The 72,089-nt window shown below is 45.3% G+C and overlaps 1 protein-coding gene across 1 annotated transcript; it reads left to right on the forward strand.

Moving 5' to 3' along the window:
- Positions 1–10,588: 10,588 nt before the first annotated feature.
- Akain1 (A-kinase anchor inhibitor 1) lies at positions 10,589–48,849 on the forward strand. The gene is made up of 2 exons (XM_051153752.1): positions 10,589–10,682; positions 48,240–48,849. The coding sequence occupies exons 1-2, from the start codon at positions 10,667–10,669 to the stop codon at positions 48,431–48,433; spliced, it is 210 nt and encodes a 69-aa protein (XP_051009709.1). The 5' UTR covers positions 10,589–10,666; the 3' UTR covers positions 48,434–48,849.
- The last annotated feature ends 23,240 nt before the right edge of the window (positions 48,850–72,089 follow it).

Below are 72,089 nucleotides of genomic sequence, written 5' to 3' on the forward strand. Positions count from 1 at the left end.
GGCCATGCATCTGAGAATCTATGAGCAGCACAAGTTAGACTTGATGGATTAAAAAAAGGGGAGGGAGCAACACAAAGTTGGGGATTTAGGAATGGGGGCTACTCTGGGAGGAGTTGGGAGAGACTGAATATGAGCAAAATGTATGAACTTCTCAAAGTAGTAATAATAAGAGTTCAGGGATGACGCCAGGTGTGGTGGCGCACACCTTTAATCCCAGCACTCGGGAGGCAGAGGCAGGAGGATCGCTGTGAGTTCGAGGACAGCCTGGTCTAAAAAGCAAGTCTAGGACAGCCAAGGCTACACAGAGAGACCCTGTCTCGAAAAACAAACAAACAAACAAAAAACAAGAGTTCAGGGATGAAAGAACTGGTGACATGTATGTCCTAGTTCCCTGGAATCAAGAGAGGTACAGCATGCAGGGGTGTAGAGGGACACAGAATCAGGGTGCACCTTGGGGCCATGTGTGCAGCTGGAATGGGGCTGAAAGGCTTGTTGAAGATGACTGTGGCAGTGGCTTACATGCGAACTTCAAGCAATCGCTGTTCTCAACTGACATCGCACACTTGACCGAGTCATATGGTACAGAATGTGTCCCCTAATACATGCATTATGTACGCATTACATTTGAATTCAGGAAACAGCACAATTATTTTATTAAAACATAAGTAGTGACAATGCTGATAACGTTTCAGTTTTATTTTGTGTTGTGTTGCTGTTCAGTTAAATGCTGTCAAGGTGTGATTTCCTATGGAGTACAGGTATCTAAAGAAATTTGTCTGTGAAGCTGACTTCTGATATTTTTTGCCTGTGATTCTTGAATCTTAACCTACATAAACAAAATCATTCCTATAAAGTTGAATTTTTACACTGTATATGGCATTTACTCTTATTTGCCTTATAGTTAAATGTCATTTTACTTTTTTGTTTTTTTTGTGACAGGGTGTCTGTCAATGAGTAGCTCTGGTTGGCCTGGAATATACTATGTAGAGCAGGCTGGTCTCGAACTCAGAGAGGTTGGAGTCCTTCTGCCTCCCAGCGCTAGGGTTAAAGCCATGCAGCCCCATGCCCAGCGGTCCTCCTCTCTATTAATAGGCAACCTACTTGAGGGTAGAGGTCATATTGTGGTGTTTTTATATCTTACACGGCAATTAACGCTCTGCTTTGCATATTAAAGCTACTAATCAAATGTATTTTAAATAAATATTTAATGAGCGATAATCTTAAATGTCACTCATAATACTATTTAAAAGTAATTCCAATTTATTTTCAGTCATTTCTGTAAGGTGCAGCTATGTTCAGAGGAAAATATTATGTAGCATTTTTTTCATAAACTTAATCATTAAACTTGATATGAATAACAACTAATAAATAGTGATGATGGTATGATAGTGTTATAAAGCAAACAAAAGTAGTTGTTTATAGAAAAGTCTTAAATTTTGTCATTTGTTATATTACTTTTCTCCCAAGCCCATTTGATATTATTTTTCTTCCATTTTTGTATTTCAAAAATGTAGGCTATATTCCTGCATTCTCTTAGTGAGACTCAAGGCTGGACCTGGTTACTCACAACCCCCAAGTCTCTAGTGTTACCTTCTTTTAGTTTGCAATATAAATTCAAATTTCGGTTTTGCTGAGCATGTCTACAGTGTAATAAAATGGAAATAATGATATTATCCTAAAGTTCAGGTGATGGATATTACTTTTATTAAATATAAAATCTCATAAAGAAAATGAAGAGATAGAAATATATTTATAAAGGTAATATGAATTACTTGTGTTTGACATTTAAATGCTCAGATGGAAACCTTATCCTTGGAATAAATTATGTTTATTTAAGAGTAAACATCCACAGTGCCTAGAATGTTCTTGGCACTAGAGCTTGTGAGGGAGAAGAAACAAATTCCAGTGCAGGAGTCTGTAATAAAGGGCAGAGTGAGCTGAGAACGGACGTGGGAGCCTCTGGTCCTGCCCACTGCCTTCCTATAGGCTTCCTGCTGGGGTCCAGGCTCAGAATGTCCTCAGGTTTTTAGAGGCAGGATAAATGCAGTGTCAAAATGTGGCTATAGAAGCATTCCCAGCCAGGTTCCATAATCTGAAGCTGTTTGGGGGACTGACATTGTGTTATAAATGGAAAATTCCACTCCTGACCTCATGTGATCAATCATTTCAAGCACAGGCTCACTGAAAATGGTATAAAATTACAATAAACGGTGTCTAAGTTATACATGAAACAAAATGAAATTTTTGTCTCGATAGGTTTGATCTAAAGATACCTTGTATAGAGATATCCCAAAATATTGGCTGGGGGAGGGGGTTCTTAAAAATGAAATATCTCTGATCTTAGATATTTCTGATGACAGATGCTGCCAGCCTTATAGAAATGCCTCACATTTACATAGTTCAAAAGTCAAGGACTACAAGTGCATGCACAAGTGTGTGTGGCTACAGGACAAAATATGTATGTGGTAGAAACAATTCTGTGTATTCACTGAGCCCCGATCCCTTCATATGAACCCACTATTTTTGTGTATTTGTTTAAATATTTATTCAATAAATATTTAGACTTTTAAATATTTGTTAAGGCAAACAGTAAGGCAAGCAGAGTAAGGCAAACCGAGTAAGGCAAGCTGAGGAGTATGCCGACAAAGCCCTCCCTGTGGGACTCAGGCTTCAGTTAGGGGGAGCAGAGAGCGGGGAGGGGGGGCATAGGGGGGCGGGGATACCGAATCCTATGTAGATCAGGAAAGCTTGAAGGAGTCTGGGTCAGGCCTGGAAGAATAGCAGGAATTAGCCAAGGGAAGAGGAAGTGTGCATGGATGAAGATGAAGACGTGGGTGTGGATACCAGACAAGGGTCACCAGGCTGTGCAGAGGCACGGCCACTGCAGGGCATGAAGTATGTCCCACGTGAGTGGCGATGTATAACGCAGGCAGGATACCACTCAGACTTGTAGGACATATTCAAAAGCAGATTTTTGTCAACCCTCCCAGTCAGTGAGGGTAAGTCTCAGTAGATTGAAGGGTAACTAGGGAACTCCAGGCTCAAGAGTACTACGAACCAAGCACTTCTCATTTTTGTTTTTGTTTTTGTTTTTATTGTAAAGCAAGTAAAACATGTGGTGACATTTAACTTAAGCAAATACAAGTAGGACAAGGGAATACACCTGGTGTTATGTCTTATCTTTGGTCATGTGAAATGAGCCAAGAATATTGCTCCCAGGCTTTGCCTTTCCCATGGAGATAGTGTGGACACATCAGGGCATTGCCTTCATGCTTTCTTTCAGGTGCATCCACTTATTGTAGTTTATGCAATTCTTTCTAGAAGGACACATTGTGGGACAAATACTCTGCACTCTGCCACGTCTATAGCCCACAGCTCTTTTACACAGTCTGCCACAGCTTTCTTAGACTGTATGGCATCACTAGAAGTCTAAAATTTCTCCGGGCTGGGTGTGGTGGCACACACCTTTAATCCCAGCCCTTGAGAGACAAAGGCAGTGGATCACAGTGACTTCAAGGCCAACCTGGTCTACAAAGCGAGTCCAGGACAGTCAGGCTACGCAGAGAAACCCTGTCTTTAAAAAACAAAACAAAATAAAAACAAACAAAAAAGTCTAAAATTTCTCAGAGAGAAGTGACATGCTATCGTGGTTTATGTTGTATTGCTTACAGGTAACTTCATTAATTTGTGCTCCTTTGGGGTTCAACATGACCCTCCACCTGCTGCTGTAAATAAATTTTTACTGAAATGCCATTGTGCCTTGATTTTCACATTGTCTGTGAGTGCTTCTGTACCCTGAGGGCAGCTCGTTGTGAGTGCTGCAGATAAAGTGTGCAAATAAGCAGGCCTAAAAGATTAGCTTCATTGGCACAGTGAGAGATAACGCAGGGCTGGGTCATCAGCTAAAAGCACTTGTCTTTGTAGGGGACCTGGGTTCGATTCCCAGCACCCACATGGCGGCTAGCAACCATCTGTAAATCCAGTTCCAGGGGATCTGGTGCCATCTCCTGACCTTTGGGGAGCACATGATGCAGAGAAGCACTCACAGGCATGACACCCATGCAGATAACATGAGAAAGATAGATACATAGATGGATAGATAGACCCATGTACATAACATGAAAAAGATAGATAGATAGATGATAGATAGATACATAGATACATAGATAGATAGGTAGGTAGGTAGGTAGATAGAGACACTCATCCACATAACAAAACTGTTGCCAAATTTGGGGTTATTTTTAGACTTTGGTAGCTACTTACCAGGACAGTGCAAGAGTTCAGAAAACTACGGAAATGAGGGCAACATTTAAAAAAAAAAAAGCATCAGCTCTGAACACCATGAGTCTACTTCCATATGGCATCTCACCCGACCTTACTTACGGTGCCCGAGAGTTGACTTCTATATGACATCTCACCCGACCTTACTTATGGAGCCTGAGAGTTGAAAGGTCTAGGATTCGGACAAATCTGGCTGTTACTATATAGTGATTAAAAATGGCTGACTCTCCCATGGTTTGTGACTTAAGGTTATGCCACAGCATTCCCAAATCAGACATGTCTCTGTCTCTTCCTCATAGTACGAACTCTATCCCACATGAATCTGAGGCGTTTGCTTGTTTTCCATTGCTGTGACAATCAGAGAAGAGAGGGTTTACTTCATCCCACAGCCTACAGTCCGTTCTGAACGGAGGTCAGGGAAGGAACTCCAGGTAAGAGCCCAAGGCACCAACTGAGGCAGAGGCCATGAAGGAACGCTGCTTACAGACTTGCTCCTCGTGCCTTGCTCAGCCTGCTTTCTTACACCACCCAGGACCACCAGCCCAGCAGGGATGGCCCCACTCAGGACCACCAGCCCAGCAGGGATGGCCCCACCCAGGACCACCAGCCCAGCAGGGATGGCCCCACCCAGGACCACCAGCCCAGCAGGGATGGCCCCACCCGGGACCACCAGCCCAGCAGGGATGGCCCCACCCGGGACCACCAGCCCAGCAGGGATGGCCCCACCCGGACCACCAGCCCAGCAGGGATGGCCCCACCCGGGACCACCAGCCCAGCAGGGATGGCCCCACCCAGGACCACCAGCCCAGCAGGGATGGCCCCACCCAGGACCACCAGCCCAGCAGGGATGGCCCCACCCAGGACCACCAGCCCAGCAGGGATGGCCCCACCCAGGACCACCAGCCCAGCAGGGATGGCCCCACCCAGGGTGAGCTGGTCACTCTCATATCAAACACTGATCAGGAAAATTTGCCCATGGGCTTGCCTACAGGCTAATCTGAGGGAAAGATTTTCTTGAGGTTCCTTTTTCCCTGGATGACCCTACTTTATATCAAGGTGACAAACAGACAAACAAACAAACAAAGAACCAAAACAAACACAAAGCAAAATAAAAAACAAACCTAGCCAGCATGAAAGATAATACTTCTATTTGTTATCAAGGAACGCCTCCGTATTGTTGGTTCCAATTAGCCCAGAACCCATCAAGTTTCCAGAAATGACATAGAAACTATTTTTGCTCCCACACAACAGTATTCACCTGAGAGTGCTTTTCTTTTTAAAAATTTTAAAAATTTAAATTTGTTATAATTTATTCAGATTATATCACGAATGTTAATCCCCTCACTTGTATCTTCCCTTTCCCACTCTCCCTCCCTTTTCCAATCCTATTCCCATCCCCTAGACCTCTGACAGAAGGGGACCTCCTCCCCTACCATATGACCACAGCCTATCAGGTCTTATCAGGATAGCCTGCTTCCCCTTCCTCTGTGTGCAGCCAAGGGGAGGTGATCAAATCAGGGGCACCAGAATTCATGCCAGAGTCAGTCCCCGCTCTCCCCACAACTGTGAGGAATGGACTGTCCATGGGTTAGATCTGAACAGGCCGTCTAGATTTGCTGCATGCATTGTCCTTGGTTGGTGCAACAGTTTGTGCAGGTCCCCCGGTGAGAATGGTTTTCTTAACCGTGCTTTAGTGTCGCGTGGGTGGCTAGGGGTCCTGTGTGCAGGGAATCCTATGTAAGAATCAGGAGGGCAAATGGTTTTATCAATCACACTTAGCTTTTTCCTCCTCCTCCCAACTTTTACTCGCATATAAAATCTGGCTTAACCACAGACTGCCTAGATAACGTATATAAGTCTATTTGACTTTTCTGTGCCTCAGTGTGCCTATCTGTAAAGGAAAAAACAATAACAGATTCATCATACCATTGTGAGAATGAAATAAATCCAGGCAAATAAATGAGCACAGAGTCAAGCATAGTCATTGAACGTGGGTCGACTGACTGCTGCATCCCTGAGATGGAGCTGAGTACTGAGGGTGCTGTGGGGTAGGCTGCCTTACTCGGCCCTGGGTCCACACAGAGACCCGCCTTCCTCTGTCTTCCGAGTGCTGGGATTAAAGGCGAGCGCCACCACACTCAGCCAGAATGACTTCTTGATTTGTCATTTCTTCCTTACCTTTCCTCCTCCTCTAAGGTCTCATTGCTTTAGTGGCATTCTCACTTGGACCCTAATTTCATGTGATCTTGCCACTTGAAACAAAGAAGCCAACACAAAACAAAACCTCTTAAGAGGACCGGGTCTGGTGGTGTATGCCTTTAATCCCAGCACCCAGGAGACAGAGGCAGGTGGATCTCCATGAGTTTAAGGCCAGCCTGGTCTACATAGTCAGTTCCAGGCTGTTCCAAACAACAGAATGAGAGCCTATCTCAAGAAACAGACAACAAACAAACAAAAATCCAAGACAAATAAAAAGATCATCATTCTACTTCGCCTTCTTGTTTAAAGAATTATTTCTTGCATTTGTTGTTTTCCTTTTCCCCCTTTATTGCTTTTCTATTTTCCTTTGTCTTTCTCCATTTTTCTTTTCTTCTCCATTATCCTTTTGAAAAACATTTATTTTAGAACCTATTTATGAATAGATTCATATGCTCAGAATTTTTTCTTTATATTTCTTACTCCCTCTTTTTTGTTTGTTTTTGTTTTTTTCAAGACAGGGTTTTTCTGTGTAGCCTTGACAGTTCTGGACTCACTTTGTAGATGAGGCTGGCCTGGAACTCACAGATATCCACTTGCCTCTGCCTCCCAAGTGCTGGGATTACAGTCTTGTGTCACTGTGCCTCAAACTATGCTCAGATTTTATTGAACAAGCTTTTATAAGGTCAACTCACAGGGTTTGAATATGAGTTGAATGTTGTGAGTTGGAGCTTCATGCTTCCTCTTAGAATCACGTTGATTTGAATCTGAATATTGTCATTTCATTTTCACACAGGTCATCCATGCTGTCTCATCTGCACACATGACACCCATGCTGTCTTATTTTACACACATGTCATCCATGCCATCTCATTTTATACACATTTCATCCATGTAATCTCATTTGCACACATGTCATCCATGTTGTCTCATTTTGCACACATGTCATCCATGCCGTCTCATTTTTCCATTCATGCTGTTTAGTAGAATCAGCAGTTTTGCTTGGCATTGTGGGAGTCCTTTATCTATGAAAATGAATGCGGACACATGGGTCATTGACAGGGGGAAGAGTTTTCAATGAAGTTGGTGCTCTCCAGAAAATTATTCATTTTCCGTGAACCCAGCGTGAGATTTTAAACCATTCTGATGTCATTTCACCAACATGTATGTTTTGCAATTGTTCCCAGTATAGCCATTGCACATTTTAAAGCATCCCACAGGACCCAGAAGCTGCAAAGGCTCTGCATCTTCCAAGCCCGAAAAATGCACTAATATTTCCTACTTTGACATAGTCAAGTGGTCGTTTCCTCTGCCTCGCCTTCCTAGTTCACTGGAGCTGTCTTTCCTTCTCTTGTGCGTCTTTACCTGAGTTTCCTTACGTCTTTACAGACCAGAACGTGCAACAGTTTCCTGTGCTTTCTTCACGCAGTTTGTATTTCTGTGTCTCAGGACAACATACCCGTCCCTTTCTCATTATGCTTTGCATCGCCCTGTGCCTTCCTTAGGGCCAACCCAACAGTTTCAAGCAGCTCTTAGGAGAGAAAGAATCCACTTCCAGCATTTTATTTCTATAACCGTTCAAAACTTACATGCTCAGACATTTTGGAAAGAATTATGGTTTAATTCATCATAATGAAAATGCCTCTTTGCAATCTACTTCAACAGTTCCCAGAGATGAAAGATTAAAGTCTAGTTTGTTGAGTAATGTATAAAATGAGTGTTGAGTGAAAAGACTCAGGGTGTGTCTGGAACCACATTGCTCCACACATACTGGGGTCCTCGGTGTGCTCAGGAAAGACTTGCACACTTTCCTACTCATCAAATCTCTAATGCAGAGCAATGAAAGGCACGATAAAGGACTGGAGGCTCAGGGAAGCCCAGGAGGCACAGCACCACATAGCCTGTGGTGAGTTTTTTTTTCAGAATCTATTATTTAGCATTTATTTATCACAAGAATTCTGCTTCCCATATCATAATGTTCCCACATTTATGGAAGCAACAATAAAGGGCAAGACAGCAAACAAGCTATAATAGATGCTCAACTTAGCCGGCCGTGGTGGCGCACACCTTTAATCCCAGCACTCGGGAGGCAGAGGCAGGCGGATCGCTGTGAGTTCGAGGCCAGCCTGGTCTACAAAGTTAGTCCAGGATGGCCAAGGCTACACAGAGAAACCCTGTCTCGGAAAAAAAAAAAAAAAAGATGCTCAACTTTCTCATCCCAGCCCTAAACTGGACATCCCCCCTCCAGGGTGCTTTGGAAGGTTCTAGATGGGTTAGAAGGCACATGTGGAAAATGACTATCTCATCAAAACCATTGGGAATTTGGGAGACTTTTTGGCTTAAAATAAACATGTTGTTCTGGTTTCTATTAGATTGCATTCCTGTCCATTGACACCTCAGGCTCATGAAAAAGCTAGAGGCCCCATCAGACTCTCTTCAATATGTTTCTTTTATTTGTCTATTTTTAATTCCCCTACTATTTTGGCTGCTGTCTAGCCTATCGTTCTGTGGGACTTTGGGTTCCTTGTTGTTGTTGTTTTATGCCTGGAAAGATAAGCAATGGGTTTGGGAGAAGTGTATTTAAAAGAAAATGCTGATATGCCTGCTTTATGGCATATTTTAAATATAAAGTTGTAAAAACAATAAGGATGGTAGAGAAATATTTAAAACAGTTGGCATGCCATTCAAACAAATCTCAAATGGGGCTTCACGCATTCCATGGTGCTGAAACTCGAGGGGCAAAGAGTCTTTGACCCCAGGGGGTTTGGTGTGATGTGGGGATGTGAGAGAACTCCATCTCTTCATGCATGCTATCCTGATTATCAGCTGACCTGTGTCTTGTTGAGGAAGTACCCATCTGTTTCAGCCTGTGTGACACAGGTGCTGAGAGCAATTCTGGTTGTGTTATGGCGAAGCCGCCCATGTCCCTCCATGGAAAATGTAGTTTAAGAGCTGTGAAACTATTTGCATTTTCAACCTATTATGGCTGCCAGCTTGGCTATGTGAATGCTATGTTTGCCAAAACAATGTGGAGCTCATGGCCTCTAACCAAACTGTTAATACTGTTTTTAGAATAGCTGTATTATTTCCAGGGAAAGGTGCAGAATGTCCAATGAACTCTGATTGCCTTTGTTTTTGGACAATCCCGTTCAACTACAGAGACAGGATAAAAGTCAAGGCAAGAGGATTCTTATGTGGTTTCGAACACACAGGCACGTGGTGCAAGTTGGCAACACCTAATACGGCTTGCCCTCACTGCACAAACAGTAACTGGAGAATAGATATCTTCAAGTGAGCTATGTGTTTAGGAGCCTGCAGTGCGCAGCCAGCACGTCTTGTTTCTTTGGGGTGGAGCTGTGTGTGAGGAAGGGGTATAGATACCAAGCTCGTAAAGGCTTGTAATCAATCTCATCCTTACAGAAGTTGGAGTTTGTGTGAGGAGACCTGTCTCATCTGGACTTTCTTTTGCCTTGACTAACGCCACGGTTTCCTCTGAGGCTCTGACCTTGAAAGCCTGCAAATGTGGGAGGTGACCAAGCGGAACAGGACCCGTTAGCAGCGCCCTCTTCATGCACTCCGCCGTCATCCTGCTTTTCTTCTTTAGCTCTCTTGTTGATATTAGCAGAGGCCTGGGGCAGCCAGAGAAGTCGTAAAGTCTACAGACGTGGTAACTTAGCGGTTCCTCTCTAGTTCTGAACCAGCCCGACTCCCAAGAACTCAGGCTTGGCCTCTGGAGTAAACTCCAGTTCGGTGTGGGGAAAGGGAAAACTCAAATGTCAGCCTGGCATCCCTGGGGGTCAGTGACAGCAGGTAATTAAAAGCAATTAGTTATGCCCCTGCCGAGAAACCGGGCAATTACCTTTCTGTCCGGCTTCCCCTTCCGTCCTTCCTGCTCGGGTGGAAGCAGCAGAACGCCGCCGCCGAGTTGGCGCGGGGACCAGGGATGAGCTGAGCCGGCTGCGTCTCCTCCTCCCGCCGGGCGCAGCAGTGCATTGTGGAGGCAGCGCGCACCCAGCGCTGAGCCGCGGCCCGGGACCGCGCGCGGAGAGCTGTCCGAGGTGCTGACCGTCCCGCCCGCGCCCCGCGCGCCCGCCTACACCCGATACCTCCGGTCCCGCGTCCCGCGCTGGCTCCCGCCCTCCGGCTGCCTACCTTTCTGAACCCAGGGGAGCAGCGGCTGAAGGAAGTCATGGTGTTCGCTCCAGGTACTCTTACTCCTTCTTTTCTCCGAAGACGTCCAGGCAGGGAGCGGGGCGGGAGGCGAGAGCGTCCCCCCCAAGGAAGGCCTTTTAAGACGGTAGGGTTCCCCCCCCACCCCCAGTATGCGCTTGGGAGTTGCGGTGGCCCAAGGGTGGAGGGCGCAGGGTCGCCCCTCTCCCACACCTGCCTCACTTGCAACCTCTGACCTCTCCTCTTCGCCGGTCCCGCCAGAATCCCCGCACCGGGAATGGGCACCGACACCTTGGCAAGTGGCCCACTCGCCAGCACCGGACCTGCACGGGCGTGCGGACGGGGAGTGGGGCTCCTTCGGTGGGAGTCTGTCTCCGCTTCTCTTCCCCGTCCTTAGGAGTGGCAAAGTGCCCTGAGAAGGAGGTGGCAGGCAGGGGAGCGAGGCGAGGGGCAGAGGAGCGCTAGCCCCAAGGGTTTCCAAATGAAACTCTAGTCGAGACTGCAGCAGGAGGAGGCTACTGCGGCGCCGCGGGCGCCCGCGGTTATTTCTGCGGGCAGGTATCGACGGACCCTGGTCCTTTTGCTCCTGTTGGAGGCTACAAGTTGGCAAAAAGTCAGATTTAACTGAGGTTGGCGGGTTTGACAGTGTGTGTGTGTGTGTGTGTGTGTGTGTGTGTGTGTGTGTGTGTGTGTGTGCGCGTGCGCGCGCGCGCACGCGCGTTTGTGTGCTTCTGCTGGGGCCTGGACTTAGGTGTGTGCGTGTGTGTGCGCGCGCGCGCGTGTGTGAGGTGGGGCTGAATGAGGGACCGAAGAGAAAGATGAAGCGTGGACAGAGTTCAGAGTTAACATTTCTAGATCCAAAGTTTGTCTGTCTGTCTGTCTGTCTAATTTTTCTCCTTCCCCTTTCTAACCCTCTCTCTGTTTTTGCCTGCCCCTCCGCTCCCCCTTCCCCTGGCTGTACTTTTATTTTAAGGGCAGTGGACAACAGGCAGGCGGAATCACATAGAAGGTGGCGCTGTATAGCTTTGGTTTGAATATTTCCTGGCCAGGGGGACCAGACACTAGAGAGGAAAAATAAAACATTTCTAAATGAAAAGAACTGGATCTGGCTTTAAATTTTTTTTGTTGTTGTTAAAACGGAAGAAAAGGAAGCTGTCCACCTGTCAGTGACCCTCGTCATGTCCCCAAGAGGCCAGCTAAGGAGGTAGGACCCAGCGCCTGCCAGCTCTAAGTTACTGCAAGGGTGGCCTTAAGACACTGGTTCTCAGTTTGTAGGTCGCGACCCCCATGGGTCAATGGACCCTTTCACAGGGGTCCACAGATCAGATATCCTGCACATCAGATGATATTTTACATTACTACTTATAGCAGTAGCAAAATGCAGTTATGAAGTAGCAACAAAAATAGTTTTTTGGTTGAGGGTCAAGCACAACTTGAGAAACCATATCAAAGGGTTGCAGCATTAGGAAGCTTGAGAGCCTCTGCCTTAGAGGACTGGCTCCTCCACTCCCTCCCAGAGCAGACAACTCCAGGGAGGTGCTGGGGGGTCCGGTATGTGATGGACAGTCAGCGCAGGGTCAGTGAACTGGAAAGCAGCTTGCCTCCGTGCTCAGAGGCACCTATCAGCTTGCCTGCTCTTGTCCCCCTGTGACTCAGTCACCCTGTGACCTGAGCATTGTCGTCCCCACTTTAACCACACATCCTGGAACACTGACAGTCGTCCGGGCTGAGCTGGCACTGCCTGGCTTCAGACTCTGCCTGTTTGTCCAAGTCCTCAGGAGTCTTTCCTCCTGTGGAGACACACCCCAGCTACACGGGTGGGGGTGGAGCTGCGTTTAGTGAGCCGCCGGTTATGGGGTGATGCTATGAAGGGGGAGGGGCAGTGTAAAGCATGTGACACCACACTGGGGGGGGGGGGCGCAGTCTAGTTCCAGGCAACTCACACTTTGAGCAGGAGTTGACTTTGCTGTCTAACTCTCACGTTTGTAGTTGCTGTTTATCTCTGTGGGGGAAATAGTGATGATTCATATCTGCCAAAAAATGTCAAAAATTGACCTAGATATGGCGGGCATAGAAACTGGTGAACTGTTTCTTGTGTCACCCATCCCGTCCCCAATTTCGAGATTTTCTTGAAAAAGCATAAGCATTTGGAGGCTAAAGATATTATGTCAGTTTACCGTCATGCCTACTGCTCCTGTTTTCAAGCCCTGTGGTTACACCCTTCTGAAAGGAAAACAACAGTGATTTTTTTTTTGAACTTTTGAAATTTCACTGCTGTATTCTCCCTTCTTGTCTATTATTCCTCCAAATCACTTTCCCACCACATTCCTCCAAGCTCACCTAATACCCAGGAGGGAGGCTCTTGTGGGCTAAGATTACTCAGAAATCGACATCCAGCTATTCATGAAGCTCAGCCGGGGGTATTGTGGGTATTGTGTTCTTATGGGATTTTCACAGAGGTGAATAGGGGTCATAGCTCCTAGCTCTGGCCTGGCTATTTAAATGGTCCTCTGCTTACCTCAGAGCAGAGCTGCCTTCAGTCTAGAAACGCAATGGGACGGGCAAGCACCAGGCGAAGCTCTATGTGACCCTGGTCGGAAGTCACTCTTAGCATTTTCTATAAAACACGTGTGCATTCTCACATCTTGGTGTCCGTGCACTGTAAGAACCAAGGCTCTGTGGGCAAGAGCCTTGAGTGGTTTTTCTCAGCCTGATTAGAATAGAAAAACAAACTCCACATTTTTCCTTTCTCTTACATGATTAATACACATTGTAACTCAGAAGGATTTTAATTTTGTGCAGACTAACTTGAAAATTCTCCCAGGTAAAGGGCCATGTCTACTTTTTTTTTTTTTTTTAAAGTTTAGCTGTTGGATAAACAACAGGGTGCAACAATTTCTCGGCAAGGACCCTTGAGCAGAGATTAAGCAAGTTGGGGTGTGTGGGTAAAAATGTGGCCTCATGATTATTCCCCCCAAAGTCTCTCATTCGTCCAGTTACCGTGTCCTCAAATTGAAGGTAAAATACTTCCTGAGCAATGAGAAAAGCTTCACAAGTGTAAATGACCAAGCCCTAAGGGAAGAGAACCAATAAAGAGACACCCTTTGGTTTCCACCTGTGAGCACAGCAACAGCCACCGCTGGGGAGGCAGGAGGCAGGGAGTACTGTAAGATGCTTGGGCTTCCCCTGTGATGCTGCTGGGGTTTGGAGTCAGGTACCACAGTCTTCTTTATCTACTCACAGACGAAGCCAAAGTGGAAGAAGGAAGAGAGAGACCACTGGCCATTCGCGTTACAGTTGGCGAAGATACAACCACAAGTTCAAGTCTATTCACTGCCATTTTGTTTTGACTGAAGGATCCCTGAATCAGAATAATCTAATGAGGAATGAAAAAACAGCATTGGAAGTGAGAGTGGGAGTTCCCTCATCTCTCTGGTCCACACTGCCTCCCCCACTGAATGCCATACGTTTCAGGGATTAACTCACCTCTCCTGTGGATGTGCTTAACATGTGCCTGACTTGTTTGGATTTGCTTCAAGTTAGATCCTGTGCCAACCAAAGATCCCCTCTCTTGCGCGTAAATCAGGTATAATAATGGCGATTTCATAATGTCATAAAATGGTGCAACTACAAGCAATTAGGTAGATAGATCCTGACGTCTAAGTGTAGTTGGGAGAGCATTTAATACCAGAATGTCTAAAGAAAGGAAGAAAGCAATCAAGTATATTTAAGAAAATATTTATTACAAGGTAGCTATAGCCTTTGTAGATTTACATAAATCTATCAATTTCAATAGTGATGAGTAAATTTTATAGCAGATTGTCTCAACTGTCAGTTTTATAATCTGCCAGCTTTGCATTTTTTCTGTAAGTGCAGTCTTTTAAAAATGTACTAATTTCTTTAAAACTAACATACACCACATCTAATTTTTGCATACATTTCAATGAGTTTAAAAGCACAGACTCATGTGATCACCAAGAGAACCCTCAACACACTAAAGTTTTTTTCCTCTCGTTTTTTTCAGGCAAAGTCTTCCCTCCCTCTTGCGTGTGTTGATCACAGATCTTTTTCCCTAACCATGTGCTTTGTTCAGAATGTCATACAAACAGAGTCATGTTGAGTCTTAGCCATCAATGTCACACTAGCAAAATACCACAGACCATATGGCTTATAAATAACAGAAAGTCGTTTCCTACAGATTTGGAGGCTGGGAAGTCCAAGGCCAGCGTGTTGCAGAGTGGGCATGGCAGATGTACATAGCCACATTCTCTCCTTGACTTCACATGGCTGACTGTGAGGGTCTCCCACAGATCTTCCATAATGGAACTGGTGACCTGGTTGGTTCTTGAAACTGTCACCTTAGGAGTTAGGATTTCACACATGAATGCTGGCCCATAACCAATCAAATCGTGGCACACAGCATGCCACTTTTGGAGACTGTTTCTTTCTTCCTTCCCTCAGCATGACGGGCGGTGAGCATCGGGACTTTATTGGTTTTATTGTTGAGTAGCCCTTCACTGTTTGGACGCATCTTAGAAAAGACATGTAAGCTGTTTCCAGCTTGGGGAGAATATGAATAAAGTTGTGCTAAATATTCATGTGTGTTTGTGTACAAGCCTAGAATTAGTTTTGGGTAAATGCACCAGGCTTGAGTGTTGTGGCTTATGGGAGGTAAACCTCAGTAGCCCTCTTGAAAACCCTTTTGTTTTCAAGGCTGCCATGAATCTGCGGGAAGCCCCGTTCTCCTCATCCCTGCGCTGCGTGATGCAACGTGCATCTCCTTCAAGGTCAATGATTGTGGCCCTCTAAAATGATTTTTTGCATTTATTTATTTTTTAGAGTGTATATGTATGTATGTATGTGTGTGTGCACATGTGTGCATGTTTCTGTATGTGTGCGCACACCACAGCACACAGACGAAGGTCTGAAGGTATTTGCAAAACTAGAATTTGTTTCCTGTTTTACCATGTGAGTCCTGGGGACTGAATTCAGGTTGTCAATACTCTTTCCTACTGAACCATTTGCTGCCCATTTGTGGATCATTTTTTTCAAGAGCTTATTTGCCAAGTGTCTATTTTCTTGATGTATCTGTTTAAATATTTTGCCAATTTTTAAAGGAAAAATTTATATAGTCTGTTGTCAGAGGCACAATATTTGCTGCTATTTCTTTTCATCATTTCAACACCATTTTAAAACTAAATGTTTTTATTTTATTTAAGTGGAGTTCATGTATTTTAACAGGTTATAGTTTTTGTAACATATCCAAGAACTTTTGCCTAATTCAAGGTCTTCAAGACTTTTTTTCTCCCATGTTTCCCCCATGAGTTTTATAATTCCATGTCGATGAACTATTTTCAGTTGCTTTTAAGTTATTTTTCCTCAGTTGTGGTAGTATGATTTCTGTGCCCAGAAGGGCTAAGGGAAAGGGTCTAGAGCTTCTTGTCAGGTCATAGAAAGTTCCAGGGCAGCCTGAAGTGTGCGGGGAAACCCTCTCACTTCGTTTCCTCTTTTTGGTTAACATATGATCACTGTGCACGTCTGTGGGCTGTGGAATGTTAATTCTGCCCTGGCCATACCAGGGAAGCCATCAATTCTGCTTCCCTCTGGCCTCCTTAGGATTGGAGCCTGAGTTCCTCTCTTTCTGGTAAAATGTACAACAAGATCCTGTGGGCTACGGCCAGCCCCACTGTGGGCTACGGCCAGCCCCACTGTGGGCTACGACCAGTCCCACTGTGGGCTATGGGCAGCCCCACTGCGTGCAATAGCCAGCTCCATGGTGCTGTGGATCACAGGAACCAATGCCATCTCTTTAGCTGTGCTGTGGTTCTCACTATCCAGACTTATACCCTCACAGGCTTATGTTATAACTATACTGATCTCTATTTAGACTGAGTCTTTAAACTTCTGTGCTGGACAGAGGCTATACACTAATTTCCATGTCTCATTTTACTTAAAAATTACTGTCTTTCAGTTTTATTGAAAAAAAATTGGAAACAATAGATTTCATTCATTTTTGGTGGCTGTGTGATATGCCCCCCTCCCTGCCTTCACCTTTCTCTGTGTGTATCTCACATGTTTGTTATTTACTCCTCTGTTGATGGACACTTAGACTGAGTCCATGTCTTGGGGGTAGTGAATTGCTTCAGTAAATATCTGCGTGTAGGCCTGTTTGCTATGGTTTCTACTTTTTTACTTGTACAGAAGTGAGGTCTGTGGTGGGCCTGTGTTATGCTTTTGAGAACCATTCCAAGTGATTTCCAATAGGCTGTATTAATTTGTGTTGGGGTTGTAAGGTAAGGACTCGTTGTTCTCTGTGGGATGTCTATGTTGGCTAAGTTGTATCATTTTTTCTAAAGATTTATTATTATGTGTACAGTGCTCTGACCTGTAGGCCAGAAGAGGGCATCAAATTATATTGTAGATGGTTGTGAGCCACCCTGTTGTTGCTGGGAATTGAACTCAGGACCTCTGGAAGAGCAGGCAGTGCTCTTAACCTCTGAGCCATCTCTCCAGCCCAGTCGTATCTTTTTAATAAGTTATTTTAACTGGGTGAGAAGCTGTGTTACTGTGGTGTTGATTTCCATCCCCTAATGACTAATGATAACCAGCATTTCTTATGGATTTGTCAATCATTTGCATTTTTTCATTTTTTATTGTTTTTTAAAATTATTTAAACATTTTTATTTTTTACATATACATTTATATTATTACACCTTTCCCATTTTTATTGTGTTTCTTTTTTAGCATTTACATTTATATTATTACACATGGGTAAAATAAGCTATATACAGCAGGAAGAACCACAAGACAATCAGGAATTATACAAATGTTACATTCATAGTGATTTGGCTATTTGTATTTGGCAAACAAAGTAAACATCGTTCCTGTCTTGTTGGATCTAAAGTTCTGAATGAAAATCAGCATCTATCAAAGCTCATCTCTTTTAACTTAAAACATCTATCTTGATCTAAAAACATCTTAACCCCTAACCAGCTAAGTTTAATTGAAAAACTAAACTATCTGTTCTTCAACCCCATCAGAGACTTGAGAAAGAATAAAACTTAAATACCTGAGTGAACCTGGAGTGCAGGTTAGCAGCTTCCAAAATGAAAACAATGGCTGAGACAGTTTGCTGCCAGAACAGTCACCCAGCACCATAATGCTGGAGCATCGTCTTCAGCCTTCTAGCCCATGCAGCTCTTTTTTGAGAAAGATATATTCATATCATTTCTCCAATTTTAAAATGATTGTATTTACTTCATTGAGTTTTAAAAGTTCCTGACTGACTCTGGATATTAATCTTGGTCGGATGAGTGGTTTGCAACCCCTGCTCCCCACATTGCTCTGTTGCTCACTTTGCTGGTTGCTTCCTGCACCGTGCAGAATTTTTCTGGTTTTGCTCTTGTTGTGGGGCGTATCTGGGGACCATTTGCTTAAGCTTGTGATCACAGTTTTAACGGTGGTAGCTTTGTAATGTGTTTTACAGTCTGATACTGTGATGCATGTCTTTTTGCTTAGAACTTCTCTGCTTTCCAGATTTCTATGGTCCCACATGTTATAGTAGTGATTTTTCTAGCTAGATAAAGATTGTCATTAGTGTTTTCAGTCAGAAGCAATGCATAGACCATTTACCATTTTATGTCATGCGGGAGCAATGTCAATATTACTCTATGAAAGGGAAGGTCTTTCCCTTGCTTATGTCTTCCTCAGCCTCTTTCATCAGTGTTTTAGATTTTTACTGTAGAGATCATTCATGTCTTTGATTCACTCTGACTCACTTTATTTGAAGGTATTCCTCTCCTCCTCCTCTTCCTCCTCCTCCTTCTTTGGCTGCAGATACTTTGATTAGAATTGCTTCCTCGATTTCTTTTTTAGAATCTTGATTTAGAAGTGTGTTGCTTAATTTCCAGTTATTGGAGGAGTCTCTAATTTCTTCTTCCTTTTGATTTCCAGTTTAATTCTATAATAATCAAAGAAGAAAAAAAAATCCCTTCTATTTCAGCCATGAGAGTTTGGTGAGACTTTTGTGATCCGCAATGTGTTTTTACCTCATTGAGTATCTCACATGCGTTTGAAAACGAGCAAGTTGTGCTCTGCGAGGGTGGGTTGTTGTTCCGTGTCATCATGACACAGCAAGTCTGGCCCTGGTCCTAGCTGATGCTCAGTCTACTTGATGTACTGATCACCCATGTTTACAGAGGTAAACTGTGCGGAACAGAAGCTCCGTTGCAGTGCTGCCTGTGAGCGCGAAGGTGACCGAGCAGATCACGCGTATCCAACACTGTCTGTGAGGGAAGGCACATGCCAAGGTCATGCTTCCTTGACAAATGTGACAGAAGGTCAGAAGCTCTAAGTCTGTTTCCCTTTAGAGCTAGGGTCACATAATTGCCAATTCATCTTTTGTGAAGCTCTCCATATAGGACTATTGTGGATATTGGGAATTAACTGTAATTTTGTATTCTTTTAGTTACTGTTTTGTTGTTGTTGTAGTTTGGGGGTGGGGCAGGATATTGTCATGCTACCCAGCCTGGTCTCACCTTTGAGATCCTCCTGCCTCAGTCTCATAGCTAAGTGGTAGGATTAAAGGTTTTCACCACCACGCCTAGCCTCATTTTACTTTTACGTTGGCTTTTTAAAAAACATCATATTCAACATGGGTATAATGGGTACAGGGAGTTATTGTTTTTTTTTAATTAGGTGTGCCATCTTAAAGGTGATTTAAATGGATTACTAACCGCCTAGATGCCTTTCCTCCGTAATCACCACATTTCCTACCTCTCCATTATTACTTCCATCATCTTTCACCATTTGAAAATTGGTGTTGCTATAATTTTAGCTGACGAAAACAAACAAACAAACAAAATAAATAGCACCATCACACAAAATAAATGTTAATATTTTATATGAAGTTTCTAGTTTTTGACTTCATGAACACATTTCCTCTTTAAAACAAAATAGTTTTCTGAATATATATATACATATATATATATATGTATACACACACACACACACACACACACACACACACACACATGCAGTCTGCATGCACAGTGGCTGCTATTCAGCCATAAGGAATGGCATCTGGTCATTACAGCTAGACACTGTCTAATGTGCAGGGAGCCAGGCACTAAGTGACAATGTTGCATACTCTCTCTCGTTGATGCTTGTCTTTTAAACTCTAGTTTATTTGGGGTATTGAAGTCTCTACCTCACTTTCATCAACCACTTAACCCTGGAAAGAGTGTTAGTAGGGAGAGGGGTGCAGACCCCTTTACTTCTCCCGGGTCTCTGGGGTCAGTGGGTTCTTTTGTGGCAACACCAATCTCTGTCGACAGCGAACATGGCAAGTGGTCTCCTCCGAGCTGCTGCGTAGAGACATTTCTCTCCATCTGTCACACCGGCCTCTGGTCTCTCCAAACTGCTACATACCTCACACTACCACCACACTGCAAGCCATTCTCCTCTCTCTCTCTCTCTCTCTCTCTCTCTCTCTCTCTCTCTCTCTCTCTCTCTCCTCTCTCTCTCTCTCTCTCTCCTCTCTCTCTCTCTTCTCTCTCTCTCTCTGCCTCTCTCTCTCTCCTCTCTCTCTCTCTCTCTCTCTCTCTCTCTCTGCCTCTCTCTGCTTTCCCACTTGCCTTCCCCAGAAGCCCTCTCTGTGCTGCACGAGGCAGGCTGTTACCAGCTGGCAAAGACCATGCCCATCTCGAGACAATCATAAGCTGTGGACAAACTAAAGCCCAAACTAAAACCCTGCACTTGGGATGAAGAAAAAAAAAACATGTTTACATAACACAACTGAGTTTACAAAGAAGCCACAACTTCCATTACATGCTGCCGGAGAAGGGAGGAGTGGAGAAAGGAGGCGAGCTAGCAGACACGGAGGGAAGGAGTGTGTTCTGGTGCGCCACTGCACAGTGGGATGAGTATAACTCACAGGAACATATTATATATTTTATGCACATCTGGAGGAAAGACCCCAAAAGCTCCGAACACAAGGGAGATGGAGATGCGTGCTGATGGAGTGTGTTGAGCCGGATCAGTGAAACCAAGGGGCAGCAGACTAAATGGCATCCATGGCCGGTGTCCTGCGTTTCATCAGTCTTGGGGAAACTTACTCACCTGGGTGGAGGTTATGAAACTTTAAAGCGAAAATGCTCTGCCAGGCTGAGCTGATGAAGCAGACATCTGAGCGCGTCTTGGGATGAATAAGTTACGAATCATGAGAGGCTGCTGTTTAAAGGCTAGCAGCTGCACGCCCGAACGCAGATGGTCATCTTGCTGATCCAAATAATTCTGGTCTTGTCTAAATTTAAACACTGGCTGTGTGTAGGGGCAAGGAACAAGCTCTTAAGACCAGTGGCCAGCATAGAAAGTTCAGGTTCTGGGGAGAACACCACACTCCGTGTTTCTAATACTTCACCCTGAGTCAGGTGAGCTTGTATACCACGGCATTGCTCCCCGTTTGGGTCTGTTTGGGAACTAATTTCCCATATGTGGCCTCATGTCCTAGCCGGGCACTATTCTTTGAACACTCACATTGGGCAAAAGATCATGTTCAAAGAATAGTGTCTAAGGACATGTGCGTGGCACTATTATTGGTGAGATGGTCACACGGCCCTCTCTGTGGGTGTGAAGAGGACTTGCCACCTGGCTCAGCCTTCTTTTCCATTCCTGTCGTAAATGGTCACTCGCAGCGTGGTTAGACGCGCAGCGCCTTCCCTCTGGGTAAAGATGATTCTTCATAGGAATGAATAAAGGCGAGATGGACACAAAGCAAGGGAGCACGGGTTTATGAGGAAACCTGACGTGTGCCAAACGTGTCGCCTGGCTCTGTACAGCATGGGACAAGTTTAGTTAAGGACATGCCAAAGCACGGCTTTCCTTATCTCGTGACTGCCAAGGTGTTCCACATTCCTAATGGTTGCTGTTGACTTGTTTATTGAAATAAGGAGGTAAAAGTGAAATTATTTCTCCGATTTCCTTAAAAATGTATTTTTTTTCAAACTTAGATGAATAGTCCTTATGAGTCTGAGTCAGTGTTTCTTCCACGACGAATATGGTGGTTGTTGAGTATTTGGATAGGGTACCACTTTGCAACTCATGTCTAGTGCTGGATGAGAGATGTTATTCTTGTCTCCATGGGATTTATTTATAACATTCTTAGTAAATCTTTGACTTTTTTTTCCTTTTCCCTTGATTTTTAGACATTCTTATCATGTAGCTCTGGAATTTGCAATGTAGGGCAGGCTGACCTTGAACTCAGAGATACAACAGTCTTCCTCCCAAGTCCCTCCAAATTCATCCCATTAAAGATGTGCATCACCACACCCAGCCTTTTCTATTTTAATTGTACATTTTTCATAAAAATACAAAATAAAACCATGTGCTCACTGCAGTGTCATTGCTGAGGGTTTCGCTGCCCCTAACAATGAGTTCAGACTGAAATTCTCTATAGCTCAGAATAAATTATTTTACCACATGATGAAGTCATGCCATAAAAGTCAATAAATAGCAGTTATTTTATTCATGAAAAAGAAGTTACATCACAGAGGTCATATTTTAAAGCTTCACTCACCTTGCTATTTATTTTATTTGTGCCTGGAGCCCAATGCTAGTTGCAGGCAGCTGAACTGATAAAATAAATAAATAAATAAATAAAGACCCACCCTCACTTCCCCTCCCCCACTGTATAAAGGGTCTGATGAAGGAGAGATAAACCTGTTTTTTAGGATCCCAAGTGTGGGATCGGAATGGTCTTGTGAGAGAACAGGTGATGTTAATCCACTAGAAGACCAACCACCTAGTGCAGGAGCTTGATTGTTGCCAGCTGAAAAGATCCCGTGAACAGACTCTGGGAGGAGATATATAAATGAGCTGAAAACTGGAGGCGGGGCCTTTGGAGACTTGGGATAGCTTTGGCTGTTCATCGCCCCACTTCGAGATGCTCCTAGAGAGAACCACAGGAGGGAAAGCTTCGGGGCTCCGGCTCCTGCTGAGGTTCCAGGTTCTGGTTACTCCAGGTTCCAGCAGAAGAAATCCTGCTGATTATGCCAGGAGAATTGTTCCTCGGAACTGATATCCTTATGGTTTTGTTATTGTGTTCTTTAATCCTCTTTTCCCTAGTGTTTTGGTTAGTCGGGTTATAAGTGACGTACGCTTGGTTAATAAGTTTGTAATAAATTATATTGGTTAGGAAAATTGTGCCTACAGTCTGACCTGTCGGTGAAGGCCATGCGCATCTGATCTGAAGAAAAGGAAATGGCTTCCATGGTGGGTATAGGGCAGGAGTATCAGGAAGGCCCAAATTGGTGTGGGTTATTATATGTGTATATGGCCACATGATTTTGATAATTCCACTATTTTTTTTTCAGTAAACTGCTTATCTTCTGTGAGTTTTAATATAAAGGACATTAAGGGCTAGAATTCTGTGTTTGAAAGTCACAGGGTGCAGGAAAGATCAAAAGAAAGACTAGCTCAATTCTGTTGAGTGACAAGTGACTCACCTTGGGTCTGATTTCCTTTGGGAGGGTAGTTCTGGGTGGGTGGACAGTGAATGCTAGCGTCGGGGGTGGGGAGATGGGGCTGGAGGAGGGGCAGTGACAGGTCCTCTCCATTATGTCTGTTCAGGAACGTAGACGTGCTCTATAAGGGAGTGTGCTGTGTTTGAATAAGGGAAATTGAGTGTGCCAAGCAAGCTTTCTACCACTGAGACAGCCCCAGGGAACAGTCACTAACAGCTCTGAATGGCCATAAAGATGCCCTCAAGAAGAAGATACACTCTTAGCAGGAGAGGCTCTCTGTGGAACGGGCTTGTTTGATTTGGCTCCTCATTATGACCCTGATAGAGGTAAATTCCCTTTGGTGACAGTGGCTACAACCAGGACAGGACAAAGTCATGCTAGGCTCCCTTTAAAGAGTCACCTCAAGCATAGGCAGATGGCAAAGCTGAGGTGGGCTTTTACTGAAAGGCAGAAACCCCTAGAAACAGCATTAGAAATATCTCAGAAGTGTGTATGGGAGGATGCCTGGGTCAGGAAGAGCCCACCCCCAGGGATACACTTCCTCCAACCTGGCCACACCCCCTGATTCTTCTCAGGTAGTGTCACTCAGAAATATACACCTATGGGGGCCAATGCTATTCAAATAACCACAACCTGAGCTGGCTCAGTCCTTCCTTGAAGGAGGAAAGATACAGGGTTCAGGAGCACAGCACCATCTGGAGGCAGCCACGGATTCTCACTGAGGACCTTAGGACCAGTCATCTCTTACTTGGCTGTTGGGTCACAGCGTCGACGGAGACAGAGTCGAAGTTGGTGAAGGAATCAGGCAGCACACATGTCAGCCACACGCAGGGACAGCCTGCCTGTTTAGTGTCATGCTAGGCAGCGTTTGCTTTTCTAGCCAGGAATCTGGACCAGATGGAGAAATAGGGGGAATTGCCTTGGTTTCATATTCCAGAATAGCGTATCATTGCAAATTTCAACTACAGAAGGAAAGAACCGACGGAAGGAGATTATTGAATTAGTTTTCCTTCAGGTCTAAGGCTTACACTTTTATTATATAACTTAACAGAAGCAATTTACATAGTAAAATTTAATCTATTATTTATAGTGTTCATCATGTATTACTTCTAAAATAAATATTACTATTATCACATATGCTAGGTGTCTTGCTTTGTTTTTTGAGAATCCAGGAATTGAACTGGTTTTTATAATGCTATAAAGAGTTACACACACATACACATACACACACATATACACACACATACACACAACATACACACACATACATACATATACACACAAACACACACATAGACACATACATACACACACACACATGAAAGAGAGAGGTTATTTAAAATATAAGCTACAATATTTAATAATGTAAAATATTATGCAGTGTCCTCATATCTTTTAAAAACATAACTCAAAGCTAGTATATGAACTAAGGCTTTAAATCAGAGATGTTTAACAGTTTTCTACTCACTTGCTATTTGACTTGAGGGAGTCACTTAGCCTCTCTGAGCGAGCCCCAGATGTCCTAGTTATAGAATTGATAATAGCCTTTCTTATTTATAGAGTTGCAATCATGACTTAAAGAAAAACATGTAAAATGCTTAATGGACTACACATCACATAGAAAATCAAGTTATAATTATATTTAGGTTATTAACCTCAGTCAGAGTCGCAGCTTGCATAATTGATCAAAATATTCCTACGCTATTTCAGGCAATAATGCCAGCTCCTGCGGGTTTCACTGTGTAGCTCAGGCTGTCCTTGAACTCACAACCCCCTCCAGGCTCAGCCATCAAGGTAGCAAGAGCACAGGCGAGCACCGTCATGAGCAACTCAGTGTAGTTTCTATTAAAAACTCATTTCCATTTTTTATGTTCTTATTTTATTTTCATGAAGATTACATTGCTCATCACTTTTCATGATTACCCTTTTGTCTTTTTGTTAAAAGAACTGCAGTGTACCCTCCCCATCCACACGCACACACCACTTTGAAGTGGCGACATCTGGGGCACAGCAACCTTTCAGGAATCGATCCGCGGTTGCAGCCTTTGTGTGATTTAGACAGCGCCACCATTTTCTTCTATAGTAGCCCATTCCTTGGCAGGAACCCCATGTTCAGTCTGAAAATGCTCCTCGGGGAGGGCCTTACAGATGTGCTAAAAGGCAAATGAGTCAAGCTTCCCAGAAACTGCTACTCCCAGCAGTAAAATTTCAATTTCTTGCATTCTTGGTAAATAAGTAAGTATACATGGGAGAGTCTCAGTAGCAAATTCTTTCCTGATACTAGGTTTCATTTCTCTGATAATGTTATCAGCCACCTTTGCCTTTGGTGGTAGGATTTCTAGGGTACAATACATGTGACTACTTTAAAAGCTATGTAAAACTCGTCACTTGTATTGCTTGATTTAAATGGTCAGGCAAAGTATGCTGAGAAACATAGGATTAAACCCAGCCATGCATTAGGACTGATTCTTCTGATAAGCGCTTGATAAATGAAGCCATAGCTCCAAGCAGATTCCTGGCCTCAGGCTTATGTGTAGAAGGAGGGTGAAATGCATGCAGCTCTGTGCTAGTTACTGATTTCTGCAGAACAGAGCGCTGCGGAGCTCAGTGGCTACGCGCTGTGGGCTTTGTAGCGAGCTCAGGTCTGCCCTGTTTGCCACTAGCCAGAAGACGTGCATGTCAGAGGTTTGAATCAAAGGCTTGTTTACTTGAAGACTCGTGATTGACAGCCTCTCGTGTAAGACCTGATTGGAGCCCCTTCATAGTGCTTGCCGTATGGCCTGGAACTCTCGCATGATGTGGAAGGACCGTATAGCGCCTTCTTATGGCAAACTTTTGGAAGTCTGGTACTACTGCATTGCATTAACCAAGGCAAGTTCAAGGAGCGAGGGCCGTGACCCCTCACTGACAGGTGGGCAAAGTTCTAAAGAAAATGGGGCACAGGATATGTATGCAGAATATAGTGTTAGTGAATAGTAAAAGAGCCAAAATATACAAAAGGATGTGGTTGGCAACCAGTAAATGCGAGTGCGCTGTTGTTACTGCCTTTGCAAATGACTGCTGTGAAGGAGTCTCTTTGGTCAGTGGAGTCGCAGCCTGGAGGTCGTCAGTTCAGGCTGAGGGAACTCAAGCCCGAGGGTTCACTTGCTCAGTCACCCAGAAGGAGCTGAGGCCAAAAGACCGAAGTTGGGACCGTCCATCTCAGGTGAGACTGAGGGACTGCCACTGGTGGTCACGGAGCTGACCTCTGAATAGTGAGACTGAGGAACTGCTACCGGCAGTGGTCACGGAACCGTCCATCTCGGGTGAGACTGAGGGACTGCCACTGGTGGTCACAGAACCGACCCCTGAATAGGGAATGAGGGCAGGTACCCGGCAACAGCTCATGATAGTTGAAGATAGCCATGCGCCTAAAGAAATAGCTCTTCTTTTTACCCTGGAGTGTATTTGTGTTCAGTGGTAAAGCCGTTGTTTTGCGCCTATTTTGTGAATTAATATGACCAATGAGCTTCTGCAAAGATCACTAATATTGTATAATATATAACAGGCAATAATGTTTAGGAAATTATTGTGAGTGTTAATATGTATAACAGGCAATAATTTTAGGAGATTGTTATGAGTGTTAAAATGTATGCATTGATGTTATAGAAGGCACTTCCTTCTGTTGCGTGCAATTGCACACAGCGTGTGATTGGCTATGGCCATAGTTACCTAACCTTTAGGCAAGCGCACACCTGAAAAGCTTCAGGTGAAGAGTGACAACGACCAGGTGAGCAGTGCCTAGAATGGTGGGTGGGTGATACTGAGAGGTTTTGATGAGTTAGTGTGCTTTTCTTTCCCAGGGAAAAGCAAATATGATTCATTGCTTTGCCATTTTTTTCTGAAATATATTAATTAAAATGGATTTAAGATTTTTTGTTTGTTTTGTTTGTTTTGTTTTTTAATTTTAAAGGCTTTATAACATAACCCAGCTAAACTCAGAGAGGCTTCTGAGGGGCCTGGGGTGACACTGGGGTGACACATGAGTTGATGGTGGTCCCATGTGATGGCTCTGCACTACACAATAGCCTTTGGGTTACTGACAGGTTATTTTTCATCTTCCAGTGACCATGGCTTCCTGGAGCTAAGCTGTGGGGAACTCCCCGGGGGAGGGCCTGCTGGTTGATGAGGCACGTCTGTCAAGGTCTCAGGTGCAGGAGTTGGCTATCTGTTTGTGCTGTGTAGTTGCTATCTGGGTGAATTTTGCTCGTACCCTTCGTGGCGATTACTTGCGTATGGTAACTCGTCTAGACTGTGGTATCTGTAATTTGGTTCAAACACTGATCTGGGTGTTGCTGAGAGAGCAGTTTTCAGATATGACTAACATTTAAATCATCATATCTGAGTGAAGCAGATTATTTTCCTGGATTTGGTTGGGTCTCACACAATCTGTGGGCAGACTTGTGAGACAAGACTGAGGTTTGCTGAAGGCGAAGCAACTCTCAAGACAAAACTGCAACATGGGTATTCGGCTGCTCTCCAAAAATGCTGCCCTGATGCGCTTGCGCACAAGATGTCTCCAGTCTGGTGGATTTCCTCACGCACTTTGGGCTTTCAGCTTCCAGGAGCTGCCAAGTCCTTAAAGGAAATCTCTCTTGTTCTGGTAAATGCTGACTTTAAGAGTGATGGGAAACTGACTAGCATAGGCTTCAGGATAAAGTCGCGTTTTAAGCAGTTGACACTGTGGAGCGGAGACAGTGGTGTTCCGGAACTATGTGCACAGGTTCTGGAATTGAGTCCCTTGAGTCTGAGCCCAAACCACTCAGCTGAGTGGTCTGCAGCAAGTTATTGATCATGTTCAGCTGCAGCTTTCGGTATCTGAGATGCTCATGTTCTTTCAGGGATATGCTTACAGGGTTCAGTCAGCGGTGGCTCCTTCAGGAAGATTGCGTTAGGGTAGTGGGGACATAACGGAATGCTCACACCCCCTGCACCCTCCTCCCTTCCTGTCTCCATCCCCCTCCCTTCCTGTGTAGGGGTGAGTGGATTCACACTCAGTATGTAGCCCAGGCTGGCCCCGAACTCTAGGTCTCCTTCAAGTGAGCCTTGCCTTTACCTCACTCTACCTACTGTTCACGCCTGATAAGTAAAAACACACTTTTCTACTTTGCTTCTAAGAAGGCTTAGGAAGAAGCCAGTGACAAAATTTCTGGTAGTAATCGCAACACCAGGAGCACTGTATTCGTATAGCCTTGGAAATGTGGCGGATCAATGGTGGCTTCTTCCTCCGTCAGTTCCTGCATGTGGCTGGCTCTCTGCCTGCACGAAGGGAAGACAGCATCCACTCACCATATCATCTAGAAGAATCTATGGGACTTGTGAAAAGTGCTTAGTAGTGCCAGGATCACAGCAAGAGTTCAGAATAGACTATCTGAGCATAGAAGCCAGCTGCAACTGCAGGAATTTTATTGCAAAGATTGGATCCAGATCCAAAGTGAATAACAAAACAACAACAACAACAACAGCAACAACAACAGCAACAGCAACAACAACAGCGACAGCAACAGCAACAGCAACAGCAACAAGAAACAGGCCAGCTGAGCAAATAAACATGATATATTCTGCCATGGGCTTCAACCAGTTTTCACTAGAAATTAGTAAGAAGCAAGTTCCTCAGGCGTGGTCAGATCACCACCACGCGGCTCCTGCCTGGCTTCACGATTGTTATCGTTAGCACTTCATTTGGTGAACATTGCCTCTGCTGCAAACTGGGCTGTTGAGCTTCTGCCAGGCTAATCCTGCCTGGGAGTTGTGCACAGTTGGCAACACTGGTGTGACAGATGCAGAAGCTGTTGCCGAGCCGACAGTGCCTCCCGCGCCTTGCCCATATTGGGGGGGCGGGGGGGAAATGGAAGCTTTTCATTCTGAGTTTTGCTCTGGTACAGAGCCTTTGCCCGTGAGACTCAGGCAGAAGCTGGGTGTTACACTACACTAATGGTTCCTCCCCACGACCCGGGACTGGCTCAACTCCAGTCTTGTGGCCACAGAGGTTGAGAGGAAGCCTGCCAGTAGGGATGTACAGAGAAAGCTCTCCCCACTTCACTGTCTGTGTCCCACCTAGAGCCATAAATTTAACGCTTAAAAGAAGTATGTACGTTTCTCTGTTTCTTCTCTTTGCGCATTTGAGCGTTAATCTTTAGCACATATAGAATAGCTTTTCGACCTGTTCCATTTGCCACCTGCTAGTCACTTACTGCTTTAACTATTATGCATTTAAAACATTTTAGTGCAAGTAGCAAAGATATTCTGTATGATGTCTGTGTTGTGCTTAATCTGGTTTTTAACACAATAAAGTGGTTGGCGATTTGCACACCCTGCATGTTTGCATAGCCAGCTGCTCACCTTAGTCACCTAAGCCAGGCATGTTCAGGACTTTGCAGATGAGAACAGGGGGCTTGGGGAGCTAAGCGTGTTTACAACTAGGGCCTTCACTGAGTCCCGAGAAGCAGAGGCTCCGAGGCTCCGCTGAACTCCGGTTTGCAGTTCCTGAAGATGCTAACGGGGAATAATCTCTTGGTGACCTTAAATTATGTCCTGCCCACTTCCTCTTAGAAGTAGGTTCCAAGCTGCTGCCGCTTTCAGTGCCAGGGGACCAAGAACAGAGAACAAAGTCAGGCTCTGAACCCCTCCCCCATTCCCCGTGTTGGGCATAACTGAAAATTACTTTTGTTGACAAATTGTATCCTCGTGGATGCTTTTGGTTGAGACAGACTTTGATTTTCACTCTGGTGAAATTGTGTGGGAAGGTAGGGTATTTGAGGATTCCTTTGTTTTGGGGCACAGAATGGAGCCCTGTTCTGTGAAACAACGCTGGTTGAGGTTCTGTGTCTAGCTGGAGGAGTAGAGGAAAAAGAGAGAGCATGTGAAGACACCTGTCTGTACCTTTTGCGGAAAGTGAAAGGGAAGATTTGATGATCTCTAATTTAAGAAGAATCTAAGTTACTCAGGAAACAAAACAAAACAAAACAAAACAAAACTGCAGCATTTTGTTGTAAAACAGGCAAATCCAAATGCACTGCTACACATGCTGAGCATCTTCATGCCTATGAAGAATTAATACTGTAACAAGCAGTTGGAGAAAGGTTCTTACATAGATGATAACTCTTCGTTTAATTTGTTATGCAGCTTAGTGTAGATATTCTACACTTAATTAATTTCTCAGAAATCGGTTTAAAATAGGGAGAGAATGACTTCTCACAGAGATTGCAGGGCACATCTGTGAGCTCTGAGTATCAGAAGGATTTTCTTTTCTAGGAAGGAATGCTTGGGCTAGGCCGGTGACTTGTTGTCAGCACATAGGTTAGTGGGGAGTCTGGCTTTGTACCCAGACCTTCATGCTCAGCCCATAAACAACTGAAAACTTCCCTGCATGAAGGTCAAAGGACAAAGGGCGTTTGGAGCGCAGCATTGACAGGTCCCCAGGTCACTGTCGAGCTGCTGTGCCTGCCTCAGCAGAGGAGCGGGGATGCTCGCCGCATGTGCCTCTGTTCCGGTATTTCAGGACGTGGGTTTGCAGATATTCAGGCTGATTTTTAGGCAGAGGCCAACATTACTTATAAACTTTGTTATCTTGATTCATAATTGCATGAAAGGTGGCCTGTACTTTGCACACCAAGGTAGCCAGTGGCATTTTCACACATTGCACGGTTATATATTGTTCCTAGCCGCGCCCCTCCCCCACGGTCCTTACTCATCTGCTCCGGTCTTCTTTTCTGGTTCATTTCTTCCTCTGAGAGTAATAGGTCTCTTGCCTGCTTTTGTGACATGGATTCCATAACCGCCCCTCCCCCCCTAGGATTTCCTTTTCTCTCATCTCCTGTTCCTAGTTTCGTGCCCTATATGTACACGGTGCAAGTACAGACCAAGAAATTTCACTTTAAACTCTGCATATGGCAGAGTGTGGGTGACACTTGTTCATCTGCGATTGGCTTATGTTGTTTGATGTAAATTTGTTTGTAGTTCCATTGGCTTTCCTGAAAAGGTTATGCTTTCTTTTCTTTAAAAAATAATTTATTTATTTTTAGTTTATGTGCATTGATGTTTTACCTGCATGTATATCTGTGTGAGGGTGTCAGATCTTGGAGTTATAGACAGTTGTGAGCTGCAGGTTATGCTTTCTTAATGAACAAAAAAATTATGTTGCATACACATCACATTTTATTTGTTGTTTATTCATTAGTTGTGGGATATTTAGGTTGGCCCGATTTCTGAGCTACTGTGAAAAGTCAGCGGTAAGTGAGTGTGTGTGTTGTGCTTTAGCTGGGTGCTGTGGTCGCCCTATTTTTGGATTTTTTTTGAGGAACCGCTACATTGATTTGCATATGGGGTCCCAAGTTTATAGTCCCACCACGGTGTTGTTAAATGTGCCCCTTTCCCTGTGTCCTGACCAGCTTTTGTTGACTTTGCTTTCTTTGATGAAAGGCATCTCTCTGCAGAGAGCACTCAGTGGGTTTTAACTTCCATTTTCCTGAAAGCTAAGAATGTCTGGAGAGATGGCTCAGCTGTTAAGAGCACTGACTGCTCCTCCAAAGGACCCAGGTTCAATTCCCAGCACCCACATGGCAGCTCACTACTGTCTGTAACTCCAAGATCTGACACCCTTACACAGACATACATGCAGGCATAACACCAATGCACATAAAATAAAAATAAATAAATAAATAAAAGAATGTTGTACTTTTTTAAGTACTCGATGACGGCTTGGAGCATCTCTTCTCTTCAGAACTGTCTGTTCAGGCCATCAGCCTGTAAGTTAGGTGACTTGAGGGTTCTACATGCTTAGATTTACAGCTTTGCATACACTCTACATGTTCATCCCCAGCCTGTCGTATCCCTGGCAAGCATTTTCTCCTGTTCTGGAGGCAGTCTCCTCACTGTGGTGACTGTTTCCTATGTGTGTGTGTGCACACCCACATGTGTGTATGGGGGTGTGCATGCTGCAGCACACATGTGGAAGCCATAGGAAAACTTTGTGGAGTGTGTTCTCTCCAACATTTGTGCTGGTTCTGAAGATCAGTGTCACGCCGACAGCCTTGCACAACAAGCTCTTTTAGCTGCTGATTCAGCTCCCTTGCCTGGTTTTCAAGGATCTTATTCAGAATGTTTGTATTCCTGTTTACCAGGGAAAGTAGTCTGGAGTTTTATTTGCTGTGCCCTTCCCCAGTTTGGCACTGGCATTGTGGGAGGAACTGAGTCACGCCCCCTTCCTTTCCTTCTCTGTTTTGTGGAACAGTTTCAAGAGTGTCTGTGTCAGTGCTGTCCTGCTGGCTGAGCTGAGCATCCCGCCACCTGCTCTTTATGGCCTGTCAGCGTCTGGTGCTCCCGCTCCCCACAGCTGCCTTTCTGGGATGTCTGTCTCCCTGGGGTCATGGCAGGTTAAATCCTGCCCCCCCGACTTTGACTTTGGTTGTTTTTGGAGGGGGAGACCTGGAGGCACTCAGAGGAAGGACAGCAGGTTACCAAGAAGAGACTTGATACCCTATGAGCATATACAGGGGGAGGTAATCCCCCTCAGGAACAGTCATAGGGGAGGGGAATAAGGGGAAAATGGGAGGGAGGGAAAAATGGGAGGATACAAGGGATGGGATAACCATTGAGATGTCACAAGAATAAATTAAAAAAAAAGAACAATAAATAAAAATTTGAAATATCTAAAAAATAATAACAATCAGGCTCCCCAGGAAGCTCCATTTAACAGAATAGGACCCCTTTCAAGATGGCGCCTACAAGTAAGAAAAAGGTGGCTGCATTCCTCTCCACTGCTGAGGCAGCCCCTTGGAGGAATCACACTAGTTCCCTAATCAATCCGCGACAGTACAGGGGGCTTGTGAGGGCTGGGAGCTTGCTCTGAAGGTCACCTTTAATTAGAGCTATCTGGAATGCCTTTTGCCTGGGGCCTCTATGTCCCCTTCCTCTGTTTGCGTCTGCGGTTTTCTTCAGTTGTTCTGCGAGTTTCTGCAGCTCCTGTCCTTTAACTTTGTCACAGCGTCCATTGCTTCTTGTCCCAGCTCTTCTCCCTAACTGGCCACGTGGAGGCACCTTCTGGCCAGCCGTCTTACCTGGAACTCCCCTGGGAAGGGAGTTCTGCCTTGATTTCCTTTACATTGCACATGGGTGGCATAAATGTTATTAACGTTCTTGCCATGGATTCTTCAAGCGTTTGTTAAGCTACAGCCCTTCAACCATGTGTTCTCTGCTACAACTGAGGACCAAGTGGAGGACATCCTAAGTCACAGAGAGATGTTGTCTATAACCCTGAAGGGGTCTCTGACTTCTCACCCATGGCCCCATCCTGCACCCTGTAGGAAACAGCTGAATTAACTGGGTTCCATGTAATAAATAAGTTAACATACTTTTACTTGTTTTCTTTAGAATATTTTTTGCATGAAATAATATACTCTTAAATGCAAAATTAGCATGTATTTATAACCCGATTGTGTCTTTGTATTGTGCTGACTGTACCCCAAATTCTAAGAAATTAAATGCTTATTCTTCTAATTGGTTGAATCCTGGCCTGTTAATGTAAGAGAACTTTCTAATAAGAAGTACAGGTCCTAGTAAGTATGCATCTCATCTTTTATCATCTTTCTGTGTATTGGTTTAGAGAGTGCATGCTTTTATATTAATCCATTTCTATACACATTTTGTGTTCAGATTGAGTTTTTAAACCATGGGTTTGTCCGTCTTATTCTAGGTTTTCTGTACATGGTTAAATTATAGAGTCCACAGGCAGCTTCATTGTGTGTCACATGTCCTCACATGTGTACTGGACTTTCCTGTTCGTCCAATGTTAGAATTATACCTTTTCCCCAGTCTTCTAAAAAGGCACAATTGTACTAATGGATTTTAAAAATAAACTGTCCAGTACATTATGTGATTCAAATAAGTATACAGATGGATCCCAAAGATGCTGAGTCATATTGTCCAGCCTCGATATTGACCATGTTGTCTGCCAGCCTTTCTTTTTCCTCCTTTGAAAGTCTCCATCTTGACTCACCTGATCCTGATCGCAGGGTGAGCGAGCACATCCCTCTGACAGCCCCTGCTTCCTTTCCCGCCTTCCTCCCTTCAGCGTCTCTGTCTCCCTATGGGTGGAGAAAACTCTCTCCATATCCACACTCTGGATTCTCTGTAGGTTAAAAACATTGGCTTGTTGGCAGCCAGCTAACAACTTTTTGTAACACTTTACTAAAGTTAGCAGCAATGAATTAAAATGGCTTTTTATGAGCAAGAAAATGGCTAAGCCAATTTCAGGGAGACAAGTATCACAGTTTTATTTCATCTGTGGTCACTAGATTTTACAGTGCACCCCCACACGCCCCGCCCCACCCTCACGCCCCACCCCCCGCCCCACCCCCACACATGTATGGGTAGATGGACAGAGGGATGACAAGTAACAGGAAGTAAAGCTGCCTAGGGGGACAGAGGAGACTAACGGGGGAAGGAAGGCCGAGAACAGAGAAGACAGGGGCTCACGGTGAGGGGCAAACATACCTGAGGGTAGTTCTGGCCTTTGACTTCACCACAAAGTACGATTTGAATATTTTCCATGTGATTTATTTCTGTCAATGATCCAAAAACTATCATACAACTATCCTAGAAGTAGTAGTTACAGTTCCTCTCAGAACATTTAAAAAATGTTGCCGATGACCTGAGTGCTTTGAAAAATTTAACTATAATTAAAGCAGGCAAAACTCAAAATGATACCCTGATTTGAGGCGTAGAGAGGTGTAGTTGAAGTCATCAGCATTCTGAAATGAATGGTTTAAACTGTGGCGAAGGTTAATTTTTAGTTTTCTGCTTCTCAAAGTACAGTGCACATTTAGAAATTAGCTGCTTAGGTGCAAAAGGCAAACTGGGAATGTAGGGGCCCGAATCATCCACTTGCTAGCTCCATGAATCACATGAATCATGGAGTGAAAAGCTGACAGTAAATAACAGGGTACAGGGCCGAGGGAGGACTCGGTGGTTCTGGCAGAGAACCTTGTTCAGTTCCCAGCTCAGCGCAGCTCACAGCCGTCTGTAACTCCAGTTCCAGGAGACCTGGCACCCTCTTCTGGCCTCGCATGTTGCGTGTTGCACATACACAGGGAAGCACAAACATTCTACACATATAATAAAAGCAAATAAATCTGAACAAAATAACAGCGCGCATAGCCCTGTGCCCCCAAAACTGTACCAGCTGCAGATGGATGTGCTCTGTGAACGAGGCAGTACAAGCCAACAAAGACTGTAGACATCAGCAACAGTGCTGATCTTTGGAACAATATTAAAGAGAAGCAAAGACGTGATTGTGAGAAAATCCACGTGATTTCTTATCTGGTGGGACGAGAGGATCACTCTGGAAGATTGTCATACCGGCTAGTTCTTACATTCAAGGTGACTAAAGACAGCAGCCAAGTGACAGATGATGGGCAAAGATTTTGTGACTGGAACATCGTGTTCTATGAAAAAAAATCAAGAATTGTGAAAACTGTGGATTACTTTCTCCTGACAGAGCAGAAACTACAGTTCTTACCATGCTGGCGTTGTAAGGGCTTACATTTTTACTGGCTATTGTGTCTCATGTAATTCATTTCTGTTTTCCAGTGTGTTTGCTAGAAATACTCACTGCACTATTTCCCATGACAATTAGATGCAGGGAACAATTTCATTTTGGGATAACTAATCGGCACGCTTAGAGATGTTACTTCTCTTCCCTCCCTCCCACCCCAGTACCTAGTTTTGAGACAAAAAGCTCAAAGCATTTAACTTGGTGCTTTCATTTCTGGAAACTCAAAACTCATAGAAGCACAGGGAGAAACATGTGGTCCACAGCTCTAACTTTATATAAAATCAGCTTCATTTCCCGTCTGAAACACCACCGAGGGGAAAAGACACATCTGATCTTCTTCTTCGGTTCCCTGTTTCTAGCCAACTGTTCTCTTCTTCTGATTAACCCAGTAAAAAGAGCCAAGACCCTCATGGCTGGAGGGAAGAAAGGGTACAAGAAAAGCCACATTTAATAGAGTTCCACCCAGTCAAAATTCATGCACAGAGTGGGATTTTTTTTATTTCTTTGTTCAGATTGTAGATAAAGTGATGGCGATATGTCTTCTTATCCCTTCATTTCAAAGACAGATCAAATGTTTTCACTTTGTTACGTAAGTGGATGAGAACCTTGATGTCAGCCCAGTCAAAGCTACACAGCCTCAGAAATGAGGCTTAAGTTAATGGTGTCTTGCATGAATTTTGGAGACAATTCAGAAGCTGCTACAGAGAAGATGGAAACTTAGTGTAAACATCTCCAAGCTAGGCGTCGGCCCTGTGGCAGAAGGCTGGAAATCAAAGAAGATTTTCTAAGAATCTCACTCTGGCCTGTGTTCTGCAGTTTTCCTGCAGCAGGCTGGAGCTGGCGTTCAGAGCACATCACTCAGGTCATTTCCTCTTGTCCTTTCGCACACTGTGGCAAAGCAACAAAAGGGCAGCGGAGGCCAGGAATGGAAAATTAATGGGAGCTAAGACACGGCGAGACATTAGGCCAGAAACAGAAAGCTACTGGGGCTGTCGTCTGCTGAGCAACGCTTACAGAGTGTCCTCTGGGAACAAAAAAAATATTGGGGACAGAAGTGAACATCTTAGAATAGGGCAGGGGTGCGCTCCTTGGGACCAGGCACTCTGGAGGACAGAGAAGGAGCCCATATTCACTGTTAATTCCAACCACAGGAGCGTGTGCCTTTATTGCACTCTTTTCATAGAGGAAGAAACTGGCTTGATCAAGGCCTCGTGGGAGGTGGTCACATGCCAGGCACACATTACAAACTAGATCTCCTCTGTGCTACTTTGAAAACCACAGAGAGGTCTACATCAGCTGAGTTCCCAGGAGCAAGGTGGTTAGGCGAACCCTGAAAGCCACAGACACCCCGTCTGGATGTTGAGCTTGCCTTTTAAATTCGGCGGGGCTCCAGCAGGGTCTGATTGGCTTGATTCATTTTCAGAAGGCCTCTGTGGCTGGGCTAATGGAGTTCAAAGACAAGATGGCCGCTTAAGTTGCAACAAAGGACTGTGGGGAAGTGAGTGGGAGGCTACCTCAGTGTGTTGCCACTTTCTGTTGGGGAGCAGAGGGCTTCTGAGCTCCTTATTACAGACTCTGCAGTCCTTCCTTACCCCAAGCTTGCAGCCTCAGGCAAGGCTACGACTATAGGTCTCCAGTCTAGTCAGGACTCAAACCTGTAGTGTGGACCTCAAGATGGTGACTCCAAAGAACACACCCTGCCTCGCTTCCCACAGAAGCTTCATAGAATTTAAGGAAGCTTCCAGGAAGAACCAGCATCAGGTCTTGCATGCTCTTCCGTGGCACTGAAAGGGAAGGACGCTTTCCAGATTCACACTGCGAGGCAAACATCTTCTCACCAAAATCAGACAAGGGTACAACAAGAAGCCCCTGTATGCAGAGATGCAAAATTTCGTCATAAAACCCTAGCAAGGGGCTGGAGAGATGGCTCAGAGGTTAAGAGCACTGTCTGCTCTTCCAGAGGTCCTGCGTTCAATTCTCAGCAGCCACATGGTGGCTCATAACCATCTATAATGAGATCTGGTGCCCTCGTCTAGCCTGCAGGTGTACATGCGCACAGAACACTGTATAAATAAATCTTTAAAAAAAAAATCTAGCAAGTCAAATTCAGTAACACATCATAAGTGTCATTCAGCAGGATGATCACGTGGTTCCAGTCCAGAGCTGCAAGGGTGTTTTGACAAATACAATAACACATCACAGCAGCAGGACAAGGAGACCACACCATCATCTCAAAGAGCCAGTAAAAGCATTCTATAAAATTCAACATCCTTTAACAATAAAAACGCCAAACAAATATAACTAAAAGGACCACAGCCTGACTAAAGAAGGCTTCCTATGACAAACCGTAGCCGTCATTTTATAGAATCGGGAAAAACCTAAAGCATTTCTTTTAAGATTGGGAACCAGGACGTGACGTCCACTTATAACGCTCTTATCAACACCACTGACAGTTATATCCTGAGCAACAACACAAGAGAAAGACATCGAAAATAGAATTGATTTTATGCCCATTAGTTCTTTCATATGTTAAACTTGGTTCACAGTACACTAAAAAATGTTAAGAAATCGGGCCTGCAAGATGGTTCCGGGGATAAAGCTGCAAGATGACCCGAGTTTGATCCCGAGACCGACATGGCAGAAGGAGAGAGATGCCTCCCACCAGCTGTGCGATAGTATCCACACGTCTTAGGACACATGTGTGGCATACCCCAATGCAGACAAATAAATACAATTTAATTAAAAACTTAGAAACCCAGAGAAATTCTAGCCATCCCATCATGCCTACAGGTGTCCACTTTGTACGAACCTTGCCGAATCAGTCATTTAATTAATGCACCACAATTATTTAGGGGGGGCCGGAAATGACACCTGGTTGGTGGAAGCGCGTGCAACCATATCAGCTCTCCCCAGTCTCATTATGGTTTTGCAGATTCATCATCAGGAATTAAGTCACGTTTGTCAGCTTTTTACGGTTGTTTCAAAGCTGACCAGGTAGGGCACAAGGCAAGCCAGATGTTGTCTAGGGGAGAGGAGCCATGTGTTTAGTTACCTTTCTGTTGTGAAGGGACACGTGGGCAAAATGTTAAAAGAAAACATTTAATTTGCAGGCCCAGGGTTCCAGAGGGTTAGAGTCCATGACTATCATGGCAGGGAGCACGGCCATAGGTAGGTGGACAGGGGGCGTGGGTATAGTTAGGTGGACAGGGGCGTGGCCATAGGCAGGTGGATAGGGGGCGTGGCCAACGTAGATGGGCAGGGGGCGTGGCCATAGGGAGCCGGGCAGGGGCGTGGCCATAGGTAGGCGGACAGGCATGGCGCTGGAGCAGTATAGCTCAGAGCTTACATTCTGATTCGCAACCATGAGCCCGAGCTAACTAGAAATGGCGTGGGCCTCTGAAACCTCGAAGCCCGCCTACTCATGTGACATACCTTTTCCAACAAGGCCACACCTCTAAGCAGTTCTGCCAGGCGTGCATTCTAATATATAATAAGTGTGTATTCTAATATATATAATGAGCCCGAGAGAGGCCGCGTTTCTCTTCAAACCACCACACCGCGTTTGTGTCATGAGCTTCCATAGGTGGAGTACAGCTTCTCCTTAAAAATTTTCCAAATGCATCTGAGTTGTCTCTATCCAAATTCACGTTAGCGTGACCGAATTCATATCGTCTTACCATCACTGTGTAAGGAGAATAAACGGGATATTTTGACATCACGAAAGGATTATTTCCAAATGTTTGGAACCTACTTGTTCAAAGAAAAGCGGAAATATTTCGCCTACACCTTTCTCTACACTCTTCCTCCGGAGACCACGAGAGGCTCGCGAGAGCTGATTTGCTTTAACTGACAGGGAACTGTACTTGCTGATGGCTCTCTGCTTCCAGGACTTCGAATCCTGGGAGTGACACGGTGCTTTCCAGGGAGGGCAGCAGGAGAGGGTGATTTTCAAGGGTTCGTTTAAAACCATTCATTCTATTTATACTTACATCGATCCCTCCCACGATCCCGTGGGTGAGAAGGGCCAGCGTCTGGCTAATTTTGCCTAGGAGATAAAAATATTTTGTTAAATATTTAAGATTAAAAAGATTAGGTCAGGAAGCCTCTGGATTGCCTGCTAACTCCAAATAGGACCTGTGAGTCCTGTTTATAAATACATGGACTAGCACACACGGTCCCTGGAGCAATTCAAGCGGGTTTAGTAAAATAAAATCACATCCTTCATCCCGGAGACCTCTGGGTCTTCGTGGCTGCGGCAACGCTGGGAGCGGCCGGCAAGGGGCAGCAGAGGCTGCGTGAGCGGAGGCCAGGGCGGTCCTCCCGGGTTTTTATTCCGACTTCCGTCTTGTTGCCAGGGAACGAGGCCACTCGGTGCCTCACTTTTCTGTCTCCCCGGGAGCCGCGCCCGGCTGCTTGGTGTGAAATTGCGGTCCCTGGAGCCCTCCGCCTTCAACCGTCGCCCATCCAGGCAGATGCAGAGAAGGGACGGGAAGTTTTATCCTGCACAAAGCACTGTAAGCCCTGCTGCTGGACGGATTCTTGATTTTCCATCCCGGTGCCTCACATTCCTAAACTTCCCCTTCACTGCAAAGTGGTCCTGTGAAAGGTGGAAACCCAGATCTCTGCTAACTCCATTTAGAAGCCCTGTACCTGGCCGAACCGCCTTGGGGCTCTCTGAACTCATAACCCACTTTGGACTGAGTTTCTTGTTCTCCACGTGCTCAGAAAACACAATATTTAAACATCCCCAACATAACATTTTCATGAGCGTTTGTCCTGTTCATTCTCCGAGTGCAAAATGTGTTTCTTCTCCTCCATTCCAACAGCAGCCCTCACCCTGCGTTTCCTGGGACCACACCATTTTCCTCTCTACTTTTTTCTCACCTGCCCTTTTTTTTCTTTGTAAGGATTAATTGGTATTGGAGCAGGGAAGGTGGTTCAATAAAGCAAGTTAAGTACTTGTTTCATCCGCTCGAAGACTGGCGTTCTGAAACCCAGAACCCACTAAAAGCCAAGTTGTGTAATACTTCTGGGAGATGGGGCAGACATGAGAGAATCCCTAGAAGGGAAGGAGGGAGGGACAGCAAGATACTTCCTTAAACAAGGTGGAAGGGAGGGATAGGCACCCAAGGCTGTCCTCTGACCTCAACCCACACTAGTGTTCACACACATGAGCGCTTGCACACACCCTCCACCATTATACACACATTTTGAAATAACAAAAATAAACATGTTTTTTAGAGCAATTTTAGGTTCACAACAAAATTAAAGCACACAGATTTCCCATGTGCCCAACGTCCCTGAATATGCACAACTTCCACTCAACACAGTGGCTTACGAATCAGTAAGCCTATGCTGGAACACCACACATCTTAGTCTGTACACATATTAAGGTTCTTTCCTCCGGTCATAGGCCCCTACGGGCTTGGGTAAAGGGACTATGACAGGTGCCAATTATTTCTACAGGAGCAGTTTTACTGTCCAAAACATCCTCAGTGCTCCAAATTTATATTTAATATAGATATAAAATCTTCCTGGAAATAACTAGGTGGAATGTGAATTAGTTAAACTTTGTGTGTCTCAGACTCAGTGATTGGTGTGTTTCTCATGAGTCAGATGTCCACATATTTGCAAGGTTGTTCCTGAACATGGACCTTGCTTTCTAGATGTTTGTAAACTCTATTTTCACTCTAGTAACTGTTGCTTTAAAACTAATATTTGTAGCTGCTAACTAAGGGCCTTTCATTCATTGTGAGTTCTCTCTCTCTCTCTCTCTCTCTCCAATTACCTCAGTCATTTGTGCCTGAAATAATAAAATCCGATTCCTAGATTAAATTGCGGTTCATTTCTTTTTCATGTTTTATTGGCACTGTTTTGTATGGCTTCCCTAAGGCATTGCAACCCAGTAACACAGTAGAGATTAAATTATGTGCTGAAATAATTTAGCATCTCTGAAGCTAAAAGCCTTCCATGGCTCTATTAGTGAGCTCCATGTTTGCCCTGTCTTCTGGGGCCAGAAAAGACTCCATTTGTTTTCCCCTTGGCACGGCCAAGTTCCATCTGTCTCTCCAGGCCTCTCCAGATCCTCCAGATTTCTAGAGTGATGACTCAGCTCTTCCTGGTTTCTTCAGCCCTATGGCATAGATTTGACAATCTATGCTGCTTTGCCACAAAAGCCACTCAAAGTGCTCTTGAGCACTTCCACAACACGGAGAATCTGAGCTGCACCCCCTTCCCTAAGTGTGACCCCGCTCTCCTCCCCTCCCTCACAGATACCCAGCCATTCAGGCTTCCTAGTGTCTTGCTGAGCCTTGGGACTTTTCACTCTTACCACCTTCTCTGACCTGTTCTTTTCTTCTTGTTCTCTCTGCCTTACTTTCCCTGTCAACACAAAAGTGTCTTGTCTGGGAATCTGTTGCTCATCCCTGACTAGATCAGTCACCTTTGTGGTTGTTTCTCTGTCATAGTGTGTGTTCCATCTCAACATTATAAACCTGCCAATCACTCAGTTATAGCCCAGCTCCCCCATCAGATCATATGAGCAAACAGGGCAGGGCTATGACCGTTCTATTCAATATTTTGACCTCTAATTCCCAAGCTAGTGTGCGCTCCACAGAACGTGCTATGTAATTATTTCGTGGATGGATGCACACACCAACAGAAATGCCTCAACCTGCAGGCTTTGGCTCCACTCAGTGCTGCCAGGCACAGAGCTGTTCTGTAACTGTATTTGTGGTTATCAGACTGAGCATCTAAATTTTTGGTCACAGATGGGTGAGGGGCTCATGTGACCCTGCCACACACAGGGCAATGAATGGCATCCCAGGGCTGCAGAGAGACAGACACTAACTTGTCGTCTTCAGTGCTGTATCCACTGTATGCTCCAGTGGACAGCTCCACACACTCCTACCCAGAGGTCTCTGCTTAAGCCCAGCTGGTAATAAAGTTAAAAAGACAAACAAAACTAAACAAAACAACAACAACAAAAAAGACACAAAAGAAAAGCGGAGGCTTGATGGGGGGAGGGGACCTCGATTGGATTAGAGGACAAAGAAGGTGGTGGGTGAGTGTAACCACAATGTATTAAATACGTGGATGAAACAGTCAAAGAACACATTAATTTGGGTCTTTTTTTTATTCTTCTCATTTTGTTCTGTAGGAAATTTTAATAGCAAAGCCCATACAGTTCATGGGAGTAGTCACATTGTGCAATAATATTGTGGGACACTGAAGGCAGAGTCTTCCTGCTGCCCCACGCCAGATATGCTACGAGTGGGCACTTTAACTGCACGGTGCCGCTTAAATATGACCAGAAACATCCTCCACTTGCTAATAACACTATATTATCAAGACTACTTTTGGATATTATAAAATGCTTCTTCTTGTTTGGTTATGGTGTGTCTATGGAGAAAGCATGGATTAGTTAGGCTAGCATCAAGCTGGAAAATCAGGGTTCAGAGCTTTAACATTTTCGGTTCCAAAGTGGGGCAGCCAGCATGCCTTTATTAGCAGGTGGCACAGATGAGTGAGACATAACAGCTGGTCCTTCATGGAAAATTCCTGTACGCACAGAGCCAACAAAAGAACATCATTACATTATTAAAGGGACCAGAATTAGTTCTCTTTCTCCGTGTCTCATATGCTGGTCATTGATGAATGGCAACACTGCCGTTACAATGTCAAATGATCAGAAAGGAAGATAAGAAATGCCTGGCTGGTTGCCACTGGCAATGTGTATTGGAGAGCCTGTCGGGGAGAGGTGGTGATCGCTCTGCTGTCCTGGTGTCCCATCAGAGAAGGACGAGCTAGAGGTGCTGTTGACGACACGGCCTGTGCCACTCTCCATGTGGGAAGCACATAAAGCTAGCACCTGGACTCTGTCTCTAAACATGATGGCAACAGTGACCCTCGCAACACCAACACAGCTGATGTAACAGGCTCCACAGGTAAAAGGCAAGTGGTTTCTGGAGTTAAGAACTGATGCACATTTGTAATCTCCTACAGTTGTCAGAATCAAAATTTTAACAGCTATATATAAAGGATTAATATTAACTATTAGCTGAGCAGGACCGACTATGAAAAGGCTGTGGACAAGGCCCTGGGTTTGGGGGACTGGGGTAGAAAAAGAAATAAAGGGGTATTGAAAGGAAAGAGTCAAGAGCTGGGGTCAGGAGGCTGCAAGGGCTGATGACCCAGACCAGCTAGTTCATTAAATATATAGCTTTCAAGTGTGTGTGTGTGTGTGTGTGTGTGTGTGTGTGTGTGTGCATGTGTGTGTGTGTGTGTGTGTGTGTGTGTGTGTGAGAGAGAGAGAGAGAGAGAGAGAGAGAGAGAGAGAGAGAGAGAGAATACATCAGACAGCAGAGTTACAAGGAGCTCAGGATGTCTCAAGTTCACCTTTAGTAAGGTATATTCTGGGATGGCAAACAGCGTTTCACATCTCAGAGTCTGGAACATCTGACCACATACAATGGGTGAAAAGTCAAGTGCCACTTCCTGGTCTGCAGCGTCCTAGGCCTTGGTGCCAGTCCATAGCTGGCCTGCCTGGCATGGTCATCCAGTCTAGCCACCAACCATTAGCCACAGGACAACTAAATTCTTTAGAGATCTTCCACCAGGGTGGGTGAGATGGACACAGAAAAGGAAGCTCTGACAAGGATAGGAGGGAGCGGCAGAGCTTCTGTCAGCTTCCGGAAGTCTGGATGTCATAGACAAAGCTGGATGATTGCTGGAAAGCAAGGCATTCTGGGTGCCTGGGCAGGGGGTGAGGGACTAACAATCCTCCATAGGAAAACACCACACACAAACTTAGCTGTATCATGTTCTTGACTTTGCATGGGGCGTTTAGACTTTAAAGTTAATTAAACCGATTTGTCATCTTCTGTGGCATAGGAAACGGTACTGAAAATGCTAGTTAGGCTAGAGGACATTTGCGTCATTAAAAACCAGGCAGTCGGCCACTTAAAATGTGTAGGTGATTCACTACATTGCAGCAAGTTAAATACCTGTAAGTAGATGGAGGGGCTCCAAGCGTTTCCGTGGCTGCCTCTGCCTTCTGTTGGGCTGTAGTATTATACATTGTCACACTAGACTCACGGGAAAAACTGGGTCTCCTCCAGGAATTTCTCCAACACTATGTTTCTGCAAACGAACACTTGGCTCAGCCATCAGCATTTGGTTGGGAACAGAACATGTGTTCCGCCCACATTGCAAGGTCCCAGCGATTGCTTCTTTAAAGGGGCCGTCTTCTTCCCTCTAGGCTTGACCTCCCTAGCAAGGAAGAATGGACCAGAATGAGCAACAGATGTTCAGTGACAGTTGACCCAAGGCATGGCTAGCATCAGTGGGCACACGGTGGTGGTGTGTTGTGTGTAACAGACTCTCTCCAAAGGATTTCAGCTGAAGATAGGACAAAGGTCGGCTGGTATCTTAGCTGGGGGGTACCTGTGAGAAGCCTGTCAATCATGCAACAAGACAAGTCACAGATAAGGCAGGGACAAGAGTGAGTGAGTGCTGGGAAACTGGGGAGAGTACAGCAGAACGGAAGAGGATGTCAGCTCGCACCAGCAGAGGAAGAGCTGACTCCGTCTTGGCAGAGGAAAGCCCGGGTAATGCAATGATTAGAACTGTGAGGCTCAGCTGAGAAGTGACATAGGATACTCATGTCCGTGTAGTCACAGCTCTGTGCCCAAGTTCCCCATGTGTGTTTCTTGATCTCTAGCTTTCTGTTAAGTGTTCCTGGACACTTGTCCTCTTCCTTTGTGCCTTCCCTGCAAAGGACTTTGTTCGTCATGTGATCTGCAAGTAGATAGTCATAACTCAGGACAAAGTGCTAATGAGGACAATAAAGGGTTAATTCACAGTAAGCGTTGGCTAGACCAACCTACTGGCCACCCAAGGGTCCTCTAGGCAAAGTTTGGCACACACTGACTTTGGCTTTTTATTCTGTTTATGTTTGTAATGGTTGAATGAAGAAATATAATTTAGCTTAAATATTGGGTCACAGCTCATCTTAGACTGGGCTCTCTCTCTCTCTCTCTCTCTCTCTCTCTCTCTCTCTCTCTCTCTCTCTCTCTCTCTCTCTCAGGCAGGTGAAAGTCACATTGTAAGAACATTAGGGTAATGACACAGGAGGAAGAAAAGTCCTCAAATAAGCAGGAGGCCCAAACCACAGACACAAGGGGGTCTATCCATAGTGACACGTGGGGAAACATAAATATCCCTTGTGGCAGTTTGAATAGGAATGGTCCCAGAGACTCATGTGTTTACATATTTGGTCATAGGGAGTGGCACCATTAGGGGCTGTGGCCTCCTTGGAGTAGATGTGGCCTTGCTGGAGGAAGTGCGTCACTGGGGGGGGTGGCGGACTTTGAGGTCTCAGAAGTTCACATATGGCCAGTGTGTGTCAGTCTCCTTCTGCCCGAGGATTCAGATGTAGAGCTCTCCGCTCCTTCTCCAGCACCATGTCTGCCTGCGTGCTGCCACGCTTCCCGCCGTGATGACAGTGGACTAAACTTCGAGCCATCCCCAATTAAATGTTTCCCTTTATAAGAGTTGCTGTGGTCATGGTGTCTCTTCACAGCAATAAAACCCTAATCAAGACACTTCGTCAGTGTGGGCATGGTGACGCACGCCTTTAATCCCAGCACTGGGGAGGCAGAGGCAGGCAGATCACTGTGAGTTTGAGGCCAGCCTGGTCCACAAAGTTAGTCCAGGGCAGTGAAGGCTACACAGAGAAACTCTGTCTTGAAAAACTAAAACAAACAAACAAACAAAACAAAAAACACAAAAAAAGACACTTCCTCAACCATGGAGCAGTCTTACATTTTAGTTTTTCTATTACCACAACTTAGCCTACACCGTCACTCATACACCACGAAGGACATTTCGCCAGATGCTTTCATTGTGCCATGATCCATACAGAGTTCTGAATAGATACGCTGTCACTCTGTTCCACAGATGTCTTTTCTGGGTGTTGCCAGCCATTTTACAGATGTGCAAGTGAGCTTCAGAAGGTCAAGTGTCTTGCACAAGCTTCCTGGCTGTACGGCATGGGGGGATTTGGACAAAGCACCAAAGTGCGCATGTGTCTCACGACACGGTTTCAGGGCTGGCCATTGATACTGGGTAGCCGACTGATATGCTCTTCCCAGGAAAGACGTCCCCTCCCACTCTGAGCATCCCTCGGCTGCCGCAGTTCCTTGTGCAGCGCTGCCTCACCTGGGTGTTCACTCGTCCGCCTCAGCGTGTCTGCTGTGGTCCTTGGTCCGCTCATATTCGGGCAGCCGTGTGGGTGAGGTTCTCTGCATGAAGCTCCTGACATTATTATCAGACTGGAAACATGCAGATAAGTAACATAATACAGACTGAGCAGGCTGTATTTTTGTGTTTAGGAATATATGTAAGTAACAACAATTAATGAATGAAAAGGCCATAGATTTGAAAGAGAGAAAGGAGGGGTATATGGGAGGTTTGCAGGAAGGAACAGGCAGGGGAAACTGATGTAATTATATTAAAATCTCAAAAAATACAAGAAAAATACTAGTAACTCTACTAATAAAGGTTTTCCTAGTAGCAGTCCCCCAGTGTCTTTCCTCTCTCTCCTCTCCTCTCCTCTCCTCTCCTCTCTTCTCCTCTCTCCTCCTCCTTCTCTGTCTCTGTGTGTCTCTGTCTCCCTCTCTCTCTCCCTCCCCCCTCTGTCTCTTTTCTTGAGACAGGGTTTCTCTGTGTAGCCTTGGCTGTCCTGGAACTCACTTTGTAGACGAGGCTGGTCTTGAACTCAGAGATCTGCCTGCCTCTGCCTCTCAAGTGCTGGGATTACAGGCGTGTGCCACCACCACTAGGCTTTCTTCTTTATTTACATAATTTCCCTTGCTCTTGACTTTATGACCTCTTTTCCTTTGATTATTATTGTTACATTTATATGTATAGAATATATATATTATAGTGGAGATGCCATTAGTCTCCACTGCTGAGTCCGTTTACTGTTGCTCTTGCATACGTAGGGCTGGACACTTGGGATGTGGGTATGTCCCTTCCTAACAGACTTTCCAGAGGACTTGGATGGCTAGGGCTGTCTTCTTCTACTTTGTGTGTGTGTGTGTGTGTGTTTTGTTTTTCGAGACAGGGTTTCTCTGTGCAGCCTTGGCTGGACTGGACTCACTTTGTAGACCAGGCTGGCCTCGAACTCACAGCGATCTGCCTGCCTCTCCCTCCTGAGTGCTGGGATTACCGCCCAGCATTAGGGCTGTCTTCTGACCACCTCTAGCAGCTGGGTTTAGGGCTGTCTTCTGACCACCTCTAGCAGCAGGGATTCTGGGATGGTGAGAGCGTTAATTAGGATACACTGCATGGCAGAGACAATAGCGGCTTGGACTAGTCTCTCGCAGCAGGACTTTCGACCTTGCTCCCCGACTCTCCAGAGTCACAGTTCCGGGAATTAATTCTCTTCTCTCTTCCCTTTTCATGCTCTTGGCTAGGTGAAAAGCCTGGGAATGAGCTGGAGGAAGTGAGGCTGCAGACCGCCAGCAGGAAGATCGTGCAGAATGCCATCCTGCGAGCTGTGCGGCAAGTCTCCCAAGAGAGCCTGCGGGGGAGGGAAGGCAGGCCTGGCGATGGCAGGGCCCGCGGCCAGCTGGGAGCGCGCGAGCCGCCCAAGAAACACGAGAAGTAATGGGTGCTGGGCTGGCTCTTGTCACATGCTTGGTTTCTGCCTTTCCTGTTAGCGTAGGACGCGTCACCAAAATGTTGCCAATAAGCAAACCAAAAGCGTCACGGATGCTTCCAGTAGGATGAATTCACGCCAGCCTTCGCGACAAGCCGCAGTTTGCGGACCTGCATTCTTAGGGACCCTTCACATCTTCGTGGTACCTCTGGAAGCAGCCGAGCCAGACGTGGCACTCACATTGCGAAAGTCATTTTGTAACAAACCTATTTTCCAAGTTCTTAAAAAAAAAAAAGAATTCTACATCTTGTTTATTTATACATTTTTTCCCTGTGAATTCAACCAGCAGTATTCATTCCCCTTTGGAGCTAATGAGTGCACTTTTGGGTTCTTCATAAATATTTTAAAAGATGCACTAGGGAGATGAAGGAATGGAATTTTATCCTGTTCAAACACAGACTCACAGGCTGTGATGGCTAGAGTACAGGTTCAAGGTCAAGCTGAGCAGAGTGGATTCTAAGGCCCAGCCCTATACTAGATCTTAGGTTTTTATTACTTCAAGAAACAGAGGTATTTACACCTTCTGAGGACGCAATCCTTTTTATGTCTTTTCCCTGAGTTGTTCACAGCTGGTGTTTAACTTCTGTGTCAGGATCTGCCTTCTGTGTCGGGATCTGCCTTCTGGATTTGCTGGGAACAGGGCAGACATCTTTTTTTGACTAGAGATTAAATCAGATGAGTGAGTCTGCACACCCGAGCTGCTGACGACTCAGATCTTTGGCAGTCCTGGGGAAAAGCACATGCTCTGAGCCCCTAAGCTGCTCCTCCTCCTGGCTTTACCCACCGTTGAGGCTGGAGGGGGGCAGCGTCCTAGGTGGGGAGTCCGGGCCCTGTGGCCGCTGCACCATCACCCAGCCCTGTGTTTTCACTAGCCCCTTACTGATAGGGACTCTTCTTCTCCCATGAAAGAGACAAACATGGCTTTAAAAAAACCATGAAAACGTCAGGTCATGAATAAGTACTGTGACTACATGGGAAACCGTTTTCTTTTTTATTCTCTGAGGCAATGTAAACAGAAGGTGAAGAGCAAAGTGGCAGTGGGCTGAATGCGCCTGGAAAGATGTGTGTGTGTGTGTGCGTGCGTGCGTGCGTGCGTGCGTGTGTGCGTGTGCGTGCGTGCGTGCGTGTGTGTGTGCGCGCGTGTGCATGTGTGTGTGTGTGCGTGCGTGCGTGCGTGCGCTTGTGTGCGTGTGCGCGCGCGCTTGTGTGTGTGTGTGTGCACGCTTGTGTGTGTGTGCGTGTGTGTGTGTGTGTGTGTGCGTGTGTGTGCGCGCGCGCATGCTTGTGTATCAACATAGCCATTGCCATAGCTTCCTGCTGCTCCTGTGTGGACAACAGATGGCTCTCGGGAGTCTTTCAGAGTCTGTTTACTGTGCCTCACAGAAGCCACTGAGTTGGTGCTCCCAGGGACAGAGAGAGAATTCAGCATTGGTTAGAAACCTCGAGACGACAGAGTCAGTGTCTACATTGACATGTACTCTAAAAGCAAAGTATTGCTACCATAGAAATGTGGCTTGTGTTCAGATACCTCCAAAATTCCAATACGCCATGCTATGTGTGACCAGCGACACTACAGAAACAACAGATGGGTAAAACTACCCATTTTCACCATATTAGACTATATTTGGTGATGTATAGACAGAGTATCTTAATTTAGAGAGAGAATTCATGAGGGAAAAGAGGGTGTGGAATTTTAGATATTGTTTATTCATCTTTTTTTTTTTAAAAAAAGCAGAAGTCATAGCAATTAAAGAATGAAGCTAAAATCATATGGCCGATGCAGTTGCGTAGCATGGGCAGTGAGTGGAAATAACTGCATTGGGAGAAATTATTCAGATGTGTCCGCAAATAAGAAACAAACCCAATGCTTGTAGTTTGCAAGTGACCTGCCACTGTGTCTCTGCTAAGACATCTGTCTATAACTAACCTTGTTTTTCTGTCAATTGGCAGAAACATAAATATATTATCTTTCTTCTCTGGTGTGTATGTACTACTAAACTAGGGATCTGGGAAATACTAATTTCTGTATCGAAATAATATTTATAAATAAAATATATCCACCTTTGAAACACGTATCCATGTAAGGAGGTTTTCTGCATGCTCCTGTTCGGCTTCCACCTGCTTCTTACAGGCACCAAGGTCACACGAGGAATGTGTCTGGCCTTCGTGCCAGGGCCAGAGGAGGCAAGTTTTTAAATATAACTTTTCCTTGACCAAGGATAGCTTTGTCTATGGAAAAGAAGTGCACTAAGGAACAAAAAGCAAAGGTAAGGAGATCTTGCTGGCCAAGTGTTCATTACGATTTTCCTCGGATGGAAAGTCTGGAGCAAGAAGTAGTGACACTGCGCTCTGAGAGGGGAGAGGGGAGTGGAGCAACCAGAGCCTTCGAGGTACAGACACTATGAAGGGATCCATGGAAGACCAGTCACGCCAACAAATGTGGCTGCTATATTCTCAACTCACCTGCCACTGCAAGGGGCCTGCTGGGTGTCGTGTCACACAAACTTCAGTGAGTTTCCACTTGGTTATTATCGTAAGCCAGTACTCACAGCTCTCACTTTTCAAACTCGTGGGGACATTTGCTTCATGTCTTTTATGTCTTCAATTTACTGCAAGGTAAAGTACACAGGAATTGGCCAGGCCTGTGTGCTCAGCTGGTCATCCTGGCTTGCCTACCTCCAGGTCAGAACTAAGGAGAGAAACCCTGCGTGGCTTTGCTTTCCTAAAGTAACTATCTCCTCAGCACAGACATGTTTGCAATGAGACACGGACAACTCACTGGCTACCCAGGCTCCATCTCTGACACCCCTACACCCCTTTCCTTAAAACACTCAGTTGCTTATGGGATTTTACACTGCAAATAAATGAAAGAGATATTTTAAAATCACTGAATTTGTGGCCTTCAGGAGTGAGCACCAGGGCATTTTTCAAGGCGGGTTTATGACCTCTGTGATAAAATAATGCATAAGAAAATACCTTTGCATGCACCCACCAGAATGCCTACTACAGAAAATGAAACCTTTGAAAAGGTTTCACCTTTCACCTGGTTAACCCTTTACTGCCCATAGAGATGCACAGAGCCAGCGTTTGAACAAATTCCTCTTCCAAGGGAGCTTGGCAACAGTAACAATGTCTTCTCTTTTGAAGGGGCAACACTTCCAGAAGTGTGTGAGCTTATATCATGGCCACAGCCTCACAATAAGGCAGAAGAAGACTATAGTGTCTGAGGGGAGAATTAATATCACAGGTAGAAAGACTGAGTCCTACTGGGGTTCACCAAGAAGCCACTGAGCTCAGACTGAACACTTGAATCACTCAAAACACAAAGCTTAAGAATATCTATGTTAAACTGGAAGAGCAAGATAGTTTTTTAGAGCACTTTCCTGAATAAATTAAACCTGAGATAGCAAAGGCCCAGGAAAACTATTTGCCAGAAGCAGCAGCTCAGTGTCATTAATCAAGCAATGGCAGGCAGCTGAATTAGTCAGCCTCACGCTACTGTAATGAAGTACTTGAGCCGATTAAGTTATAAGAACAAGAAGTTGATTTATCTTATTCTTTTAGAAGCTCCATTTCAAGACTTTGGGACCCCACTGATGGTGGTGTGCTGTAACAGGAGCACACCAGTGGCGCTGTGATCCAGGAGTTGGAGGCTCATGGGCAGGCCAAGGTTTCACAAACCCATTTAAGGGCTTGCTCCTGGTGGCTCGAATACTTCCCATGAGGCTCCACATCCTACAAGATCCCTCTGAAAACATCATCCTGAGGACCAATCTTTTAGCACCTGGGCCTTCTTAAACACTCATATACTAGTAGCCATGGAAACAGGAAGCCGTAGGGAGCAAAGTAGAAGGTCACACCAGAGGACAGGAAGTCACACCAGAGGACAGGAAGTCATACCAGAGGACAGGAAGCTCATCCATTTTTCTGCCATTTGCTAGAAATCGTATGGTGTGTGCGCAGTATCCTGAGCCTGGAGTGAGGACATTAGGGTTCTTTGCCCTTTGCCTTCTTGCTACAGTGCAGTACACGAGATCTTTGGGGAGAAATGTGTGACGCAGAAGAGACCACTCATCTAACAAAAAGGAAAAACAAAAGAAAAGAGAAGGGCATAGACATATCCCTCGGGTATATAATAGGCTAGAAAAAAATATACAGAATGCTCGACAGAAATACTACCAGGGTATAAGGAAAATTCTTGAAGCTTGTGGGCTGAGAAGGGGGTAATCTTCAAAGACCGATTTCCAGGCAGACACAAGGTTTCTTCAGAATGATGTCTGCTGCCTCACACAAGAGCAAAAGGCAGTCGCAGAGCTGTGGAGGGATGACAGGGGAGGTGAGCACGTTGTTTGCACACAGGATGTCACTTTACAATAAAAGAAAGGACAGAAAGTCTCAGAGGTCACCTGTGTTCATGATCCTCTGTGCAGACAGATTCCTCACCCGGAACTTGGGCCAACAAAAGGCAAATGAAAATAAATGCATAAGGAATGGAGGGGTTGTGTGGAAAGGGCAGGCGAGGGAGATGACGTCAGGCAAAAGACCCCGCCTGCCAAAGAAAGGAGGGTTTATATGGCTTCAAATGGAATGGTCGAATTTATAAATCCTAAGAGTTCCAACCTTTTATTAGATTTTATAATTCCCACATAAGCTTACAGCAATGCATCAGAAATAATATAATAAGAAAGGGTTATGCAAATTGAAGCCATTCTTTTAGCTCCCACTTCTTTTTGCCTTTCCCATAAGTTCAGAAGAAATCAAGTGTAGTGTATGTGGACTTTATTCATTGTTCCCCACCCCCCCAGGGGAAGAGTCTGTTGATGAGCAGGACGGCCGAGGGTAACCTTTGCAGAGGAGAAGAATTCTTCTGAGCATTACAATTAGGCTGCAGGTTGTCCACAGTTTAAGCAACGAGGGAGGAAAGTGTGTTCTGTGCCTACAAGGCTGCCCAGTGTTAAGAGCAACCATGGCTAGTCTAGTCTGTCTTCCTTCAGTGGATTGTTTTGCGTAACCACACACCTGGTGCTTGTGTTTAAAGGGTGGTTCCCTTGCCTACTCTCACACGAACGCTTCACTAATTGAGTTGTTTGTGTTGCCATCCGTGCATATGTGCTCACATTTGCTGTGTCCCTGTGCACAGATGGTGTCCTGCTGCAGAGGCTGTCAGTGTTTCCTGCGGGCTTCTTCTACCTATAGCTGTGTCCTCAGCCTACATCAGGGGTCAGCTGGAAACACGAGAGAGATAAGGCCACAAGAGAGGCCCCCAGGCATTGATGATGGGAGGTGGGGCGTAAACACTCTAGCTTTCTTACCCCTCAGGTGGGGCAGCTCAGAAAGCCATCTTCCTGCATTTGTCTTCTGATGGAGGCCAGAGGTCCACAACCCTTTATTTTTCCTTGTTTCTCCCGCTTTCCCTTGGTCTTCCCAGGATGGGTTCTTGAATCAACCAACCGTGTTCACTGCACTCCTCCTATCTCTGCATCTACTTCAGAGGGCTGCACACTGAAGAGTGGTGTTACTGTGCATCTGTCAAAGAAAGATGAGTCTATTCGTGATTTGTGCTTTGATGCACGGAAGTAGGAGCCTTTCTGAATAGCCATATTAGTGCCAGCTGAATAGGCATATTAGTGCCAGCCAAATATGAGCCATGGCCTGTCCTTCAAAGTATGGTTAAGAAGCCAGATGTGTGGTTTGTTTTAATTGTATTGCAGATGTCTCGGTTATCTCACGATGACTGTATGTTGGCTCTGCTTTCTAGGCTGGCTAACTGATAGACATTGGATCCACACAGATATCAAATAAATAGGCACTGGAGGCTGCTATCTAGGGGAGGGTGGCAGAGAGACTACTGCCAGTCCCCATAACTTAAAAATCTAAATAAAAGGGAGCTAATGGATAGAAATAAGATTTTAGGAGCAACAATTTCATCCTTTCTGAAATGGGATATTTGGGGAACTACTGGAGCAGAGGCATTTTTCATTTATTAGATTGGCTTCTGAATATTGAGAAATTGCTCCATATAGGGCTGTAGATTTTTTTTAACTTATAGATGGGGGGGGGGGAGGTGGGATGGGTGAATTCAAGCACACAGAACTCTGAGAGCCAGGCCTCTGCCTTCAACTGTAGGTTTACCTGTTAAAGAATCCCAAGCTCCGTATTCACACTTACATCATTGATGGAACAGTAGCTTTAGTACTGGGTGGTTTGATTCTTATTTACATGGTAAGATCATGTGCTTCATGAGACAGGATACTGCCTGTGCAGGCTAGTTTTTGTCAACGTGACACAAACTAGAGTCAGGTGGGAAGAGGGGCCGTCAGTTAGTTGAAGAACTGAGTCTACCAAATTGGCCCATGGGACATTTGCCTGATTAATGGCTAGTGTGTAGGGGCCCATCCCACTCTGGGCTGTACAACATCCGGACAGGTGGTCCTTGGTTGTTATTGAGAGCAAGTGGAGCAATCTATGGAGACCATGCCAGGGAAGAATGTTCCTCTGTGGTCTCCAGTTCAGTTCCTGACTCTAGTGCACAGTCTAAGCTGAAGGAATCCTTTTCTTTCCCAAGTTGGTTTAGTTTTTCTTTCATCACAGCAACAGAAAGCAAGTGAGGCTTTCCTGTGGGTAACATGAGTGAGGCTTCAGCAAAGGGTGAACACCCAGTGGGTTAACATCAGATACATTGAGTCCAGTTTCAGCAAAGGGTGAGCACTCAGTGAGTTAACATCGGATACGTTGTCTGCACAATGTTAACAAGCTTCATAGACCTCCCCACTTGTCTCCTCATCTGTGGAATCCATGCTGACAAAATACTATTACGTTTCTTATTATTTCTAAAGGACCATGATCCTGTGTAGGAGAGATAAACCTGTTTTTTAGGCTCCCAAGTGCGGGATTGGAATGGTCTTGTGAGAACAGGTGAGGTTAATCCACTAGAAGACCGACCACCTCGTGCAGGAGCTTGATTGTTGCCAGCTGAAAAGATCCCGTGAACAGACTCGGAGGAGATATATAAATGAGCCCAGACCTGGAGGCGGGGCCTTTTGGAGACTGGGGATAGTTTTGGCTGTTCATTGCTGCACTTTGAGACACTCCTAGAGAGAACCGCTCGAGGGAAGGCTTCAGGGCTCCGGCTCCTGCTGAGGTTCTGGGTTCCAGAAGAAGAAATCCTGCTGATTGTGCCAGGAGAATCGTTCCTCAGAACTGATATCCTTATGGTTTTGTTATTGTGTTCGTTAATCCTCATTTCCTATTGTTTGGTTAGTCGGGTTATAAGTGACGTCACTAAGTTGTTAATAAAATATATTGCTTAAGAAAATTGAGCATACAATCCTGTGTGCTCCTTGGTTTTTTTTTTTTTTTTTTCCCACTGAGGCTTCACCAAGTTGTGCAGCTTGATGGCTTTTTATTTATGCATATGACCTACATATGCACTAACCCAGAAAGATTATGTTTTAGCTTCCTCCAAACAATATAGTGGCAGCTAGCTGGGTGTGGTGGCGCACGCCTTCAATCCCAGCACTTGGGAGGCAGAGGCAGGCAGATCGCTGTGAGTTTGAGGCCAGCCTGGTCTATAAAGTTAGTCCAGAACAGCCAAGGCTACACAGAGAAACCCTGTTTCGAAAAACCAACAACAACAACAACAACACCCACAAAAACCTACCACCACCGCCAATAACAAAACAACAAACAAAACAAACAAACAATATAGTGGCAGGACTTTTATAATCATAAAACAGCTTTACTCATTTTGAAATTCACACGTGGAATCACAGTGTATAATCTTTCCCACTCAGTGAGAGATGTCATCACAGCCTTGAACCCTGCTGTAATACGCTCTCTTTATTTGCCGCATATTGTATTGTATGAATATATTACTTAGTGCTTATTCATCTGAATATTAGTGTTGGTCACAAGCATAGCTCTGTATAAATGCTCTTACATATATATTTGGTTACATGCATGACATTTCCCTTGGGTAGGTATCCTGGGACAGAAATGCAGGCCCATAGTATATATCCACTTAATTTGTAAGACCCCGCTGAAGGTGTTTCTGATGTAGCAATACTAATTTATCTTCCTACTGTTATCTGAAGGCGTTTACTCCTCAGTACTCCTTAAAGGAAAGAATTAAGCTGAGACTCAGTTTAAGGAAAAGTTGGCTTAGCAGGTTTGGGTGGGCAGGCGCAAGGCGAGAGGATAGCCAATGGGTTCTGGGTTGCGGAATTTTCTTCTTTTTTTAATGGCTCCTGACACTGTTGTGACTTCATTGCTAAGCCTCTCCCCTTGGGCATCAACTTGGTTTCAGCCCACTCTACTGTGCATGCTCTGGGGTTGTGGTGTCTCTGTGGTTTGTTTTCTTGATCATCAGGACGTTTGTTTGCTGGTGGTCATATGTGGTAATTTTGGAAAGTGTCCTGGGACACTTCATTTCTGAAGAACCAAGCTGCAGCTTTGAGGATGTGGAGCCACCACCGGGACATTTTCACCGCCAGGGGGCGCTGGTACAGCGTAAGGTACAGCTTTGGTTTCCTCCAGTGCCTCACATCTGACTCCCAGCCTACTAACCAGAGAAAGACGGTTGGATATGACACCTTCCAACCTCCTGTTAGTGTCTGTGTAGCTACTCAACATCACCAGTACCGTGTGAATTTAAATTCATCTTTCCCTAACGGGACGTTGATCGTAAGCAGTATAACGTTATGGAAAATTTCACCTCCCTTTCCCAGATCCTGGGCCATAGTCCACGTGTGAAGCGCTGTGCACAACTCAGCAAAGTCCTTTGGGGGCGAGGAACAGACCTCACTTCAGTTATTTTAATTCATCCAACTGCCCGAATCCCTCCTTACTTCACCCCTTCAGTCTCTGGGGGGAGTTAGCTAACACAAAGCTCCCTTTTCCTTTGTAAGAAATCACTTTCTGATTTCTCTCTTTTGGGGGACCCCGCTGAGTCAGTCTTCCAGCCCACATCACTCTTACTGTATACACACTGTTCTGCATTGTTTAAACCACTTTTTGTAAAAGTTCTCTTCATTTTAAAATTTCTGCAATGAGACTATATTGGGATACATCATTCTAAAAAGCGCAAATCCTCTCTTTCTATGAGTCAGGATGCTGGTACCAGCGACATCAGCGTGCTGCTATAGACCATGTATGCTGCCATATGGTCTATATATTTTGAGGTAAAATACAAGTATAGAGATAAATTTTACTTTGATTATTTTTAGAATCCTAACATTGGGGGTACCCTTATTCCACTGATGTTTTCTGCATGACAATGATTCCTAGGATCGAAGTCAATGAAAGTTGTGTTTGAAGCACACAACTGGCAATCCAAATCACGTGCTTCTCCTCAAGTGCTTTCGCTTTTCCTCCTCAGCAGTCTTCTCCCCACACGCCCTGGCCTTCTTTCTTTCTATCCATCATCCCCAGACAATTTAAACATAGCCATAAAAGGCAAAAACGAAGAAGAGGAGCACGAGGATAAGATGAGTGTGGAAAGTAACGCCTCGTGTGTGCAGCAGTGTGCACATGTGCGGCTGTGTGCACGTGTGTGGCGGTGTGCACGTGTGCGGCAGTGTGCATGAGTGTGGCTGTGTGCATGTGTGCGGCCGTGTGCACGTGTGTGGCAGTGTGCATGAGTGTGGCAGTCTGCACATGTGCGGTGGTGTGCACGTGTGTGTCAGTGTGCACGTGTGCATCAGTGTGCATGGGTGCGGTACTGTGCATGAGTGCCGCAGTGTGCACATGTGTGGCGGTGTGCACGTATGTGGCGGTATGCACGTGTGCGGTACTGTGCATGTGTGTGGCAGTGTACACGTGTGCATGTGTGCAGCGGTGTGCATGTGTGCATTTGATCTCCAAATCCAAACACAGGCTTAGGATGAAATTGGTAATGGTTTTGATATTGGCTCTAAGGGAAAAGTAAGCCTCGTTTGTAACAGACACTGATCATGCACATAGAGGCACTGGGGCTTGCTGTCTTCCTAGGGATGGGGCCTATGCCATCAGAAAAATTAAAAGTAATTCTTCTTGGACACAAGGTTTCATAATTCCCTTGTAATCTACTGGTAAGATTTCCAAAGAGAACCTTCCTTCTCCATCTACCTCAGAGGCCCTGGCATGCCAGGCACGGCCTCAGCCACACAGCACACCCCAGCCCAGGAGTTACTTTTCTGAGTTGCTCAACAGAGCTCACAGTCGGCTATCTTTTTTTTTTTTTTAAAAAGGAAATAAACTAAACCAACATAAAAACAACAGAACATCCACACAATAGAAACATCTTCTGTTTTTACGAGGTGATTTTCTTTCTGAAGAACCCTAAGCTCCTGATACGGCTCAAAAAATTTTTATTTTTATTTTTTTCTCAATTAAAGTTTGAAAATTAGAGTACATGTTGAATTAATGTGATCATTAGACTATTCTAACTGACTGTGTTGACATTTATTCACAACTAATTGGATTTGTGACCTTAAGCAGACGAACATTTGTTTGCCACCTTTGTTTTCGTTATTTCAGAGAAGGAGGGTTATTACCCTAATTCTGTTTGCTGTCAGTCAGCGTGCAATAGCATCAGCATCCGAATGCCGTTCTTATTAAAATAGGCCTGGAGGGGTCCCGAGGACTAAGGGAACAGGAAGTTGTGTGGACGCGTCGCTTTTAATACTAGCTAGACGGCTGCCAGTTCGCTCTGTTGTTTCTCGCTCTGGGCCAGGACAAACAGGAGGAGGCCTTTCTGCCCAGTTAGGATTTGTGCCTTTTACAGAACTCTCTTTCCTTCCCACCTGCGCTCCGAGGTTGTGTTATCCTAGCCAACGTCTTCTGCCCAGAGATGGGGAGGGGCCAGCAATAAGTATTCCCACACACCCTATTATATTTCTTCCCATAGAGCTAACCCCGTCTTTTAGAAGATACATCTTTTGGTTAAAGACTTAGATTTAGATTTAAACACTGCCCTTTGCTCTTCATCTCTTAAAAGCAAAGAGTGTGGGAAAGTGCTCCCTCTAGAGGTCAAAGTGTGGCATTCATTTGTTCCAGGAAAGGTTTGAAAGGTTCAAAGCTCCTCATCTGGTCAGTGTGATAACTGTGTGGGAATGCAAGATGGCTTTGTTGCCAAAGTTTTCAAAGCAAAAGCCAGGGCAGTGGCAGCTCTAGCAGGCTGGCTTAACTCCACTTCCCAACACACTTATTAAAGAGGCGAGTAATTTTTTTTAAAAGTGGGGAGAGATGTACAGAGTGTGGCTAAGGTGAGAAAGGAGCAGGTGAGCCCGAGAGCCACTTTGGTGAACTGACACGAGCTTTAGTTTAAACGGAGGGTAACAGGCTGCCCAGCTGGCCCGTGTCTGGTTCCATGCAACACTGAGCTGCGCGATCTGTGCTGGAAGTAGTTTGGTAAATCGTTAAACGGGTAATTTGTTACTGAGGTGCATCCCAATGCCCAGTCAACTGTCCACATTTAGAGGTGAGCAAGTCGGCCCTGGCATGTTTTGATCTGCCCAGAATTCAAAGTGATGGAAGAGAAAGGGTTAAGGATAGTGGCTTATGTTTGCATCTTCAGAAATGTACAGAAACGCCGTGGTGGCGCAGGCCTGTAATCCCAGCACCCAGATCTCTGCGTTCCAGGCCAGCCTGGTCTACTGAGCCAATGCAGGACAGCCAAGACTACACAGAGCAACCCTGTCTCTGGAACAAAACAAAACAAACAAACAAAAGACCAAGTAGAAGAAAACCTACAGACACAAAATAAAGGCGGGCTCTATGCTTTCACCCTGCTCTCAATACCCGAGGACCTGCGGGGGGGGGGGGGGGGCAACGCTTTTGCAAATGCGGTGTCTGGAATGCCTGTTTTGGGTTGAAGGTGTGTGAAAGTGAAGACACGATACTCACGCAAATTCATAGATCATAAAGCAGAAACAACAGGCTCACCAAGTTGCAACATGGCAAAGGCATGGCGGCAGTTGCCCGGATGTGACAGGAAGACAAGTCAGAGAACTGGAGGATCAGTTTTGGGTTTTTTGGTTTTTGTTTGTTTGTCTGTTTGTTTTGCTATGCCTTCCGTCGGATTTCAGAGCCGTACTTTTCAGACTCAACACTGTAAACGCCAGATTCCTACCTGTGTGGCACCCTTGCCCCACCTCCCACATCGTCCCCAAATAACCTTAAAACACTCAGTCTCTGCCTTCACATAGCCTTTCATTCAACCACCCAGATAGGATGAAACGGTTTTTGTTTTTGTTTGTTTTGGTGTGTCTGTAGTTCCCAGGATGCCTCTGCCAAATGTGCCTGATGCTGAGGTGTTATTTCAGTCATGTTGTTCATGCTTCTACAGCAACTGTTGGGTCTCATTCATTGTTGCACTCTCAGGACAGAGCGCGGTGACTTGGACACAGTAGGTGCGTGTGGTGTGCAGTGGAGTAATACTTTAAAATTCCCAGTGAGCTGTGCTGCCTTGCCAGGTAAGAGAATTTGGTTACTTTTAATTGCAATACAGCTCTTACAGAGGTATGTGAGGATTAATGTTTATATTGTCTGACGATGGAAATTCCTTATCATAAAAAATTTCAATAGTAGCCCACATTTTTTTTTTTTTAAACTTTTGAGATTGTTACCACCCCAACTCTTAGCAGCCTTGTATGTTAGATGGGTCCTCAGATCTGGTGACTCTGCTTTGTTTCATTTCTGACAATGTCAGATTTCCCTGGGTTGCTCATGACTACCCCACCACTTCTTCTGTCATTAAAAACTACACTGGAAGCCCTGAAACACTGCCAGGTCACAGAGGAGGGTGTGGCCGCCAAGCAGAAGTTGGACGGTGCCCAGCAGGACGGTCCCAGCTGTGATTTGTAATAAGGCCCTTCAAGACAGAGGTCGACTAACTGAAGGCTGAATTCAAACCAGTCTGCTGGGTTCAGAAGAATACACCCACACACTCAAGTTTGGGACTCTGTGTGGGGTTCAGGGGTGTCTTGTGCCCATGGACATCCCTGATCACCTTTAGAACTCAAGATAATAGTTTAAAGTATTTATTAAGCCTAAGTGGGATCTCAGAGGTTCTGCCCTGGGAACACAGTGTGAGAAGGTGATATGAAGTTTTGGAAAATAGGCCAAATATTGCTAGAGAAGTGGGGTAATCTTAGCATGTGTGACTACAGCTGTCCTCTCCTACTTTTCTGTTAACTCAGAGATAGCTTACCTCCTCCTATGAGGCGCCTCCTTCATATCAATAGTGACAATAATTATAACAAAAACTACTAAAGAGTCCACAAAGGACCAGAGTTCTTTGCTTAGTCCAGGATGAATGCTTGGTGAATGAATGAATGACTACTAGATCCTTTAACTTATTCATTAATTCACACTTCCTGTATACCAGGCCTGGTTTCTTTACACTGACCGGTCAGATCCCCATCTGTCCACCAAGCACATTGCAGGATGCCCACTCTCCTCCAAGGCAAACTAAGGCGAACTTACCAACCCCAACTCACACCTCTAGCAAACAGGAGGAACAGAGCTGAAGAAAAGTTCATTGCAAATTGCAGTTTGTGACCACCGTTCCGCTGTGGGGCTGTGCATATGTGGGGTGCCTCGGGAGGAGCCACAAAGCATTTTCCTGAGAACCCTACTTTCCAAGTCACAGAGTTTTCCCTCTTCCTGCCATTTTCCTGGGCAACTGGGAAGAGTAGACATAAAGGTAAAACAAAGCCTTTAAAGTTACAAAAAGCATACGAAACCAATGTAGTTGTCTCTTCACATTCATAGATGGGGCTTTTCCAGATCAATCAATCAGGCACTAAAAACATTTTGACAAAAGTGCTCTGCAAAAGCAACATGTGTGTTTAACTGCTGGGTGATCCATCCAGGCCCTAGACACACTCAAAACATGCAGGCACAAAGCACAGATTATGCACACAGGATCCCGCTTTACACACAGGACCTGAGCATCTGTCAGTTTGGGTGTGTGTGTGTGTCCTGAAATGAGTTTTCCAGGGATTCTGAAGGCCAGCTGGTAGGGAAAAGAAGCCGAGGTGCTCCTGAAAGGCACAGTAAATGCAGAATGGCCTGGCGGACAGGTCACTATCATTGAGAGTAGACTGACTGTTTGTATTTGGCAGCCTTGAAGAAAATATCTTTCCTATCTTGGTGCATCTAAAATTCTGAATGTAAACCAATCTCCATCACATCTTGTCAATATCAACTTAAAACATCTATCTAGACCTAAAAACATCTTAACTCCTAAACAACTAAGCTTCATTGTAAAACTAAGCTATCTGGTCTTCAACTCCATCAGAGACTTGAGAAGGAATAAACTTGATTACAAATAGCCAAAACACTAAGAATGTAACGTTTACATAATTTCTGATTGTGTCACGGTTCTTCTTGCTATAGGTAGTTTATTGTATATATGTGTAATTATATAAATGTTTTTGTAAAAAATAAAAAATGTTTAGTTAATAAAAAAAGATGTTTTTAGATCAAGAGAGATGGTCTAAGTTAATAGAGATGAAATATGATAGATATTGATTTTTCATTCAGAATGTTAGACCCAACAAGATAGGAAAGATGTTTACTTCAAGTTTGCCAAATACAAATAGCCAAATCACTATGAATGTAGCATTTATATAACTCCTGATTGTCTTGTGGTTCTTCCTGTTGTATATGGTTTATTTTATTCATGTGTAATAATATAAATGTGTATGCTAAAAAGAAACATAATGAAAAATGGGGAAAAAAAAGAGAGAGAAGACCGAATGGGAAATCTGCGGGCCTGAGTCTTAGGTTTCCTTGAACATCTTGGTTAGAGTCAAGGCAACAAAGAGAGGAGTAAGCTGTGGAAGTGACAGAAAGTTCTAAGGAAAAGAAACAAAAAAGAAGCACAAAGGTCGGCATCACACACACACAGGTTGCAGCATCCATACACAGTGATGCCTGCTGATCGGAGGAGCCCTTGATCAATGCTCCAAGGCATCTTGTTAGAGGGTCTTACGCACACAGTTGTGATTTAAATGCGTCTTGGGGGATGGATCTGGGTATAGGATAGAACGGTGCACATGTTTGCTATTTGCTTCATATCATATTTGGAGCATATCTCAGCATTCCTCTCAAATGTGGAATAAAGCTAAAAGGCTTTTCTCTTACCTAATTAAGGACATGTGCTTGGCTAACTGAATTGAAGATGGCCAGTGACTCCCCACTGACTGTCCCCTCCTGCTTCCTTCTGTAAGACATTCTTATAAAGCCATTATTTCTGTGTTCCCTGTGGTAGAACATTTTGTCCATATTGCCTTCCTGGCTAGTTTTATGTCAACTTGACACACGCTAGAGTCATCAGAGAGGAAGGAGCCTCAGGTGAGAAAATGTCTCTTTAAGACCAGGCTATGAGCAAGCCTGTGGAGGATTCTCTTAATTAGTGATCACAGAGGGAGGGCCCAGAACATTGTGGGTGGGGCCATCCCTGGGCTGGTGGTCCTGGGTTCTATAAGAAAGCAGGCCGAGCAGGTCATGTGAGTAAGTCAGTAAGCAGCGCCCTCCCATGGCCTCTGCATCAGCTCCTGCCGCAGGTTCCTGCCCTGTTGGAGCTCCTGTCCTGACTTTGTTCAGTCATGAACAGTGAGTGGTATGGAAACAGGAGACAAATTAACCTTTTCCTCCTGGCTTCGTTTGGGTTTTATTGCTTCGAAGAGACACCATGACCCTGGCATCTCTTATAAAGAAAAACATGTAACTGGGACTGGCTCACAGTCCAGAGGTTTAGTCCGTTGTCACTTTTGTGGGAAGCGTGGCAGCACGCAGGACGACTTGGTGCTGGAAAAGGAGCTGAGAGTTCTACATCTTGATCCTCAGGCTGCAAGGAGGAGACGGTGTGTCACACTGGGTGTAGCTGGAGCACAGGAGACTTCTAAGTCCGCCTTCTACAGTGCCACACTTCCTCCAACAAGGCCACATCTCCTGCTAGTGTCACTCTGCATGGGTGAAGCACTCAAACACAGGAGTCCAGAGGAGCACACCTTTTCAAACTTTGTGCTGTTTCATCACGGCAATAGTAACCCTAAGACAAGTTGGTACCTGGACAGTGGGGGCATGGCTGTGTCAGACCTGGCCATGCTTTTAGAAGGACCGTGGAAGAACTCTGGGCTAGAAAAGCCGCTGAGTGTTGCGAGCTCAGCGTGCTGCTCTGTGGGAGCTCTGAAGACAAGAACGTTGAGATCAGTACAGAAGACAGAGGCCTGGCTTGTGACATTTCAGAGGGAAGTTTCCAGACTCTCTCGGGGCCTTTTGCTATTTTGAATTAAGATTCTCTTATTCTGGTCAGCTGGGGCTGCAGAGGCACTCTGTGACTAACCAGAGCCCGCCGGCCCCACTGAGGTGAAACCTTGGTGCTACTCGGACAACTGATAGCTACGGGCCGGAGCTGAGAAATTATCAGTGATTAAGAAGTGGCCAACATCACTGAGGTGAAATCTTCTGAGAAGTGTTTCCTCATAGTCAAACACACAGAAGCTATGTTCCAGAACTGGCTGTTGTTGTACCTCGTGCTGGCAGCTGAACTTGGTAGTCTGAGAGTCACACAGGTGGTATGTGTTTTTGACGGCATGAAGGGGTCACGGAGAGCCGCTGAGGCCTTGCATGATAAGAGGCCTGGAGAGGCCACGGTGAAGGTGCAGCCTCAGGCCCAGGACTGAGGGGTCATGCGGAGGACTGAGGTTTGGCACAATGAAGAGAGCCCAGGAGAGACTAGAGGTTGCAGCAAGACACCCCAGCATTTTGGAGGCCCCAGTACCATGGGGTGACCACCAAGAACAGCAGCAGCAGTGGAGTGGGGCCAGCTGGAGCCTAGGAGACCAGCTGTGTGTGATGCAGAGGGCGGAGCCAGAGAAGTGAGCCAGGCTTTCTGGAAGAGCTCAGAAAATCGTGAGTGAGACCCAGATATTGGGCACAGAGTTATTTGACGCAGTTGGAGTTTGGTTTTGCTTCTTTCAGATTGTGACCGTGTCCTGGCTCTCCCCTCTTGAAGTGAGAAAGTAGTTCATATATTTTTGATTTTACAGGAGCCCACAGTTGAGACTTTAAACTGTTAAAAAAAAAAAAGATATTTTTGAGTTTTACAGAGTATTTAGATTTAAAGAGACTAGATATTGTATTTGTTTGTTTTTCGAGACAGGGTTTCTCTGTGTAGCCTTGGCTGTCCTGGACTCACTTTGTAGACCAGGCTGGCCTCGAACTCACAGGGATCCTCCTGCCTCTGCCTCCCTGAGTGCATCACCTCGCCTAGCTGACACTGGATATTTTTAAATAGACAACTTTTAAAGTGTTTCAATTTTTAAGGCTGCGGACCTTTCAAAATCTGTAAAATGTTTTATATCGCGATGTCATTGTTAATTTGATGAACAAGAAAAGGAAAGGTTGTGGCTCAGCAGTGATGCGTTTCTTTGTCAAGGTGACAAGGGGTCAACTGTCCTGGGTAGCTTTATGTCAGCTGGACACAAGCTGGAGTCACTAGAGAGGATGCAGCCGCAATTGAGAAAATGCCTCAATAAGATTGTGCGATAGGTAAGCCTGTGTGGCCAAGGCGGGTGCTGCTCACTGGCCAGCTCATATGGCTTTCTCAGCCTGCTTGCTTACAGCACCCAGGACCACCAGCCCCGGGGGGGGGGGAGGTGGGTAACACCACCCATCCATGGCCTGGAACCTTTCACACCAATCACAAATTAAGAAAACATCCTCCGGGTTCCTGCCCTGTTTGAGTTTCTGTTCTGCCTTCTTTAGAACTGTGATATAAAGGAATAAAAGTTGAGCCAGGTGTGGTGGCGCAAGCCTTAATCCCAGCACTTAGGAGGCAGAGGCAGGTGGATCCCTGTGAGTTCAAGGCCAGCCTGGTCTACAAAGTGGGTCCAGCACAGCCAAGGCTACACAGAGAGACCCCGTCTCAACAAATAAAAACAAACAAACAAAGGAATAAAAGTTGCTTTTATTCCTCCTTCATGTTGCTTTGGCCATCGAGTTTTATCACAGCAACAGAAACCCTAAGACAGCACCCAACAAAGTCAAAACCAACCTATTGAAAATGGGAACAGGGTGTGGGTAGCAGTAAGTAAAAATCTGAGGTGCTTGTGAAACCTTAGTCTTTTGCTACAGACACCAGAGCTGAGAAGAGCTCCCACAATAGCTGTGTGAGGATTTGGAGGGGCTGGCCTCAAATGACACCCAGAGAGGTGACATAGGGTCTGAGGGAGTGTAGAGCTTTAAGTAGGCACTGCATGTATACCAGTTCTGGCTGTTTTCTTCTGTATAGCGTAATGTTTGCTGTCTGGCAGCCAGCCGTTCAGAGAAGCCGAGAAGAGTGGCTTGACGGCTGTTCCGCCCTGTGTGACATGGTGATGCCTGGGAACCAGAGAGCTGGGCAAGCCTGAGAGATGAGATGACAAAGAGTGAGGAGGGGTTGGACAGATCTGTGGACTTACAGACCCAGATTTTAGCCAGCAGTCAGCTTGGCGTCTGCTTGATGGTAGGAGTTAGGGCACCAACTTCAGGCAGTGGCTAGCAATAAAGAGCTGGTATTCACAGAGTGCACAGAGTTTCACTCGTGTCACAGTCACGTGACATCATTGCTGGAGTACAGATGTAAACACTAAGTCTTGAAGAAGGTAAGTAGTTTTCCGGAAAGCATTAAATGGTAGCAAAGCAGGGATTGTCACTGACTTGATGGTCTAGAGTTCAGCACCATGACCCAGCTTGCTACTGGCTTAATTTGTTAGCATACAGGCAAGCTGGAGACCCTAATTGCCCAGCACATGTGAACAGAAAGATTATACCAGTGTGTGTGTGGGATGGGCATCTGAACGAGTATTCATTCAGCTATCACGTTCTGAAGTCACGTTTCGACATGGCACGCCATGGCTGCGAGGAGTTAGTCACAGTACTGCATCAAAGGCGTCTCGACTCAGTAGCGCTTACAATGTGTGGTGGGAGAGACAAGGTAAGGATATACGATGCAAGAAGCTGAGTCTGTTCTGAGGAGGTGTGCGCTTCCAGATTCTGACAGAGCTCACTAGTTTGTGGCTTGGTTTGCTCGTACTTAGTACATCCCGGACCCTTAGGACAGCTGAGTTAGCAGGGTTACTCCAGAACTTGCTGTGTGGGAGGGCAAGGTAGAAATGTTCGTGTACACGCGGTCATGGATCAGGGGGACATGTGACATATCTGATGATTGGACATTTATGAACTTATTTCTTCCTGCTCAACTATGCATAATTCATCCTCTATTGATCTAGTTTGTGAAAAAAATATTTTCTTATTGACCTCTTTTTATGCTACAATGTAATATGTGCTTACAAAAAGAGAAGGAAAGCAAAATCACCAGTAATCATTCTGCTTACAGGGAAATACTCTTGTCCCCAAAGTCACGATGACCCTGTTAATTTGGGGAATTTTAATGTACGTCTAAAAAATTAATTAGGATGTTCTGAATTGGTGTTTTTAATATATTTCCCCACTTAGCGGGGTGCCATGCATACTTTTCTTCGTGTGAATAATCTTTCTAAATTTTGAGTCACACACAGTTTCTCTGAGCAGCTTTCTCATGATTGGATATATCTTACATTACAAAGTATTTCTGGACCTTAGACTAATAGTTTTTATCTACCTTTAGCTTGGATGTACAAGTGAGTGACGCTCGCACTCTGAATCGTAAGAGTGAAGTTTTTGATTGGTAGTTGGCATTGCCGGGCTGATTACATGGTTGTTGGCATTGCCGGGGCTGACCATGCGCACTGTGGCGCATCTTCAGAAGTTTCTGCTGTAAATGTGGGACAGGAGGAGCCTGCGGCAGCGGGACTCACTTCTCCAGGCTGACACTAGATGGCGCCCTAGGCAGAGCCTGAGGCAGCGGACTCACTTCTGCAGGCTGACACTAGATGGCGACCTAGATGTTAAGAAGAAAAATTCCAGGTGATTCTTGGAATTTTCAGGGACATTCAGATTTTTGTTGTTGTTTTTCGAAACAGGGTTTCTCTGTGTAGCCTTGGCTGTCCTGGAACTCACTCTGCAGACCAGGCGGGCCTCAGACTCATAGAGGTCCACCTGCCTCCGCCTCCTGAGTGCTGGGATTAAAGGTGTGCACTACCACTGCCTGGCCTCCATTCAGAGTTTTCAGTGATGCTTACTTGAACCTTTTCTGTGTGGTGAGTTTTCTTCTGGCACAAGCACTGGTAGATGTGCACCATGACTAGGTTAAACATAGTAGTTAGTGCATGCCTGCCTCTTCTTGCCCACTTGGGGGTGGGGAAACCCTAAATATTACCCTTTCTCCCTTTCATCTGTTAGTCTGAGGTGAAAACAAAGCCCTAACCCCAAAGAAGCCAATCTGCTGTTCAAGCAACTGTCTAAAGACCGCTAAACATTAGTTTGGAGGCGTGCTGACTCACTTGTCAGTTGGTCCACAAGCACACTCTTTACTTTCCTAACAAACTATACAGTGTGAACTTCCAAAAGCCACGATTACACGCTCCACACTCGCGGTGTGCTCCATGGATGGTGTGCAGGGCAGCACTAAGGCCCATCCCAGCCAAATTCACTTGAGCATCATGCTCACCTAGCAACGGGGTTGCCATTAGGGGGCACCATTCTGTGAGCATGCGCTTAGATCGGAGATTGAGGCCGACCTGCATGCTAGGTAAGGGGATATATGGTACAGGCGATTGTTCCTCAAATAAGTTGACAAATAAAACAGTTGAAATCAGACCAAGCTGAAGAGAAAATGATTGGATGAGAGACACAGTGAGCTCGAGCTGCTTCTGCTCGCTGCTGCCAGCGGGACACTGCTTAGCACCCTTTCAGAAGCAGGGAGAGTGTATTGACATAATGCTAAACGGAGCACTGTAAATGCCCAAGCCAGTAGCATGTGCATTTGACATCAGGTGTTATGCTCTGTGCGTCATTTTATGTGTCAGGACTGCACTTGAGAGGCAGCGCCGTGGGTTTACTTATGTCAGCACCATGTAAGATCATGAGTGCACTGTGGTCTGCTTGAGTAACAGGGCAGGTGGCTGCTCATGCATGACAAGAGCTTTTCATCCCGCTTATATTATATGGCTGCTGTTCCTTGAAAGGGTCGTCATGCAAACCACTGTTCTACGTTCGGAAAGAGACAAGCCTACTCCAGGAAGACAGTTGGAAGACCAAGTGTGAGATTAAGTTTCATTGACTACTACAAGTGGCTTGTTTCTTGGGTGGCTGGTTAATTAAAAGGAATCTATTGACTTTCTGATTCGAGTCAGAAAATTTTAGGCTGGAGATGCAGCTCAGTGGTAGACAACGTGTGTAGCATGCACAAGTCCCCCCAACACTGAAGAAGACAATCAGATAATGGATATGGGCACACACACACACACAACACACACACACACACACAGAGAGAGAGAGGGGAGGGATGAGGAGGGGGAGAGCAAGAGGGAAGGGGAGAAGGGGAAGGAGGGGAAGAGGTTAGGTTGACTTGACACTGATGAACAAACCAATTTCCCAGCCAGCCTGTTTACCTCTTTTGTTAGGATAGCCACACTAATGTCAAGCTTTGAGGAAAATAAATGTCTTTGTGGCAAAGCTTTATTTTTCTAAACTATCTTTCTCAAGGATAAGTCTCCAGAAACAGAAATATCAGGTCAAGAAGAATGAGCATCGCTAAGGAACTCAATACATGTTGCCAGTTTGTTCTGGAAATGCATTGGTACGTCATGTGCAAGGGTCATCAGTTTCTTCTCCTCACTTATAAATCCTTCGCTTAGCCATGCTTCAACTGCCCACAGCAGCGCCATTTTAGAGATACATGGTGGTTTTCCTCTTTTAGTGTGAATTAAGGCCCTTTCTTCCTGAGAAAACAAGACTGCCTTCATCTGTGTCCCTGACTGCATTTAGTGCGAGAGTTTCCAATTAATTGCGAGGCTTTGATGAACTTGCCAGCTCCCTGCCTCCCTGGGACTTGTGCCAGCTGGGCCTGCTGAATTCACAAGCATCTTCATAGATGATTTTCTTTGCAAGCTTTTCCAGCCTTTTTTTTTTTTTTTTTCTCTCACGAGTTAGAAAGCAGACTTGAAATATTAGCTGGAAACCAATTCTTTAAATTACTTTTGTCTGATGTCTTCCCTTCATTTGTTTTTCAGATATTCTTTTGAGAATCTTTCTGAATAAGCTCTGGGGTTGGCATCACTAATATATATTAGCATATGCATTATTAGATGTATATATGCATATATATACACACACACATATATATTTTTTAAACGATTATAGTGCATTTCCCTGGACTCTGAATCATAAGCTGGGATTCTGAACTTACAATTAAATTATGTGTCTGCTCTCTGCCTTTTTGGGAGAACTTTGCTCATTTCCTCTGTAGGTTTGGGACGCCTTCTGAAAAATATAACAAAGGCTATACATATAAAATAAGTGCTTACATATGTTATAGTGAAGAAGGAGATGAGCCGCCTGGTGAGACAACTCACAGTGCATAGGCGCATTTACCTTAGAACCGCTCCCTGCTGAGCTAACCTTTACCAATGATTCTGTGAGGAAGGAATCACTGTCTTCGGTCAGTCATCCGCCCACTAGGGCGTCTAGCGCCCTCCAGTGGCTTGTTTGAAATCCATGGCTGCACAGCTGGCCATGGTTAAAGCCACGGGGTCAGAAAGCCAAACTAAAGGCATGGATGTGGCAAAGGGGTTGGAAGGAAGGTAGGTGTGAGAGCCATCAGAATGCTTTATGTGTGTGTGTAACTAATGGAAGAGCAAGCTATTAATATGTGATCAGCAGGACAGCACACATTTTATACTAAAACTTTGGGGAGAAGACAAGCGTAACGGATAGGTGTCGGGGACCTTTTGCTCTTTAGAGCGGGCACCAGCCAGAGTGGCTTACGGGGAGGAGGTGGAGGTAATCATGATGTCTCAGGTAAACAAGGACGAGTGTTGATGCTGATGTGGCTCTAGGAGGGCGCTGCACGTGCAGAGAAACTTCTGGAAGAACCTCCCGGGCCTCTCGGTTTTTCTCATCTGCTATTTTGAGTTTTTAAGCCTTGGCTACACGTCAAAAGACTGTTTTAAAGAGGGAAATGACACAATTTATACTATAAATCTCAACAAATTTAATTTAAAATGAGAAAAATGTGGCACACAAAGCTGGGGAAATGGTTCTGAGGTTCAAGTGCTTGCCACTCAGATACTCAAGTAAATGCCAGGTGGGTGTGCAGCTCCTGCAGGTCGGAAAGCAGAGACAGGATCCAGGAGCAAGCCAGCCGGCAGGACTAGCTGTTCCAGAGAGATGACGCCACAGAAGAGCATGAAGGAGGATGGAGAAGTCTCCCCACGTGGTGGTTGTGAAGGCGCACACACCGGAGTGCTGGGTTCCCAGTTGGCGGGCTGTTGAGGAATAACTAAAAGCTGTGGTCTTGTTAGGAGTGGAGGGTCACTGAGGGTGGCCTCTGAGGTTTCAGGAGCTCTCAGCCCCAGCGCCAGGCCTGGCTGCCTGCCCGCCCCCATGAAGATAACGGACCAACCCTCTAACTGTAAGCGAACCCCAAACTGGATGCTTTTCTTTTATAAATTGCCTTGGTCATGGTCTCTTC

This window comes from Acomys russatus, chromosome 12 (genome assembly GCF_903995435.1).
Source record: "Acomys russatus chromosome 12, mAcoRus1.1, whole genome shotgun sequence".
NCBI classification, from domain to species: Eukaryota; Metazoa; Chordata; class Mammalia; order Rodentia; family Muridae; genus Acomys; species Acomys russatus.